The 71,565-nt window shown below is 49.0% G+C and overlaps 2 protein-coding genes across 2 annotated transcripts in view; both read right to left on the bottom strand.

Moving 5' to 3' along the window:
* The window catches only part of LOC132317443 (hydrocephalus-inducing protein homolog), a 4,821-nt gene extending 3,743 nt beyond the window's left edge, over positions 1-1,078 (bottom strand). Inside the window, exon 1 of the mRNA XM_059820811.1 lies at positions 1,073-1,078. The gene's annotated coding sequence lies outside the window, so the exon portion shown is untranslated. The remainder of the gene's footprint in view (positions 1-1,072) is intronic.
* Positions 1,079-16,840: 15,762 nt separating this feature from the next.
* LOC132317393 (hydrocephalus-inducing protein homolog) lies at positions 16,841-59,906 on the bottom strand. The gene is made up of 18 exons (XM_059820430.1): positions 59,803-59,906; positions 59,219-59,344; positions 57,196-57,315; positions 53,643-53,777; positions 46,533-46,732; positions 43,758-43,882; positions 40,085-40,286; positions 38,090-38,273; positions 36,575-36,674; positions 35,299-35,417; positions 33,035-33,258; positions 29,080-29,147; positions 26,956-27,191; positions 26,017-26,117; positions 24,615-24,750; positions 23,972-24,136; positions 22,318-22,470; positions 16,841-17,083 (listed from the first exon to the last, which is right to left on the bottom strand). The coding sequence occupies exons 1-18, from the start codon at positions 59,893-59,895 to the stop codon at positions 16,841-16,843; spliced, it is 2,730 nt and encodes a 909-aa protein (XP_059676413.1). The 5' UTR covers positions 59,896-59,906.
* Between the last annotated feature and the right edge of the window lie 11,659 nt (positions 59,907-71,565).

A 71,565-nucleotide genomic window follows, 5' to 3' on the forward strand; every position in this document is an offset into this window, starting at 1 on the left:
AAGCTTAGCAAAGCTTTGTCAAGTGTATATTCCCAAAGATGCTAACCCACATCTTTCCTAGGCCTGTGGTCTCCCACCTCCCCAGGGAGGTTATATGGCGATTGCCTTGATAGAGTGACACAAGCAGAAGACCAAACTGCAATCTAGAAGCATCCTTTGAATCCAGAAGAATCCTTTGAAGCAATTTTGGATCCTACTTAGCCACGTCCACTTGTATTTCCCTGGTTTACTTCCCATGCATACATGTCAACAGAGCACGAAATAAAGATCTTTTCATGCTTCTATCCAAAAAACATTCAGCCACACTATTCTTTACGTCTACAGCGTATAATTTCTCCTGATTCAGAAAAAATGTGCAGAGTTACAACATTAAAACTGCTGATATTTGGATGTAAGCACATGCAGGTCCCCTCCTTGAACTTAATGTCAACGCTGGCACTTTCAGAGCCTCTCGGGCTCTCTTACACCCTTTTCCATGGCCCTAGGAGCAGCCTCTGTCCCACATGATGCACAACAAGGTGCCAGCTCCCACTAGTACCAAGGTCAAGCTCCAAAGCAGCAAGCTTCACCAGGAAGGTCAGCACATCAAAGGCAACTTTGTCTGCAAAGCCTTCTTTTATAAAAAGTCATCTCTGCAGCCATCACTGCAACACGGGCTCTTGGGGGAAGGCAGAAGCGTGAAAGCGGGTGGCTCCAGCTGGGCTTGAGAAGGTGCTACATGCAGATCAGTACTTGGCACAGCTTGAGACAGAAAGGAAACTGAAAGCCCTCACATCATGATGCAGATACAAGCCTCCTTTGATGTTGTAAACAAAAAAACCCAAAACCAAACAAAAAACAAAAAAATCCCAAACCCAACATAAGTCAGGAGAATCTGAGTGGCCTTCTCCAAGCAAAACTGTCCTATTTCTCCCTCCCCAGAAGCCCCGCGTCCAGCCGCTGGCCCTGCTGCCCAGCCCGCTCTCAGGGCATGTGGCAGCAGGGCAGCAAAAAGGGAGGTTGGCACGAGCACGGCTTTTCAGTGGAAAGCTGGGGGAGGCAACGCAGGTGGTAGGCAGAGAAGAAAATCTACCTTTGCTTCCAGGGAGTCATCTCCAACTGCTGGCTCTTGGGCAGGATCCCCCACTGCTGCCAGGGCTTCGGCTGGCTCCTCCGCACCCCCGTCCCTGGAGCTGCTCTCTGCAGATGCTGAGCGCGCCGACCGGCCTCCCTCCTTCTTAGGTGGTTGGGCTTTGATGAAAAATTTAGGTGCTGGAGGGCTGAACCTGGAAAAGAACGTAACTTTGGTCACAGACCTGCAGTGGGAGGAAGGGGAGCCTGCACCAGCGGCCCCTTGGCAGGATGCGGCCCCTGGGTGGGCACTGGTGGTGTGAGCTCAGTGATGGGTCTGACCCAGCAGCTCCGAAACCAGGATGGAGCAGGACAATGCTTGGGGCTGCCCAGGGACGATGCTGGTATAGTGGCTGTGCAGGCAGCTGGCAACTGGCTGCAAGGAGAAATGGAAGAGGACAGAGGGGAATGGCTTGTAGGGAGGTGAAAAGTGCAGCAGAAAAGGAGAAGAGACACAAACTGTGCAAAAAGGTGAGGCTGAGATGCAAAGGGGCAGATCTGGACCGCGATGAGCCAGTACAGACCCACCGGTGCCCTCCTGAAAGCACCCACCACCACGGACCATGTCTTCCTCACCCAGAGGGCCAAAGCAAGAAATTTTGCAGCTCTACTACACCTTTATCCTGAATATTTCCCCTGATAATTACCCGCAGCCACAGGTCACTACGAGCAAGCAGCGATGCTGGTGGCTTTCTCAAAGCACCATCAGGCAGGAGCAGGGGTGGAGCCCGCAGCCTGCTGTGCCCGGACCGGACAGAGCCCAGCACCGCTCGGGGCACCCACGGAGCCCAGCGTGGGACACCCTCGCACGCGCACGGCAACACGGAAAGACACGTCAAACAATTCCAAGCAGAGGCTCGCAATTAAACAGCCCATTGATCCCTGATGAGTGCCAAAGCAGCAGCGATTAGTACTTTGGGGAAGGAAGCTCTGGCCATTTTTAATCAATATACAACAAACGTCGATGACATCATTCAGCTCCCTGCTGTGCTGCAGGTATTCCCCGATCCCAGAACAATGGCTCCAACAGCACCTCGCGCTAAAAGGGCAGCAGCTCTGCTGAAAGAAGGTTGTAACCGATGTGGCATTTACCGATGGCGTGGTTACCTCCCCAGCAGTTTCTAAAAGCAAACTGGTTGAGGACCAATTTGGCAAATGATTCAGCAAAGCAGTTCAACGGCTCGTTTTACAAACAGAGCTGAGTTTATGGTTTGACCAACATCTCTCAGGAAAAAGTACATGGTATAACTTTTTCAAATGTTCCCAGGTGACTCAGATTATATTCCCTGTTTCAAATCGCACAGTAACTCTGCTCCTATTTCTAATGCCACGCACTCGAACCATGCCTGCCTGTCACTGTGCCTATTTGCAAGTGTTCCCCATAGGCAAACAAGGCAGATTTTTTTACAGCAGCCTGGGTGCTTCATTCCCAGCTGGGAATTTGGTGCCTTTAATGACACGCTCCCAAATGAATATTTCTCTTTAGCTTTGTAGCTTGTTATTTAAGGCTGGTTTTCTTTTCTGGATTAGAGGCTCTGCTCTTCACAACCCCCAGGAGGTCTCACCTGACTTGGCCTTCCTGCAACCACATGCAAGAACAAGGCTTGGCCCAGGCGACCTTCCCCAAGCAGGGACCGATGAGCAGCGGTGCTATCACCCCTCCCCAGCCCTCCCTCTGCCTCCTGCTGGGACCCCATGGGGGACCCCAAAGACAACCGCGGCACTGTCTGCGTGGAAGAACAAACCAGGACTGGAGGGGACGAAGGCGTTCGCTTGCCCCTGCAGAGCATCACCCATCTCCAAGCCCATCTGCACAACCTTCACTCCTCTCATCCGAGGCACCTTAATATGTGTTGGGGTGCACCGATGGGCGACCAAACTGCTCAACACCTCCAGCAGCCACGATCTTGGGCATCTACATAAGGATGAAATAAATTGAGCTCAGCTGCAACAGCAGTGCCTCTGGGCAGCCTGCAACTGAACACTACTTCTCCTGGGTGGTAAGGGAGATGCCTGCAGCATGGGAGTACAAATATCCAGGGCCAGGAGCACCTTGAAGCCCTCCAGCTACGCACCAGGCCACCCACCAGTTCAGCGCATGAGCCTGGCCATCATCACAGTGGCTGTCCCAAAACTGCTACCTGTGATCCACCCTAGCAAGGAAATGAAACTGCGGCTCTTAGAGCGCTTCTGATGAATACTGTGGGTTAATATCAACTCCTGAGAGTTATTAATAACAACTCCAGCTCCTTTGCAGAGCCCCATGAAATCTCCCTGTGAGCTGAAGTCCTCCCCAAGCTGCTCTGCTGTAGAGAGCTAAAGGGTTCCCCTCTCTTTGCCCCTGCCTGCCTCCCTCTCCGAGTCAGGAGATGTAGATTTATGGTGATACCTCCTCAACATCCCAAAGTCCTCACCCGAGCTGTTTGAACACAGGGGCCATACACTCTTAACACAATTGCTACTTGGTTTTTGAGTGGGCAAAGACAATCCACCTGCTTCTGCGAGCAGCACGGCAATCTGTCAGAGTTCAAGGATCGTCTGGGCAATGTTCTTAGGCATATGGTTTAGTTTTAGGTAGTCCTGAGAGGAGCAGGGAGTTGGACTCAATGGTCCTTACAGGTCCCTTCCAACTTGAGATATTCTATGATTCTGTGAATCAATGCTCCTGTGCAGCTACGAGGGCAGAAGGAATGGCAGTTCTTCACACTGTGGCTATTTTCAGGGATAAAGAGATGGGCCAGCTGGATGAGAGATTTTTTTTTTTTCACAGGGACCTTTAACAGAGTTTATCGCAGCACGGAGTGGCTCCTCACGTACAGTACATGGAGCTGGTGGCGGTGGCCAAAGAAATCATTGGCAAAGAAACCACTGAGGACCAAAACACTGGCTTTGGCCACCTGACTTTGAGAGGAACAGCACGCATTGCTGCTACTCCATGCTGGGACAACCTCCTGCCTCCTCAGTGATACAACAGGAAAACAGAGCACTGGCACATGCCAGACAGATCCCGCCCTTTCTGAAAAAGAAATGTGTGATGATGTCTTGGGAAACGATCTCCCTGACTGGTACTCTCCTCATCTGCCTTAAAAAAAAAAATTAATTAAAAAAAAAAATTAAAAAAAAAAAATCAACATTTTGTTTCATAAACAGTAAAGCTCTGCGGAGACGGGGCCTTGAGCGGCAGCCCAGCAGCAATTAAAGCATGAGCCATCCCGGCAGCACAGGCATAATGGCATTTATATGGAGAGGGATGCGTTTGCAGTGCAAACGTACCTTGGGTTCCCACTCTGTGCCTTGGGTAATGAAGACATTCAGAAAGCAAAGAGAGAAGTCGGCTGCTCCCCAGGTTCCCTAGCTGAACATTGCTGGCACAGCAAGAAGTCACCTTCCAACCAGCGTTTGCTGGCCAGCTGTAAAACCAGAAGGCAACCCCCATCTAACCGCAGCCCACTCAGGGCGTGGATGACACATGGACATCTCCCAAGCTTTGTCCTGATGGCACAGGACAAAGCCAGGGAGAGAATCAGCTGCCTGACAGCACCTCAGGGGGGATGTGCAGCGCTTTTCACCCAAGCAATGGGTTCTCCTTCACACCCTTGCCCTAAATCCACTCCTCCAACTCCCTGGGGCTGCTCCCCCATCTGCCAGGGCAAAGGAAAGCTCTCGGGGTCTGTCACCCTCATACAAAGGAGGAGGCTGAGCCTCAGAAAACACAAGTGTAATACTTGAAGTGATTCCCACGCAGCCATTCTGGGCTCCAACCTCCATTGCGATGGCCCAGGTAAAAGTCCTCCAGGTGTGCAACAGTGAAACCGTTGGGCGAAGCCCCGGGGCAGCAGAAGCTGTCTCAAACCTGCAGCTTCCCAGCAAATGAGCTGGGAAAAAGCAGTGTCGTGTTGGAAGGCACAGAGCTGGAGGGTACGTGGTGAGGGTCACCATGCTGAAGGGGAACGCAGAGAAGCAGCAAGCTTACAGACATGTTTCAAATAGGAAATCATCACCCTCCAACCTTTGTTCTGATAAAGCATCAATGTACACACCTAGTATACGGGTTTATGTCTCTAATACAGACTTGGTAACAACATATGCTCGCTTACTCCTGGCTCCAAACCCCTCCTTGGCACTCACTGTATTTACTTCTCATCCTTTCTGGAGGGGAACAGGTCGCAAATTTCCCCAAGTCTCCCTTGCTTCAGCTCCCCAGTGCCTCTGTCCAGGAGTACAGAGCCTCTCCATAAGCCGCTCACGGCAGCCGGACTGCCACCCCAGAAGTGAAGCCTGCCCGGCACCCAGCCCTTGCTCCAAGAGACTTCGTCTCCAAGAAAGAAGAGGCCACTTCTCTGTTACACCGAGCAAACCGCTTCTCGGCTGCTGCCAAACCACACGCAGCTGAAAGACTCCTTCAGCAGCACATTTCCATCATGACTCAGTCCTCCTTTTCTGAGTTACCCATGGGATTGAAGCAGGAGAATGAGCACCCATAGGGCTACCAAAGCCCAAAACGTACTGCCCCAAGGAGCTGATAGCACTGGGGGGTGAGAAGGGGGTATGCTCTACTGTCACCCATCCCAGACTCCCCAGCAGCAGGGGCACGGTGGATGTATGCATTTCTGATGTATATTCTCGCTGCTCATGTTGCTACCTCTCCCCTCTGGTTGCTGACAGAGCACTGCTGTCAAATTTTTGCCTTGCCCGGTTTCTCACTCTCTACGTTTTCCATCTTCCTTGTTATAAAAACATCAGCAAAGCAAAAAACTCATCAAATATAACACAGACTTGGGGTTGTGGGGTTTTTTTGTCACTACCAAGGCTGGGATCTGGCTCGCAGGGTCCCTGCAGGGCAACCTGCCAAGGGACATGCACGGAGAGATGGCAGCGGCATGAGGAATTCCTAATGCTATAGGAAGATCCACTTGGGAGGAGATAAGGCTGCTGGTTTGTTCAAAACAAATTGGCTGAAAAAATCCTGGATGGAAAGGGAAGAGTCATCTTCTACATGTTTAGCCCAACAATCCCTTTCCCCAAAGAATCTACCGGCAATTCATTATGCTGGATTTGTAGCCAAGATGCTCCCACTCTCCAGAGACGTCGGATCAACACACGGAGGGGACCTGACATGTGCCACGGAGGTGCAGAGCCCCTGCTGATCCACCCTGGCACATGGACCGCAAGGCGTGTGTTAGCTCTATCCCAGGGAGGGAACATGGCTCGCGTGAAGGGGACAAAGAGGTGATGCAGGAACAGCAATGCTCAAAGGAAATGACAAGGCATGGATCCTTAATAAAGGATGGAAACTCTAGAGAACAGCTAAGTTTGGGGAGGAGCCTTTGGCAGCCTTTGTCACAGGTCTCTAAAAGCCTTGTATACCCCTTGGATTTAATGTCTTCCTTTTGATGGGAATCCCAAACAAAGCTGAGGAGCTGGGTACTGCCCTTAGAAAGGGGGACAAATCTGTCTTTCAAGAAGAAACCTTTAAGATAAGAAAGATGATGGAATGTTTGAAATTGACTCCAGATCTATTATCTCCTGCTGGGCCATTCTGGAGATCCTTTCCAACACCGCAGAAAACATCTGGGTGCAAAGGCCTAACTCAGCTTTGAGCTATCAAAGGTCCAAGAGGTAAGGAGAGCCTATTCTCACTCCGTCTCTAACCACAGAGAAGAAGAGTACCCAGGAGAGATTTATGGCTCAGCAGTGTCAGAGAAGGGGCATGGGTTGGTGTGAGTTGGGCATGTCCAGCCACACAGCAACGGTTGGACTCTGCTGCTTCTATGATTGCTCTGCTCAAAGTAGCAGCAGTGACTGAAGAGTAAGGAGGAAAAAATGGGTTGAACAATTAGAGGAAAAAAGAAAAGAGATCCAAGCACACAGCATCTTCTCCAGGCAGAGAAACAACACTTTTCTCTCCTGGCCAAAATAAATGTGTGTGTGTGTCTGATTGACGCTGGGAGCCTCTGATGATTGGCTCCAGCAAGGTTAGATGTATGGACGGTTAAATTCTATTGATCTCACCTTCATGGGACCTCGTGTTTGATTCCCTCAGTGTCAGACTGAGTGACCTTGATCGGACAATTTAGAATACCAACAGTGCTTAATGTGGACCAGAAATAACATCTGACATGTTGCCCTTCTGCAGGGCTCTTCACGAGCCATTTGAGGTGTGAATAGCTTGGAGACAGTCTTCATTTCCAGCTCTGCCACAGAGGATCACATGGTGTCTGCTGAGGGACCCAGAGAGAGTACATTACTGCTTAATTAAAATGCAGAGCAGAAAAGGGAGCTGTTGTAACATCCACAGTGCTAACGAGCCAGCAAAGGGGCTATGCCAAACCCTTTGGAGCCGAGGCTGCTATCCTGCCAGATGCTCTGGACCCTCAGCTGCTACCGACTCAGCAGAGTTGGGTGACTCCGTGTCCACTGGAAGAATGAGCACCTGCAGGCTCAGGTCCAGCAAAGCCTTTTTAGGTGGAGACCGGGGTAATTAAAAGCTGAAAACTGATTCAGCATTTACATTTCCAAAAACCTAAACTGGTTCTAAAAAAAGAAGAGTCAAGATAAACAGGCAATCGGCCAACAAGTGGCTCCAGAGGAAATTAATTCCACACAGGCTTTGCTGTAATACGTTTGTTTCTCTTACTATAAAATACATGCATTGTTCTATCATCAAAATTAGATTTTCCCTTTAGCTAGTAATTAAACCCTAATCTCATTTACCAGGAGATGACAGGGGCCTCCAAGCAGAGCTTACAGCCCTGCTCCTCTTCCCCTGCCCACCTCTCTCCACCTGCTTTTGCAGACTTTCCTCTGCATTTTAGGGTCTGTTCTTGAAGGTGCCATGCATCAAGAAGGGCCACACTAAAGACTTCTTGTTACTTGCCAAGAGCCAGCTGTGAATGGGCTACCCCAATGCCCAGGTCTTCTCCCCCAAGCCCTCCTCATAACCATAGCTAATTTCCACTTCCCAGTAGGTTGTCTCCTCTGAGACAGATCCCAATGCCCTAAACAAAACTGTTTATTGAGGATCTCTACTATTTGTAATAGCAGCACTTCAATGCACAATGGCTAACTTTGCTCGGTTTCCTAAGGCATTATGGAAAACCCATTTGCTACTGTAATCAAAACTGCCCAGACTAGACTTTTGTACTATGCAGAGAGGCCACAGCAGGAGGAACTGCTAGAAATGTGTTTATAGATCTGCTCCAGCAGGACTGCATGATTGGCTTGGAAACCACAGACCAGCGCTGGGTGGCCCTGCTCCCAGGGGATGTTCAGACAAGTCCTCCCACCAACACCTACAGCTGTACCCAAAGCTGCAGCAGAACCTGCCATTTCGCTGTAAAACACTAAAGAGCTGTTTGGCAAATGTAACGTGCAGTTGAGCAGATGAAAACTCACTTCACTAAGGTGGTAATTGCCTCAGGCCATGAAGGTCTGAGAAAGCAGCTTTCCACACCAGCTTTCCTGGAGAATGCTGCCTCTTTCCCAGCATCAAACTGGTGGAGATCACCTATTCCCTGCGCATCTAGCCTGACCACAGCTGGTAGGTGTTCTTTCCGCAAGGGAAAGTTGAAAGCAATTCGTCGGATGCCAGGCAAACAGCTTGGTCTTTGCAAAGTACAAACAGGACACTGGGAAGAAGAGCTTCAAGGAGAGGGTGGAGGCGCACATACCTCATCTGGTCCACGTGGCTGTCCATCAGGAAGGACCAGTGGTACCGGACAGGAAGTGGGCTGCAGTTTGTCATCCTGACATAACGCACAGCTTCGGTGTCATTCAAGAGGCACCCAAAGTCCACGGCCATGGTCGGGAAATGGAGATTGGGGAAGTAGACTTCTCCCCGAACGGTGACCTGCTCCTCCTGAGGGTGCTCGAGAAAGCGTATCTTCAGAGCCTTCTCTGCTACCCAGGTATTCAAACCCTCTTCATAAGCAGGGTTAAATCTGATGGAGAGATGAAGTTCCTCTTCTATCTCCAGCTTCATGGGCTGCAAGGAGATGAAGAGTATTAACCACCAGTGTGATGAAGTCCCAAGGTCTTACGGCATGAAAATGTAAATATTCAACGTGTGACCCCAACGTGGCCTTCTCAGTTCATCCTTCCTTTTCTTCACAGTGTGCGCCTGCCCGCAAGCACCACAACACTCTGGTCTGAGACTATCTCACACTCATGCCTCTGGGCTCTGAATCCATACAAGAGGGAAAGAAATATTGTCCTCCTGAATTCTGGACCCACAGAAGCTATATGCTAAATACATAACCAAACCAGCACTCTGGCAAGCCAGGGCCTTTTGCCCTGACTCCAGAGGAACATCTTTTTCCTCACAGCACAAGCGCAATGGCATTGCAGCCTCACCCTTGCAGGTGCTAGTCACTGGCACGGCACAGAAATGGTGGCCGTGCCTACTACAACACGTTTAGCAGAGTCCATACCCAACACCTTCCACCAACAATGGGGCAGGTGCCAGGGAGCAGCTGGAGGAGCATCCTCAGCCTTCCTGAAAGCAGGGCTGCCCTTGAAGGGAGCAAGCTGCTCTTGAGGTTATCCAAGGATGGCTGCTGGAGAGCTAGGATGGTTTCCAGGAGACACCTTTACTACATGGCGTGCCCAGACCTAGTTGCACGCTCCCCTCTCCTCATGGCTTAGAGCCAGGACGCATTTCCCCAATTCAGATGATATTTCGTTTCCTTCAGCAACTCGTTTCAAATCTAATTTAGTTCAGGCCAGTCTACTGCTGATTCTAAAGAATAAACCTCTCTACCAGAGGACCTCCCAACAGAAATGCACCACCACTCTCCTCCCTCTTCAAACCCCACCAGCACCAAGGTCCACGGCTGCTCACCTGAACATCTGCGGGGAGGGGCTGCCGGTCCGCATCGCAGATCACGAAGGGTTGCTCCAAGGCCAGGACAACGCTGAGTGGCAGGGAGGACATGTTTTTTAATGAAAGAGGCTGGTACTGAAGAGTTAGGACATCACTGGGTTGCTACAGAAACAGGAGACAAGGAAAAAAAGCAACCTGAAGCGGCCACGGACCTCCTTCCCCTCTCTGATGCATTTCAAGGTTTTCAACCCCAAAAGAGCATACATCTCTATTTACTATTTTTATTCACTTCTACCCTTCTAGAAAGGTTTCCTTGAAGTAGATCAGATGCTTTTCATGTTTAGAAACTAGAGCATCCCCCGGGGGACAGGGAAACAGTCTCACGTACAGATGGGGGGATAGGACCCCGAGAGGAGGCAGCTGCTTGAACAAGATCAAAAGAGAACGTGAACCCAGAGCTTTTGTCTCTGCGTGGTTTATATAAACTAGACAGGCTTTGGGAAACTACTTTGGGGTGTATTGACATCAATCAGCTGCAGCTTCGTAGTACTCGATAAATCAGAGCATGTGGCATCAAGCAGACCACAGGCAGACATCAGGCAGAGCTGAAAAGCTTCTAATTAAATCTGAACTCCCTGCTCACAGGATTTTGTGCTTCTCTGGAAGCCTGGGAACCAGAGGAGAGACCTGAAAACACAGAAACTAAATAATGAAGTATCTTCTCTTTTTCAGACACCTCATGGGAGAGAGAAAGATGATGCAGGAGTCAGGATCCAGAGACTAGAGGGCTCCTGCTTTGTGTTGATATTACCATCACTGCAGCTGAAGGACATCTGCGGGTCCTTTGAAGAAAGTGAGGCTTGGGGAAATGCAAAGAGCATACCAAGAGCAGAGAAGGCAAAGAGAGACAAGAGATGACAGTTTTCCCTCATCAGCCTGAGGAGCTGACAGCTCTCTCAGTTTTTCTCAGCTCCCCTACAGGATCAGTGTTCAGACTTCACTGTGCCTTGAAGGAGGATCCTCAAAAACCTCCCTTTATACTGAGTACAGAAACTGGTGTCTCTCTAGAAGTGGCCACGATCCTCCTCAGCAGAGCAGCTGTAATCTCAGTTTTACATCAGTGAAGTTAAAAACCAGTCCCATCCCTGAAAACGTCCTCACTTACTTTACAAAGCACCTCAGGAGGGGTGAGGAGGGGGTTTAGCATTGCTCAGCTGCAGCTCTCTGCTCTCCCACCTGCAGCCCCAGCACACGAGGGGGCTGCGCAAAGCCCACGCTGTTCTCGTGGGTCCCACACGTCTCACCCTGTGCCCTTGGCTCAGCAGCTCAATTCTGTATCCACATCAAGAAAGGCCGAATACGGCTGGTGAGACTGTCCCCAAGCCCAGAGGAGCGAAATAATGATCTCGGTGTTAATGGCAAAAACTTGGTCCTGCTCAAATCAATAGTCAAAGCCCTGAGGACTTGGACAAGATATTTAACTTCCCCCTTTGAACACAAGCACACACACCCCACGGGCTCTCAGTCATCAGCCAAGCTATTCAATGCCAGCATGCAATCCAAAGACTTACCTTCTCCACCCGGAAAGTGATTTCTCTGGAGGATATTTGCAGAATGGGAGCAACGAACTCACAGGTGATGTCCACTTGCATGATCTGTGCCTTCCCTGCCTTGCTCCCCACCATGGCGTGACACAGCAGCCGCTCCTTCACCACCTGCATGCAAGAGTCACACGTCACCCAGCGGGTGCTAGCAGGGCGTCCAGAAAACACCCCGCATTTGCTAGCCACCCGACCGTGGACATAAAGGATTTTGATAGCCTGGATAAAAACTGTGCCATGGGATCTTGGCCATCAACCATCAACAGGTATTACTGCCCTAAAGTGACAGTCACTCGTCTCCTCAACAGCCCTCTCTCTTTCTATGCTACACCCTATTTATGCTGCACTCAAACATCCATACCACTACACCCCAACATCCACAAAAGGCACTTGAGTCACGTGCTGTCTACAATCGTAATAATCCCTGCCCCAAATGATGCTTGTTTTGATGTGCCCCATCGCTAAGCATAATCCTTACAAAAAGCTGTAGGAACTGATTAAAAAAATATATAACTATATTAAGGGAAACAAGTGGTAGAAGGGCCAATGCCAGCAAACCCTCCCTTGGAAGCTTAGTGGAAAGGATACATGGCAAAAACCCAAATAGCCAGCCTGCCTTCAGGTAAAGAGGGGATCACTCATTCCTAGGATGTACTGTGCCCTTCTAGAGCTGCTTTGAAAAGAAATCTCCCTAGGAAAGAGATGTCTTGCACTCCACACAAAAACCCTCTGCTGAAGCTGGATGCTCTTATGTTCAAGACTTTTTCCTGATTTCTCATGGTTTCACTTTCCCAAATTCCTCCCGTCATTTCTCATTCTTCCCTCTGGTACAACACCACAACCCAACAACTCCTCGGAGTCTACAGTCTCCAAAATCATCTGTGTTGCATGTGCAGTGCAGGCAGTTGGGCTTCTGACCAACCTGAAGAAAATTAAGTTCCCAAGACCCAAGTAAGGTGGAAAGCCCACTCCCAGGGTCTGGGCTTTGACTGCATGAGCCAGGCAGCCACAGCTGAGCTCACAGATCCCCTTTGGCCTTTCCAGGCAAGACACCCTCACCAGTGCCCTGATCACTTTGTTTCCTTTCCAGTACCTTTTTCCCTCTTCAGCAAAACCTTTGGGCTCAGAACTGCACAGGGACAATCCCATCACAGTCAATTGAGTGAGTAATCAAGTCTTCCTCAAGCTGCCACTCAGGCAACCCTTTAAAAAACCTTTCAAAGCACTGGTATCAGCAGGAGCTTAATGCAGATTTAGTCCATAGTTGCTTAAACATCTGTGCCCAGTGGTCCTGGAGCCAGGGAATGCACACCAGGGGTAGCTGGCAGTTTCTCTGCAGAGTTGGATTTCCCCTGGAAAGAAGGGTCCAGGAGGAACACCCAGTGACCCTGCTGAAATCCCTCCCCTCTCAGCTGCCATCCAAGGCTGCTGCAAGACCTGGCTGCCCTTGGGACACCGGGGCTGGCTGAGAGACTGGGGCGAGCTGTTATGGAAATACTGACAAAAGTCAAGCTGCCAATTATAAAGGTCCCTGGGAACAGGCTCCCACATGGGGAATGATCATTAGAGCTGACACACCCTGTTCGTTATTTTTTCCTCCAGGACTCAGTGCTAGACAAGCCCTCTGCTTACGTTTGTCTACAGAGGAAAAATGATGCTGCTCCCAGACACTCCCTCCCTTCACAGGTGGTTTGTTTTGCTCACTGCTTCCCCCAGATAGATGACCTTGCATTTTTTAATCTACTTTCTGCCTGTGCCCCTAGTGTAAGTAGAACTTATTTCCCCTGCCCTTCCTTTCTGCCCCAGCACACGACACCTTATAAGCTGCCCTTGGCCCCTGAAGTAGCAATACTTCCTTCAGCCCACATTTTGGTGTCAGCAAGTTGGGTTTATGGTAGCTCTAGAAACACAAAAAAGCCTTAGCAACTGATGGTGGCCAGCAAGAAAAGCAACTGGTGCTCCCATCGTAACTTGTGGCATTAAAACAGTTTCTGGAAAGCTCTTGCTCATTTTCGCAGGCAAATGTCAAGGGGCTGCAAAAGAAGTCCCAGTGGACGTGATCTGATGGGAAAGGCTCAGCCCTCATGGGGGACCTCACCTGCGGAGTGCTGGAGAAGCCTTCCAGCGTCATCTCCACAGTCTTGCCCGGCATCAGCTCCATCCTCAGAGGCCGAAGCTTAAACACGGGGCAGGCAGGTTTGGGGTTCTGGGCGGAATCTTTGCCCTTGGTGGCACCAATGGCAGGGAGACGACGATGCCGGTGAAATGGGCTGAAACCTTCTGTTGTCCAATACAGGTATTGGGTGCGTCGCCCTTTATTCGTCATCTTGAAGTGGTAGCAGCAGGGATCCAGGCTAGAAGAGAAGCAGAGATGGAAAATGTCACGGGAGCTGCCATTTCCCAGCAATCACCCAGCTTCAGTACCCTGAAGGCATTATCCGACTGCACACTCAGCAATAAAGGCACCTCCCAAAAGGCTGACCTAGCTCAAAGCTACAGCAAGAGCCAGACCTTGGCTGCCCCGAAGTTTATCACCATCCAGCAGCTGCTCTGGTTGTGCACAGCAGGGAAAAGCTTCGTGAAGAACATTGTGGTGGGTTGACCTCGGCTGGACGCCAGGTGCCCACCAAGCCGCTCAATCACTCCCCTCCTCAGCAGGACAGGGGGGAGAAAATAAGATGGAAAAAAACTCCTGGGTCACAAGAAAGGCAGTTTAATACGGCAAAAGCAAAGGCCGCGCACAGAAGCAAAGGAAAAGAAAAGATTTATTCTCTCCTTCCCATCAGCAGGTGATGTCTAGCCACTTCCCGGGAAGAAGAGCTTCAGTATGCTTAGCAGTTGCTCCACAAGACAAATGCTGTAATAACGAATGCCCCCCCTTCCTTCTCCTTTCTCTTAGCTTTTATTGCTGAGCAGGCGTCGTATGGGATGGAACATCCCTTTGGGCAGTTTGGGTCAGCTGTCCTGGCTATGACCCCTCCCAAGATCTTGCCCACCCCCAGCCTAGCGGGGAGGGGGGAATGTTGGAGAGACAGCCCTGGTGCTGTGCGAGCACTGCTCAGCAGTACCCAAAACACCGGTGCCTTATCAGCACCCTTCTAGCTACCAATACAAAGCACAGCACTATGAGGGCTGCTATGGGGAAAATGAACTCCATCTCAGCCAGACCCAACACAAACATCATCTCAGTTGCTGCAGACAGAGCATCACCAGCCTTTGGGGCTTAATAATCCGAGTATTTTTCCAAGGGGCTTCCTGCAGGTCTCGCTGCATCAGACACTGAGCTGGCCTGGCCTGGCTGCAAGTGGAGGGAGGAACAGCTTCGCTGCCATTTCACCTTCCCCTTGGGAGCTGCTGCCTCAGGTGGCTTCCTCCAAAGATGCTACTGGGGAGGCTGCAGGGTATACAGACTCATCTGGTGATCCGGGCACCACCTGCCTCACTGGTGGGATCCCCCTCATCCCCCCATCCCTTAGAGAGCAGCCAACCCTCATCGCCCCCAACATATCGCCCTTTGCCTCAACAGTGCAGCTGGTTTTGTGTTTTAGGGAGACAAATGCACTCTGAGAACATAGGATCAACAGAGGTTTTCCCCAATACGAACACAGCAGCAAGACTAGCTCTAGCTGCTGAGGGAACGGAGCGACAATCAGAGATGAAGAACTAGAGCTAGATATAAAGCCAGATGAATATTCAATGGAAATTGATTCCTTCAGGTAAAGAAACACTAACCGCAGGCTAGTCTGGAGTAATTCTTTTACCCTCTATAAAGCTGAGCATGACCAGGAAATGAAGAGTTCCTGGAACAGTTATTGTCTTTTTGAAAGGTACAGAACATGTGGCTTACAAAATGCATGTCTGCCATAAGCAGCTAAATACAAACACACAAGCATGTACTATAGAACAAACAAGTCTGTGAAACAGACTGTTAAAAAAAAATAACGAGGTTTACAAGTTTAATATGAAATGGTGTGTGTTGTGGAGAGCAACGGATGAAAGCTTAGAGCAGCTCTGGGGAGATGCAGAATTTGTGGCTCTGGGAAAGCCCAACTCATCGGAGATGTTACCGGAGTCCCACCACAGCTCACTCGGTGGCAGTTCTGCAGCCGACACCAACGGCAACAACTCCAAACAGAGCCGAGGGGTGAAGGGGGGCAGAGCACAATGACATGAGCCACCCTAACATTGTCCCCTGTGTTGTGTAGCCAATCTGTGGCTGCACAGAGCACAGGACACGCTGGGCAAGCACCGACCTCCCTGCAACGTCCCTGCTGATGTGGATGGCTTGTGGATGCATATTTAAGTCGCTGAAAATCTATCCTAAATGCTTAAGGTAGGATTAACCTGCTCTTTCTAACCAAAAATGTAGGTATCGGAGCACTGTGGACCCTCTTTGCAGCCAGGGAAAGGAACAGGCACCTCGAGAAGATGATGCCTCTTGCCCCAAAAGGTCTCCAACGCAAGGCAAGCAGCACTTTGCAAAGGCTTATTTCCCTCCCCTGTTTAGAAGGACGTGCCTGGTTTCAGACACACACGGTAGCATCAACAAATCCCCTCCTCCGAGCCAAGCTCTTTCAATGAATACTCTCAATTTATCCCGCCCAACCTCAGCAGACCTCTCCTCCTCTCCCTTTCAGAGCTGGGCCTGCAGCCACCCTCACTTGCCCATGCCCCGGGCTGCTGCTGCGGCGTTGATGGAGGAGACAGGGAGGAAAGCAGGCAGGAGAAACCAGGAAAGAGCAACTACGTCTAATAAAGAGCAGCCTGGCAGGGGAGCCAGGGAAGACGAGTGAACTGAGGGATGATACAGGGCAAAGACAAATTCTGCTGCTCCTCCAGGACTCCCGGCAGAGGGGAAATAAAGCAGCACCATTACTTTACTCGAGGAGTTGCTAACAAGCTACCTCCACGGTTTTCCGCTGTTGCAAGACGATACTCCATTGTGAGTGAAAAAGCAAGCCATGTTACTGCAAAGGGAAATATGTTTATACTCGTGATGTAGTGTTTTCCAGCAGGAGGCTTATGGGACCTGCTGGTTTTCCTCTGTATTTTTATCTGATGAAGTGAGGAAATAAAGGTATTAGAAGTAAGGGCAATTCAGTGACAATTTAGCAACTGGTGTCCATTTTGGCGGCTTTTGAGGGCATCTAACATCTTTCAAATGGCCACAAAATGCTTCTAAAGGAATTCCTGTGGCTTCAGTGAAACGGAGCCAGGACCTTGAGCACGGAAGGAGAACTAGCCTGAAGGACTACAGCAAAACTCCTCCTGGCTGAGCCCACGGCAGAAGCGGGAGCTGAGAGGTAGCCTACCTGAAGTGGCGTCCCAAGTTGAGCTCCGGACCAAAGGGTTTGTCAGTGACAATGGTGGTGCCAATGCCGACAGCCCGGACGGGGATGACATAGGAACGGCTGTTCTCTATGAACAGGTTCACCTCGTCCCTGAATTTCTCCGTGTCGTCCAAGTTTGCGATGATGGTTACAGACACCTCGGTCTCGGGGGGGATCACTCCTTTACTGGGTTCAATCCTCCAGCGCGAGCGTTTGCCAGCCTGCAAGACAAGCCAAACACTAACTTAGCATGGAAGCCATGGACCCTGGTCTCTTGTAGGGTGCAGGAAAAGGAAGGACTAAAGATATGAGGGTAAAAACCAGAAAGGCTTCATTTCCCTAAATCTAAGCTACGGTGTCTGCAAACAGCAACTCTGCAGGAGCTTTTACAACCTGTAGTTTACCCTCCTTTAACAGACTCACTTCATTAACCCCGTTTTGCCCGACCCAAGAGATGCTCATCCTCAGGAGAATGTTATTCCCCCTCTTCTTTTGGTCTCTCGTTCGGAGTGCACACCAAGGGAAGCTACTTTCTCTCTCCTGGCTTCCCAACAACGGTGGCCGGGTTTGCATGAAGGCTCAAGGCCAGAGGAAGCCAGAGGACTGCTCAAATCCCACCGTGGCAGCCACGTGCCTGGGGGATACTGCTGAGAGCCTGAAGAATAACTCTGCAAAACTGGTTGATCAAAACCCCAAAACCAAAGTCATCTCTCCCAAGAGTTAGGCAGTGCTTCTCAACAGCCCCTGAAGGACTGAAGCACTCGGTCCCCACTGATCACCAGCTGCAGCGAGGTGTCCCACTGTCCTTGGCTTTGAAACATTCAGCTGTAAGTGTTTACAGCAGGGCAGTAAAGAACTAAGCAGAAAGAAAGAGCAAGACATGCCCTGTGGGCATGGCCCGGGCTTCCCAAGCATTCTCTTCCTCTCGTTTCTCATGCACCTTGCACTACAGATGGGGCAATGAGGGGGCTGGACCCCCGGTCCATTTAAAAGCACAGTCGCAGGGAGCAAGCTTGCAGCGGACAAAGAGAAATGCATGCAATGTTCCCCGGCCAGCATGAAATGCACTGGGATGTAGATGTACGGCTTCAAAGCGTCCATCACAGTGTTAGTGGCACACACACCCCACAGTTCAGTGCTGTGTTTGGGACGACAGGCACTACTCACCCAAAACACCGCAGTATTCTAAGAGAAAAGGCTTTTTTCTTCTTTTTTTAATGAAAAGCAATGATGAGCTTGGAGGCCTGACATGATCCAAGTGCCTGATCCAGGTGAAGTCAGCTTGAGTTTCCATCTGTCAGCCTGGTGGCACTGAGCTCTAACAGGACACCAGACAGCCCAAGGGAGAAGAACACCAGAAAACCAAGCAGCACTTCAAAGTCATGGAAAGCATTTTAAATAACCCCCCCAAAACGACCTCTGCTAACGAGGGTAAGACTAGCGGGAGGACAGGGAAGCAGTAACTTGCTGAGCATTCAGGGTCCCGGCAGCGTGGGGAGGTGCCCCAGCTATGAAAACTCCTTAGGCTGACTGCAGGTCAGGTCTGCATGCCTGCATCCCAGGATGGAGCATGCCAAAGGCATCAAAATTATTCCAGGCACTGGCAAAACTAATAAACTCAGTTCCAGGCTCTTCAAAGCCTTCCCTCCCCGCAGCCTGCACAAATTGCTCAGATAACAACAAAATTGCACATCAGCAAGAACAAAAAACAGAATCATTAAAACAGCATCTCTTTATCGGCACTGTTTTGAAGTTTATCTCCCTGTTCTGCTGTCTCTCCATATGACCATTTCTTTAATAAAGGGAATGTCATCAAAAGCTTGAGATAATATGCAATGAAATCAGGAAATGAAACAAAACCTGCACTAAATGAGGAGAGAAGCAAATATGGGAATGGGAACTGCATGTTCTCTCCTTGCTTACACCGAGTTTGACCAAAACTCTTTATATGCTGCCTGAAAATCACTTGATTCTCTCCAGGGAATCCCAGTGAGAAGATAAACAGGTGCAGCTTCTTTTTTTTTTTTTTAAATAAACAAAACATGGTCTCTTCTGCAACATCAGCTCCAGTTGAATCTGAGGGCAGCTCATCCCTGGGAAGGTGGAAGGGGATCTGCTCCCCAGGTGCTCTCCTGAAGACGACAACACATCTGGCTGGATGACTGCTGCTGGAGACCACGCGGCAGTGAGCTCCATCAGGAGCACAGGGCTCTGGATTAGGGAGGTCAAGGATCCCGTCAAAGGAGACAGGAGCCCAAAATTAGGAAACAGAGCACCGTCACTACAAGGGGAAGTCCCAAGAAAGCTTTCCTCTCTCCTCCCTCATTACAAGGCACCAGGAAAACACCGTTTGCCTCCCTGCGGTAGCACACAACACACCCAGCACGGTGGTTATGCAGGCAGAAGAAAGCTGCCGCTGATGAACAAAAATTGCACCCTAGGCCTTGTCTTTTCCTTCCTGTTCACACAGGTGTGATACGCAGCTGCCTTCTGTGATGCTGAGACATGTCATTCTTGGTAGCCAAATAAAAGATGCCTGAGGAGACAGAGTGACAACAAACAAGTAGGAAATGATCAAAGAAAGATGCTTTTTTCTCTCTGCCTTTCTGCAGGGAAAGCAAACACTTCCATTAATCAATACAACTCTTTTGCACTTGTCAATACAGCAAAAATCAGACACTTAGGGAAACAGGAAAAGACGATGACAGCGACAGCAAGGAGGAGAAACGGACGCTTTTTTCAGCAGGTCGCATCAGCCCCCAGCTAAGCTGCAGCAGCTCCTTCATGTTGACCTACTCCTCCAGTCTTTTTTACCACAAAAAAGGCAAACCCTCCCCTTGCGGGATCCACAGGATGCTCTAACAGGGCTGCCTGGCAGCTGGGAAAGCAATCTGACAAGGAAAGGTATGTCAGACAGACACAGGATTCAGTGGGTGAGCACGGGATGACACGCTGGCCCCAAGGGTCACAGCCCTGCAGCTACCCCGGCAAGCAGGGATAAGCCAACCAAGGACATGGGTATGAAGTCCCTACACTCCACTACAAACCCAAAAAGCCCCATCTCAAGGCACAGCTTTGGAGGGGGTTTTTATTTCCTTCCTTCTGGTGGCAGAGATGCTCAGTGCTGCTCCCCACAACTCATCCGACAGACACAAGAGGGGTACGGGGAAGCCTGTGCATGATGAGGAGTACTCCAGGTAATTCCTTAAGTCTCTATCCCAAAGTGAAGTTATCCACAAAAAACATCTCTGCTTGCTCAGATAATGCTCTTTTCTCCCATAAAGCAAGAAGAAAGCTTGACTTGACAGGAACAGCAATTTGCATGTGGTGGTTAAGGATACCACCATGGCCATCTGCATTACAGCATTTTCCTTTTCTGCTTTGAACAAGACACCAGCCTTTTATTTGCCCTGTTGCTGCCCCTTAATCTAATCTCATTCAGGTTGTTGAGCTGCCAGTCAGCATGCTGTAATGTTGCTGATCCAACACTGCTCTGAAAATTTCAATCAAGAGCTCTTTCTTTCGAGTGGGGACCGTGATCCAGAAGCCTAACTGCAAAGAGCCAGGGTTTTGAGATTAGCCATCAAACGGGAAACAGGGAAATCCCAGCTCGCTGTCCTGCGGCAGTCTCCAAGCAGGAAATCAAAGCAGCAGCTTTGGCATCTTCGAGAACACAAGACTTGGGTTCAGGGGCGCAAATGAATGAAGGATGCCCAGGTCACCCACCAGCTAGGCTAAGGGACAGCCGGAGCCAGTTCTGCTCTCAGAGCTACATGTGCAGGTCACCCTGACACCCGACTGCATCTCAAATTTTATCTCCAAAATTATTCAGTCCCCTCTTCTTCCCATCAATAAACTGCCAGGCAGCCTAAGGCAGCAGCAAAGGGCAAAACTTCAACCGAGGCAACAAAACAGCACCAATGGAGGCAGCTGCTGAGGGCAAGGGAGGAGCTGGAGCACATCTCGCCTGCCGCGGTGCTGCTCCCATCAGGCAGGCTCAGCATCACCGTCCTGAAGGGTCTGAAGAGCCCTTGCTGAAACGGCTGATCCAGCAGGTTCCCAGCACCTGCCTCCTTGAACATCTCCAGGATAGCAGCAGCTATCCTGAGAAGCTGAGATGCTCACCATGGGGTAACTCCATGCTGGGGAGTCAGCAGAGGGGCTATGGAACAGCAGAGGCCATCTTTGCTGCAGGGAAAGAAACCATCCCTGAACCACCTCATATTACAGTTCGAGTTATTGATTAGCACAATATTTGCAGAGATCGCTGGGAAGCAGGATGGGATTTATTGCCCAGTCCCATAAGTTAGGGCACTGAGGCAATGGAGAGGCAGATATACCCCTGCAAGCTCCCTGGGTGCACTGCAAGCTGCCCAGGGGAGGGAGGGAAGGCATCACACCCCGATGGCAGGACCTAAACGGAGCTCTGAAGGTCAGTCTTGGGTACAAGCATGCAAACCCCATCATTTATACACCAGTACCACCCATCCGAGGTGGCTTGCTCTCTGCAGAGATGGAAAGCAGATTTTCTTTGTGGAGCCAAAGAAAGCTGCCCTGGGAATCTCCCACTTTGAGGTTATGTTTATGCTCCGGGGCACAGAAACTGGAGCGAACAAGCTGCAAAAGCAGCAAGAGGGAAATTCAGCCTGGGTTAACCAGCCCCAGAACTTCAACCCACCTAGCACAGAGAAGCACAAACCCCCTCCAAACCCTGTTTTCCTGCCTCCATCCCCCCTCCAGTGGGGAGCACATCCCACCCAGCCTCAGCACCCGAGCCCTGCCCGCCTGCATCAGCCCCGCTCCCCCTGCCAGGGAAGCAGCCAAGCTCTCCTCCTGCTAGGCAGCTTGTCACACTAGGCAGCCTCCATGAATTAAATAACCTTCTTCTGCAGCTAGTCTCCAGAGATGCTCTGCAACGCTACGGAGTCCACAGACTCCGTCACTACACCACCCTTACAAGCATATCTTTGGGCAACAACCCAGCTGGGGTGACCCCCAGTAGGGGTGAAACTCACCTCACCACCAGCAGTTGGAGGACAGACCTCACACCCTAGTCTCTATCGTCAGCTGGAGGTTGAGGCAAAGCAGATGCAGACGGAACAGGGAAACCACAGGGAAACCCATGCACTTTCAGGAGCAAAGGGCCACAGGGTTCCCTTCATTGCCTAGAGCTCCAAAAGCATGACTCTCAGAGCTAAATACCTTCCACAAAACAAAGGGACAACTTGTAAAAGTGATCCAGACTCATTTCTGCTCAAACATCTATGCAAACTTTCTATTTTACTGAGGGGTTCCCCAGAGAAAACCGCCCCCAGAGCCGGGCTCCTCTTGCCACGTTGTGATGGAATATCTCCCTTTCTCCCTCAGGGAGCAATATGGAAATGTTGCATAGAAAGGTCAAGTCACAGGCTGCTATGGACCATTTTTGCTGGAAAAGAGCCCCACAGATACTTACCATCTCTGCCCAGAAGGATGCAGGGATGACAGTCTGATTGCAGAGGCGGAGAGTTTGGGAAGCATCTTGTAAAACTTGGATACGGCCAAAATTTATTTTACTCGGGTGCACGGAGACAACTGGTCCTTCTCCAACGCTCACTAAATGGATCTTCTGCTCCAGGAAGCAGGTAGGAAAGATCAAAAAGAACAGGGAAAGTTTAAAAAGATTAGACCGCTCTAAGGGTACTCCTAGACTGAGGGATGATTAGGGTGGTTTGAAGTTTTCAGTGTGGTAAGACTGAAACAGAAGGCCTGGAGCACGTGTGGGATCTGGAGCCATCCCATCTGAAAGCCACAAGCTCCCGGTATCAGGGGGTAAAGAAACCCAGTTTCCCACGCTTGCTTTTTCACACCTCCTCCACACTGTTAGCTCTCTTCCCTGTACCCTGTGCCTGCTCCCACCCCTTTTCCTGCTCAGCCTTGCCCCAAACCACCCTCCCTGACTTCTGCTGCTGCACAGCCCCACTTGGAGACTAACTTCGTTAACACTCCCAAAGCGACACCTGTGACAACCAGCACAAGTCAGAAGCAAAGCAGGCTCTTCAGAGTACAGATCATGCAAGTTAGTTGCCTCTGATTTGTGCTTGTGTGTATTCCTGGTATTATATGAATAACAGACATAAATTCTAGTGGGGGGAAACCCTTCTTTTGAAGGGAAGCATGCCTTATATTTACGAGCAACTCTTTTGTCAAACTTCACATTTCCCTGCAAAGCCTGCGTTGCCTGGCCTTCCCGTTGACTGCTTTACATTGCACACCCACAAGGGCCTGGGTTGAGAGGTTCAGTGGCATCCAGGGGATTTAGCAGCATCATTTCCATTCCTTTTCATGGAAGTTTAAATCCCGCAACTACTTTCAACATGTCAGCCTTCCTTTCTGTTACAGAAAGCCTCAGGTTCCCAGCAATCCTCTGACATCCTCCTTCATGCTCAGACAGATGACAAGACATTTTAAAACAGCTGCTTCAAAAGTTAGTATCCTTTTAATTTAAAGTGTAACTAAATTTCATCTAGATTTCAGCTAGATGAAGCCAGGACACTACATACAACGGTCTCTTGGCCACATTTTGTTGTCGCTGCTGCTGTTGTGTATGCAAATGGTGTGGAGACTCACATGTTTTCAGCTGGGACTTTTGGCAAAGAGATTTGATGGATATTTCTCAAACATGATGGGCCTGACTTCAGAAAAGCTTAAATCCAGCTTTGCACAAAACATCACTTCAGCATGTTTTCTTACGTGCTTGCTTTAGCAGGATTCAGGGAGGTCCCTGTGCGCTCCTGAGCAAAAGTCCTAATGAAGCAGCGGTTGCTGCTCATCTAATAATACAGCAGAGTAGGAGAGGCAGGGATCGTGCTGCATTTTAGACTGGGCTTGTTATCCCATCTCACATATCCATAATGACATGCTGTGTCAGACACTTGGATTACCACCTAAGAGAATACCACCCCTCCTCTTCTCTGGGCATGAGCCATTGCTCATGCCACGGATCCCTTCTTTCCTTGACCACGCCAGCCATATATTACAAGTTCTTGTTTTCCCAGGAAGAATCCCTGTACACTTTATGCCCCACCAAGATGAGTCGCACAAAGGCACACATCTCCCCTAGCACTCACCAGCGGGGATCCTTCGCTCCCAAACACCGCGACACGAGCCACTGTGTCCTGCTCTCCCGTCACCTGGGCTTCCAGTGTAACTGGGACCTCCACCAAGCTGCGAGGCTGGATAATCCCGCATGGCGTGGGGCTGGAGTACCACACAGAAGCATCCTTCTTGTGTTCCTATAAGGCACAGAATCAAAACCAACTTTAAAGCTTCCTCAAAGGTCACTCTAAACTCCTTGACATCTACCACAATGACAATTCACGCACATTTTTAAAAATCCCTAGGAGAAAGCAGAGAGGCACAAAAACAGATGCAAGACTAGTATGGGCTTAGCATCCTGAGGGGGTCCGAGAGCTGCTACATGCACAAACACCTGCTCCTGTGCTGGCAGCCTCCTTGCAGCAGCCTTTCATGACCTTTTAAGTTCTCCTACAGGAAAGCACCCCAAAGACTAGACTATGAACTGCTTCCTAAAGTTTATATTCAGGCAGGTTCCTATTTAACTGCTTTCTAAAGTTTCTATTCAGGTAGGTTCCTATTCTCAGCAAACCTTTAGGTTTGACTATAAACCAGCAAGGTCTTCTCCAAAACTCCTTTTTTCCTAATATACCCCTTGACAACATTTGAGGAAAGGAGGTGGATGCGATGCCAAACCTGAGGAAGAACTGCGTAGCAGCCTGGGAGATTGCTGTCGTTCTCAAGGGTCAGCATCTGCCGATACGGGTACTTTAGAAAGCACCGTCCAAATGTCATGACCGGGTTGAGCACTCGCAGCTGAGGAACGATGCATCTAGGCAAAGAGATGACCAAAAGGGAATTGGAGATACTGAGAGAATGTAGAATTTATTTACTCCCCAAATAGCATGAAATGGAGCATAACACGTGTCACTGTCAAACGGACGTTTAAGACCCCTACAGCAATCAATTGCCTTTAATTTCTTTTTATACAACAACCTCTTGTAAAGGAGGAGCAAACCCTGAGTCTCAGCATTGTAGGGGCTGCCAAGTGCCCAGGCAGAGCACTGTGCCCTGTCCCAGAGCTGTCTGATGGGCACCTTTGCCCCAGGAGGCTTGCAAAGACACCTTGCACCCTCCTGACGCTCCCAGCAAGGCATGAGCTCCAGGGGAGCCTTCCCACCCATGACCAGGGCTCACCAAGCCTCAGGGAACACAAGACCCCAGAATCTCAGTAAAAATTACTCCCTCCTCTCCCATACCTCTCTTGCCCTGCCTGAAAACTCAGCCATTTACCCCAGCAGCAGAGGGCACAAGCCACCACCTGCCTCACGCAGTGGCTGGTCACCCCTTCCCCACTTCTGTAGCCACCTCGCTCCTTGACCCTCACGGGTCCATACACTGTCTGCTCCCATTTGCACTTCTTTTACGGAATTGCAGCCCAGGCACTGACTGGAAGACTCTGCCTCTTGCAATTCAACTGACACCCACTGCAGCACGACAGCATCGAATCTGGCTGCAGCAAGAACAGCTTTTGGCTTAAATCTGAGAACAGTACGTCTCTGAAGAACCAGAGGAAAGCAGAGAAACCTGAGCTCACCTTCCACATCAAGGACTATTTTCCCCGTCCTAAGATCTTGCCTCTACTTCCCCTCACCAGTCCTGACACAAGCCCCTTCCCCATTTGCACATGCCTTCGTTAACTGAACCAGACACCAGCTTTCAGCAGGCTGATCGCTGCGTCCCAAATGAATGTTGCATTTTGGTTGCAACCCAGCACAAGTCCACCACTTGCAGGAAGAAGGAGAGGCAGCCCTTTGGAAATTTCTTACACCTCAAGCACCAAAAGCCAGGCCAAACATGAATATAATTACTGTTCCCTTTAGAAAAAGGCTCAGCCCCATGCCTGTCCGTTGAGCACAGGTGCTTCTCAACGAGGGCTGCTTTCAAAGCACTGCTGTTCTCCTAGCTAGCTGGGTAGAACTAGCTCATTAAGCAACGCTTCTCATTTGGAGATGGAGCCAGAAAACCGCGTGCAAGGCAGTGTGCTGGTGGGGGGTGCACGAGGAGAGACGATGAGCTGCAAGGGAAGCGGTGATACCTGGCTGTGAGAGGCAATGCCAACATCTCCTTGCCAACACCGTCCACGTCCACCACCAGTGCCAGCTCGTATCTCTTCACGGTGTTGGAACACAGGGTGACCTGGCGGAAGAGAAGACCATCAAATACTTCATTGCTCCCAAAAGCCATCGTCCATGTGTGGTGTCCTCCGGTTCTCCTTCCACAGTAAGGAAAGGGAGGATTTTGCCCTAATTCTTCTGCTGGTCCATGTACAGAGCACAGGCTCTGCGAGTAATAAAAGTCTTCTGACAAGATCTGCTCTGTTAAATACACTGTGCAGTTATCAGGGTATATGCAAGCTAAATTAAAGCACAATTAGACTAATGCTCTACTCACCACTGTATTAAAATTAAGGGACCAGTTTGTAATCTCGACTAGAATAGCATAAATCCAGAGGACATCTGCTGACTTGAACAGAATGAGTTCAGCTTTACAGGGGGAAGCTGAGAGCAAAACGTGGCCCAGCAGATGCTGTGCAGTTCACGGCTGCCAGAGCTTTTGCAGTCCCCCTTGGGGATCGCTGCAGTGAATACAGCTCCTCCTGCTCAACAGGACAGGAGAAATTAGACTGGGAAGAAAGGCAAACTGCTTTATCCAATGACATCTCTCTTTTTAACAGCCACCTTCTGTCCTCATCCTTCCTCTGACCACTTTAAATCCAAGAGATCGCTCTAAGCAGCTCTCAAAAACACAGGAGTGGCTTCTGTACCTGACTATACGGTACAAGACCTTCCGCTTAGGATTTTGGAAACAAAACGGTGCTCCTTCTGAAACGTCCCAGAGTAACCCAGCCAACAAAAGCCTAACACTAATGCATATATCTTACTCGCGTTATGCTGGCAGCACTAAAGCCCTCTCATGCATCAGTGAAGCTTCAGCTCCACCTGCTGAAGCACGTATGGCCGGACTCTTTCCATACCTGAATATCCACGACCCCCTGGGAGCGGATGGTCCCTCTGCACGGCGTGATGGTAAATTCGGTTGGCTTCACAAGACCTTGGGCTCCCCCTCTCCAGTATGAGTGAGTGTTGTCCAACAAAGGAACAAAACTGGTAACACTGGGCTCTCCCGAGCCGTCCCCAGGAATGCGAAGGTTGAAGGTCATGGGCACCAAGGAGGTGTTAGTGAGGCGACACGACAAGGTGCGAGGAAAGCCTAGGAAATGACACAAATATGAATTTACACCCCAGTTATCCCCCTGAGTCCTGGTGTGAATATCCTGTTAGGATAAAACTGTGCCTGGAGTTTAGCTCTTCTCAATCTGAACCACAGCTAGTTGAGAAGCTAAGCAAGGAATTCATCGTCACTTAAGCTCTCTTTTATGCTGATCACAGAGATTGTTTCCTTGGCAATGCCCACTCTTAGCGATGCCGAACACCAGAATTTTGTCTCTCTTTACCTGAGGAGCGCTCTCACATGCCCCAAAACCAGCATCAGTTATTTCTCACTTATGAGCGTACATCCAGACAGACCATTTTTTCTGAAAATTCAGTCCGTAACATTCCCTGTTAACTCCACGAACACTCCCACAGTTTTCAATATATAAAAGCAGTGTATTGACATCGAGGAGAAGCTCCAGTAAAAGAAAGGATGGATGCAATTGGCTACTACAGCACGATGCAAAGCACTCTAATGCAGTTTCTCTAGGCAGCATCCTCAAGGCATCTCCTGTTTGGGGGCAATCAGACTCAGCTCGTTGACAACCTGCAGCCCACTTCACAGGAGGCAAGCCTGATGCTTGCTTAGAAATTAGCAGGAACCATGTCTCACCTTACCTAACAAACAGGGACATCGCATGCATGTTGCACACTGGCTTTGGTTACTGCCGCAAGGGTTTACGTCACTTTACCTTTGATACTTGCTTTCCATAATGGAAAAGCAGTGATACAACCACACCTGGTGGGGATGTGCTGCAGAGACAGGACATCAGCCCACAGCCTGCTCTGGAGTGGACATCTGCCTTGGATGGCCAGCTCTGTGAGAAGGAGACATCTCCCATGGCCTGCTTACCAAGCGTTACTTGAACACAGGTGGGGAGGAAAACCAACTGCAGACACAGCAGGTAGTTCATCCATGCCCATCGACAGTGACCACTGCCCACCTCCAGCAACTACTCCAGCAGGGAGGCAGGAGGCACACAGAAAGGACAAACACAGACTTCACAATCCCAAAGGAGACCGAAGTCTCCAGATGCAGACAACAGTCAGCAGCAGAGCTAAAAGAAGCAAAAATACAGTAGCTGCCTTCAGCTCAAAAGGCCTTATTAACGAAATCAGATTAAGTAGGATGAAGCTCCTATTACATAACCATATTTCTGCCTGCTGCGTTTCTGGTTTTATTTATTCAAAAGGAAATAAAGAAATAGCAGAGTGGTGATGTAGGGAGGGGAGGAAGCAGCTCAGGAAAGGTAATGAGTTTTCTTAGAAAGTCCATGAACAGCATGAAAACACAGAGGCATCCTGGGTGCAGAATGATAATGGCCCTTCAATCACAATTGATTTCACAATTCAACTTTAGAACATCTCAGTACAAAGCCTTTTGTGAGACAGATGTGGAGAACGAGTGCCCGATGCTGAGCTATTGCTTGGGCATATTACCTGGGAGGTGAGAATGAGGTGCCCTCACAGCACTAATCAACAGCTCACACTGAAGGTCAGGTGGGGAAATGGTGTCCTCCCCTTGCAACACGCACATTGACCCAGAGCAGCTACAGGCTAGCATGGGGCTTCAACTCCCTTCTCCTGCAGTCCCATCCCCTGGGCCCTTCTGGCACAAGGACTTTCACAGCCATTCTGCTGCCAAGCATTGGGAGGTTGGGGCTGAACAGACTATGAGGGACACCAGAAAACACTGACTTTCTGTTCCTTTGGTCCTACGTGACCTCATCATGGCACAACACTGCCTAAGCCACCAGCAGCCCTGGTTTTAACACCTCAAAGGCTGCTACGGAGGAACACAAGTGACAGGTGCTCTTCTGTTCAGGTGCTCTGTTTGGTGATGCACAGACCTCTCAACCTATGCTCCAAGCCCAGGGAACACTCACCGAAGGAGACGTCACCAAAGCGGAGGGAAGGTACGTTGAAATGAAAAGTCGGTCCGATGACACAGCCCCTGTGAGGACAAAGACAGGCAGAGGAGGCATTGGTTTGGTTAAAGAGAAATGCAAAGTGTTCGGCTTTCGTTACTGCTCGGAGGGATAAAAGCTGGTCTCAGAACCACAGCGGGTTTCAAATCAACCCGTCGCCTTTCTGCTCAGCACAGCATCCATGTGGACAGGAGACAGCCAAAGCAAAGTGGTCAGCAGCTGATAGCTGCTGATGTGCCTTAGGGCACCATGTCAGGCAGGGTATGCCCCCAAGTTGCTGCTGGCCTGATGAAGGACCCTGAACAAGTGATGGCTCCGTGCCTCAGTTTCCCCATCTGTAACATGATGACACAGAGGTCTCCACACAAAAGTGGACCCATTGTACTAGCTTTGCCAGCTGCAGGTTCTCTGCTTTGGTATTTCTTTGCTGGAACTGGTATTCCCATGGAGTATATGAACATCTTGTCCTCAGATCATCTTGACCCATGCAATCATGAGGCATGCAGGATTTGGAGGCACGATGCCAGGGGAGCTCCCAGACACCCACTGGCCACAACAACAGCAGCAACAGTTCTACACAGCGGACAGCTGAATCTTGGGGAAAAGGATCAGCTTGTCACCAGTGCACCAGCTGACACATCCAAGAGCAACACACGTCTCCAACCACCGAACACGGGTGTCCTGAACCCACCACACCTCCTCACCTGTCCTTAAATTCAGCAGCCAGGCTCCAAACTCCAAAACTCACCAAAATCCCCTGAAATCAGCACTTGGAGCTGCACAACAGCTATTAATTTATTTCATGGTTGATGCCAATCAATGCCAGCTCTGCCTCTTAGTTAAAAATCAAGGACCACAGTGAACGCTGCCTTCTAGTTTTAGTCACAGGACTGCCACTGACTCTGTTTGGCACATGAACAGACCCCAGCATCCCGCAGGAGGGACCTGCGTTCATCTGTGGTGTCCCATTTCCAGCATCCCTGTCTAAACACCAAAGAAACAAGCATTCAGGACCTTGTAAGGTTGGGTTCCTTCCCAAGAAGAATCACCTATGGTTTGGGCATCTTCTGATTGCATAGTTAAAAAGCACTCAAAAACTGACTTTCAGGAGTTTCAATCCAATACTAATTCTCGATTCTTGGAGCTGAAGCAGCTCCTGAGACTAAGTCAGGGAGCAAATCCCTGATGATGATGATGATGAAGTTCCCTCTCCAAGGACCTCACATAACCAGACCTAACCGCCCAAGCCCTAACACCTTGCTTTGGACACAGCAAAGGGAGCAGGCATGCTTTCCGCCACAGCACTTGCCACGAGACGATGGAAAACTACCTCCAAACCAACCATGACTGGGGATCACACTGGGAAACTGCCAAGGATGAGCCTTGCCAGGCAAGCGGAGAAATGACTGCCATTTCTGCTGAGTGCACCGTATCTGTGCTCAGGGAAGTTAAACCTGAATGACTGCCCAGAAGGCTCGAGCAAGGAGCCAACCCAGAACCCTGTGCACCACAGCTGATAACAGTACAGCTAGCAAAAAAATGCAGGAAAAAGCAGTGGTTTTGGCAACTACCGCGTTTTACAGTAGCATTAGATAATGCACTTGTGAAGGGAGATCAGGGTCCTTGCAGAGCACGAAGGATAACACAAGGTGGGAGAGGAACCGCTTCAACACTCATCCCCATTCCTTCCTTCCTTTGCAGCCCAGTCTCCCACCAGCCAGCTTGCCTCCATTCAAAAGAGCTGGGAGTTTTTCTCCATGGAGGACTAAATCCAGTGCTTAAAACTTCCCAACGAGGGAGGCTCAGCTTGACCTGGTGGGTGGACATCTCAAAGGCCTTTGAAAACAAACAGCTTGAGCTACGGGTCTGGAGAATGAGAGATAAGGACTGGATAGGGATCCCTGAAACTAAGGCAAGGCAGAAGTCAAGGACGCAGATGACATCTCAGAGCAGAGTGGACTGCAATGGGAATTACTGCTGAGGGACAGCTGTACCGGAGCAGGTGGGCATGCTGGGGTACCCTCAGATGGGCTGCATAGGAGCCACCACCTAGAAAGGAGGAATACAAGGATGGGGAAGAAATAAATAAAAAAGGACCAGCAATCCTCTTTCACTGAGACATAAGGTCTGCACCGAGCTCAGGGCCGTGCTGGCAGAACAGGGCAGAGCAGCCACAGAGAAGGGGAGGACATGCTGGGCACTGGCAGCCAGGGCACCAGTGGGGAAAAAAGGACCACTTCAACCAGCCCCAAAGCTCCAGAGCACCCAGCATCAGCTTCCCTGCCTACACCACATGATCCCACCAGCTCGTGGTTAAGACTTGCTGGGACAAGTTTGCATGCTGCTGTGGTCCTGAGAAATGAGCTTTGCCTCTCCTTTCATCAGCTTTTTTTTTTTTCCCCTTCTCCCTTCTTGCTCGGTGAGGATTCTCTTTTGCAATGGCACTAGCCCAGGGGATGATGCCCGAGTCCTTGTGACAGTCCTTGCTGCAGAGCTTCCTGTCTCCTGCATCAGCACGTTTCTGGCTGCAGAAAGGAGGTACCGTAGCACTCGCTGCACAAGAGCCGGGAGGACAGCTTGTCCCAACGCATTAGCATGAGAGATGATGTTGAGGCTGCTGCTACCCATTTTGTATGGAATGTTAACAGAGGATTTTAAAAACACTGCTTCTGGCTGCAGAATCACCCAGGCTGGCCCCTCTCCAAAGCCCTCTTGGCCCTGCTGGGTGTTCAGGGGGACATCCCAGAACATCTACTGCCCAAAGCTGATACCATCATCACACTGTCTGCCATGGCCCAAGGGGGAATGAGCTACCTGTAGCAAGGAGTCACTTCAGCTCCTGGGTACCGGGACAGGGCAGCAGGCATCTCCACACCTTTCCCGTACGGCCTCCAGTCAAACTTTTTTCCAGCACGGGCAGTCACTTAAAGCCCCACGGTCCTCACACAGAGATGTCAAAGGGTCACAAAAGGAATCTGCTGCTGCCAAATTCTGGGCAAACAGTGTCCTAGAAAGTCACAGAGCCACCCTGGCTCAACCATGAAGGTAAAGCTGCTTCCCAGAGGAACCCAAGACTTTGAAAGTTAAACTGCGTATTGAGAGCAGAGGAGGCATGGTCATAGGTGGCCAGCAGCTCAAGGGAGGTGATCCTGCCCCTCTACTCCGCTCTGGTGAGACCCCACCTGCAGGACTGGGTCCAGCTCTGGAGTCCTCAGCACAGGAAAGACACGGACCTGTTGAGGCAGGTCCAGAGGAGGGACACGAAAACTATCAGAGCGATGCAACACCTCCCCTATGAAGAAAGGCTGAGAGAGTTGGGGTTGGTCAGCCTGGAGAAGAGAAGGCTCCAGGGAGACCTTCTTGCGGCCTTTCAATACTTAAAGGGGGCTTATAAGAAAGACAGGAACAGACTTTTTAGCAGGGCCTGTAGCAATAGGACAAGGGGTAATGGCTTTAAACCGAAAGAGGGTAGATTTAGACTAGATAGAAGGAAGAAATATTTTACAATGAGGGTGGTGAGGCACTGGCACAGGTTGCCCAGAGAGGTGGTAGATGGAAACATTCAAGGTCAGGCTGGACGGGGCTCTGAACAACCTGGTCTACTTGAAGATGTCCCTGCTCACTGCAGGGGGGTTGGACTAGATGACCTTTAAAGGTCCCTTCCAACACAAACCATTCTATGATTTCCTCTCGTAGACAATTACACTTTCTTGGCTGCTGCAATTGCAAGGTTCAAACTGGAGTCAAGGTTAAAAAGCCTTGGCTCTTAGTGGGGGGTGCTAGGATCTGAGCCAAGACAAAGACCTTAGACAACCCCTTTTTTCTCTGCTCCATCATCAAATGAGGTAGGGGGGAGCTGATTACCCAGAGAGAGCTACAGATGTGCCCACCAAGCTCCTATAACCCTCCTCACCTGATAGTCAAGGTCACAGGCTCAGGGGATCCATTCACACTGAACTTGAATTCTTCTGTGAACTGCCCCAGGATGGTGGAACTGAAGGAGATCCGGATCACCTGGAGCCCGTCCGGCAAAATGGTGCCCTCCCGGGGCAGAAAGGTGAAGCAGGAGCCCAGAGCTGTAGCTGGAGGGACCAACCGGAAGAAAGCATCGATGGCTCCTTTGTTAAACAGGACCGCCTGCAGCAGCAAGAAAGCAAAATGGAAATACATAAGGAATCTTCCTTTCTTACACAAGGCTGACTTGCTTTCCCGTTAAACAAGTAACATCTGTAAAAAGACAGAAGATGCCGTGTGCTGCTGCTTGGCAGAAGCCAAAGAATATGCAACAGGACAAGTTCTGCCTTTGGGTTTTTACATGCAAAGCAGTGATAACTTCATCTAAACAGAGTCACGCTGGGTTTATTCCACTGATACAGAGCAGTCCACTCTGACTTGCAGTGCAGAGGACCTGCTCAGCATCAGCGAGTTGATTCAGACCTGTCCCTAAGAGCAACGAAGGGCAGTTACTAGTGGGTCATCACACAACTGCTTCTGCTCCTGATGAGCCTGGTCCTGCCAAGGGCAGAACATGGGCAGCTTCCATTGCAGCCAACAAGTTCACTGCATGTAGAAGACCCCTCAGGCTAGCACTATAACCAACTTCAGAAGCACTCCCCAACTCTGCTACAGTATAGAAGTTAGGTTTCTCTTCTTTCTTCTTTAAGGTGATACTTTCTTAGTCTTTGCTCCAACAGACATGTCAGGAAAGAATGAGCGTGAGGTGCATAGCAGCTCCATCTATTCCAAAGAAGTTCTCTTTCCTAAATATACACAGCCATCATCTAAGATTTTACCATTATTGGAATAAACTGCAAATTTAGAACCAAGCCATATTTTGTTGAACGCTCGAGAGATCTACTGCCTCGAACAAGTAACACAATCCCGCAGCGTTTGTTGAAATTCAGCTCTTTTCATGTTGGGCGAGAAATGCCCACATCTGCCTGTGAGTACCAGCACGCTGTCCATCACCAACAAACCTACCCAAAGCAAAGCTGTAGTTTCTGATTGCTGCAGGGTGAAATCCTGCCATTTCCGTGGACTTAGCTATCTGCTTTCAATTTCTTTTCCCTATTTTTTGTCCTTGCAAAACCTGTCAGAAAAACTGAGACAGAAGCATAGAAACATCCTTTGTTTTTCAACTTTGCAGCTGCTGCTGAAAATATGCATGTATTCAAACTCCACAATGGTAACTTGAACACTACTCTCGCCTCTTGTGTGTTTTACACCTTCGTTACAAATTGCACTTAGGGATCCTACGCTGAGCTGAGGTTTACCTCCAGTCTAGCTGCTTAGCAAAGCACTAACAGCTTCATCTACTTCATCACATTTTCTCAAGTAATGAAAATCATAAATTGATAGAGAGAGAATCAATAAAGTATCAGCATTAAAAATGCACAGAGCACACAGTATTTCCGTAAGAAAACACCTTAATGTGTCCTTCCCTGCCACAGTCAAGGTTTTGAAAGTGTCTGGCATGATGTATTGCCTCGTCTTCTACCTCTTTCACTTGCTCTATCTTTTTTTTTTTGCAGAAGACTTGACACCATTAGGGGGAGGCAAATATATAGAAAGTGCCTTTGCTTCATTTCCAGAAATGCTTTGCTCTTCATAGAGCCAGAGGTGCACCAAGCCCGAAGCGTGGTGAGGGGCTCGTCAGCGAGGGGAAGCACTCCCAATTTCTTTCCTAGGGACAGCTCGGAGCCAGGAGGCTGGACGGCTTTCCTCTGACTCCCAGGAATCGGTAGGATGCACTTAACTGAAAACTCTTTGCAAGGGACTTGAGTTCAAACACAGTAAATTTGTTCCAGCTGCTTTTTAAGAGCCAGAGTACAAAGGTGCTTTGCATCTAGGGCTGAAACAAAAGCCTCTGAATACTTCTCTTTTTGACCCAGTGCTGCTTTCATGTGTCAAGGGGGGTTTTTTTGCATGAAGCCTCCCAGCTGATCTCAAATGGATGTTGCCAAAAAGCGGGGACTAGGGCTTCACGAAAATATACACCTTTCAGACCCCACCAAAAGTATCCAGATTCTGTGAAACCCCCCAAACTTGACTAGTATGTCAAATATTCCCTGCTCACAACTGCCTCAGTTGCCAGGAATCCCCCAGGTCCATGAGGCTCAGCGTTGCCCCGGGAGCCGTGAGGATCCAGCCCAACCCCTGCAAACCCCTCCTGTTCACCTCATAGCTGTGGGCTGATCCAATGAAAACCTTCCCGATGTCCAGCTGGTCAAAGTTGAAGCGGAGCCGGGGCCCTATGCCTTCACCTTTGATGCGCAGGGGCAGCCTGGCCTCTCGGCCTGGGGAGAGATTGCCGTTTCAGTACAGTAATTCCCTCTGTTGCCCTGGATTTTCCAGCCTGCCTCAATGCTAGTCCCTGACTCCACGATGGATGGGACCAGCTCTAGATGCTCCAGGGAGAAGATACGGGACCCTTCTCCTCCCTCAGGACATATGCCCTTGGGCTGGTTTCTAATTTAGTGATCAGTTTGCACCCTGAAAACGGGATGCTGAGTTTAAAACACGATCTCTGAATTTCTTCCCACACACTTAGATGAGCTTTGAAATCCATGCAGTGAAGGCACAAAGCTCACAAAACAGAACTGAAGATAAAAATCTGCCATCTATACTGATGCAATCAGAGACAACAGCACAGGAGCCGAGAAGTACGAGCCCAAGCAAGGCGAAGCTCCCTGCTAACGGCCATACGCACATCAACAGTAACCGCTCCCAGAAGAAGACTTGACAGCACTTCCGTAAGACAGGATGGGCATAAAGCTTGTCTAGCGGACTGCTCGGATTCCGATTCCCAGGGAGGACGTTCACCCTGCTCAGTACAGCAAGGCCTGTGCAACGCTACCCGTATGCACCATAGACGCCGAGCCACGAGGTGACAATTCCCATGCAGGGAGAGAAGCACAGGCTGGCCAGAAGTGGTCTTTTCGCAGACACCCCGCACTCAGCGGGACTCAGTCACCTGAGGTCTGACAGCATCTGGGGAGCGGGAGGTGAGCCAGGATCTGGGAGCACATTTGTAACTCAGCTCCTGCTGCCTCAGGCGTCTGATGATGCATCCGTGTAATAAAGATTCATCTTGGAAGTATATGGTCTATAGGGGCTTAGTGCTCGTCCACGAAAGCTGTTCTGCTGTGTCATTCTTTGGCCTTTCCAGGCACCTTGCAGCAGAGCAAATGCTGGCAAACCCATGGCATGAAAGCTTATCCCTTCACTGCCTTGGTTGGTCTGGGATCAGTGATCCAAGCTTGTAGCCAGGCATCGCGAGGGCTGGCCTTGGACAGGAGATGACCTGGAAACCGCAGGGACAGCGGGCATGTGCCAGCCCTGACCTGCTGACCACCCACCCTTCCCAGCAACTACATGAGAACCGAGGGGGCTGGAAGACTATTTGTGCCTCACCTTCACCATGGGTAACAGAAGCAGGAGAAAGGAGCTGTACCTGAGATTTCACAGTAGACCGCTTGTTGATACACTCTGGCTTCTCGGGGTTTAAAGATCACCTTGATTTCAGCCGAAGAATTTGGCCAGACATCTCCCTCCTAAAACAGAAGCGGACAGAAAACCATTTATCTTTAAACGTTACATGTCTTGTTTTCAAGCACAGCCCTGTAGCCTATATTTAGAGCATCAGTGAAGAGCAAGGAGCAAGCAACACTTGCCAACAACATTTATAAAAGAGTCTGGAAGCAGCTGCAAAAAACTGTCCCAAGTCCCTTACCTTTACTGGCACCCGGGAGAGGCATTTTGTTAAATTAGGGCTACAATGAAGCAACCCAACTGGCAAACAAATTCCAGCAAATCAAGCAGGATTTCTTCAGAGGTACCAGCCAGTCTAAGGAAAAGGGACCTGGCTACACTTCATGTCTGTACATCATTACATGGAGTACCAGCACACAGTACTGTGGGCAGCCAGACTTCTGCACCTCACCTTAATGCACTTCAGGAGCTCAAGGCGGGGTTGAGCTAGTTCTGGAGTCATACTCCAACTGTAACGAAGCAGGAGCCCTGGGACACACTCCAAAATCAACTCTAATGCATCGCACGATGCCCTTCAGGCTCAGCTCATCAGCTCCCACTCTACAATACTCCTACTGCTCTGACACAATCTCTTGGTCACACCATGCTGCTGTCAGCTACAGTGGTGTGAAACTGCAGTTGTGCTGACATTGCTGGCTCTCAGCCTTCGATGGGCTAAAGGAGTAACCAAGAAGAGAACACGATCCCCTTCCTTGGTTAAAAAAAAAAATTAGTTTCACCTATTTTAAAAAAAGAAGAGGTTGGGCTTATTCTAGGGTTCACTCCAAGATGAGAAGGGATTTTGCACTGCTCAGGCAGCAGGCATTCTTCGTCTCAGACCATGCAAATACTCAGAATCAGAGCTCTGGTTGATTGAAGGGCATGGGGTTTTGCTTGCAGAAACAGAAAAGCAAAGATTTTTCTGTACCTATGTGCCATACAACTCAAAAAAAACCTGCCAGTCTTGTGTCCAGGCTCACAGATGCCATTGGAAGGGAGATTCAGACATGGTGTAAGTCCAGCTTATACAAAGGGATTGGTGTTTCCATGACTAAACTTGGGCTGAATTTGGCCTCCTTTCCACAGAGGACCATTTCATTCTTCAGGTCAATATGTGAACTGACAATGCTCTAATATCCTTTGTTACTGCCCATACAGTATGCGTCAGGTGTGCCCTTACATATAATAATCAATACCTCTGAACACTCTAAGAACACTTATTTATAGCCCTTGCAGTAGCTCAGCTTTAGGCAGGCTCTCGCTGCCTGTCAGGAGCCCGCAGTTCAGAAGTGGTTTTTGTAACAAGCTCTCCCAGCCTCACCAGAAACCTGACCTTTTCTCTCGGCACGTCAAGGCAGCTGATGCAGGGGTCTGCCAAGTGACCTCATTCAGGGAGGAGCAGGAGGAGGAGGAGGGGAGGTTCTCAGCTACAGCTTACCATCGGCTCAATGGTGAAGATCTCATCGGAGAAAAGCATGGAGTCTCCTTGCACCTTTGCCCTCTGGTTCCGGAAGGTGCGGGAGAGAAGGGAAAGGCGTTCTCGGAGAGTGGGGTCCACCGTGCACTCCTTGAGGAAGCAATCCGTCTTGACCTCTTCCTGCCTCTGCAGCCTGCGACACAGCCTGCGGCCACGGGGAGAGACAAACCAAACAGATAATTCAATAAGCAACATATTTGCAGAGACTGCCAGGTAAGTGCAGGGGCAGCAATGCACTCGGGGAGGAACAGCAGCACCAGCAGCAGCTCAGCAAGGGGCTGACCCCGAGCCATGGGGTCCCAAATGGATCAGATGATCACTTGTTGCTCCCTGGCGTGGCAGGTAGTTTTACTCCACACTCACAAGTTAAGAAGAGGTTTTGGAAAGCTAGCAGCCCTCAAGAGAGCCTCCTGGCTCAAAGCCACTGCCACAACTGATGGAGAATCCACCAACCTCAACTGCCTTTTCCCACCATAGAGCTGCTCGGGGGAGGCAGATAAAGATCAAGGAGCACCCACTGCAGGGCTTCACTGGCAAGGGGAGAAGCACCTGGGGTTCAGCTGCAGGTTACGAGCATCACTCTTTTTCCTTCCTTTTTGGACCAGCGGGGATAAGCAAACAACGCCTGCTCCCAGTTCCCTATACTGCCTTCCACCAGGGGATCCCTGCTTCTCTGACAGCAGGACAGTGGCCTTAGAGCTATGACCATCCCTAAGACTTCCAAGTAAGGAAGAACAAAATGTCCTGCTCAGACTCTAAGACAGAAACTGGCACGAGATCAAATGTAATTGGAAAAAAAGAAAAAAAAATCCGGTTGAAGTCTACTGTGGGGAAACCTGGTTACTTCTGAGGGGAAAGAGGATCACTCAGGGTCCAGGCTGAGACAGGCAGCTGGGAAGAGATGGTCAAGGAATGGGCCAGGGAAGTACCAAAAGAAGGTCAGTAGGTTTCCTTTCAACACACTGAGCGTGCACAGAAGTCACACACTGTGTCATTAAAAAGAGAGAACAGTGGAAAACGAGTTTTGGCCTTCAAGGCGTTTCTGACCTAATTACGTTGCACTTTATTTGCTCAGAGGCCCTTAGAAAGTGCTCCACTTTAAGGCAGTTTCCTGATCAGCTATGGGTTCAGACTAACTCCTATATACCTACATCCATCCAAGTCTGAAAAGTCACACAAGGATTCCCTAAATCACCCAAGCTTTGAAGTGTCATTTCCAATTCACCCCCCCGGGCTGCAAGTGTTTCTCTGCTGCCTGAAATGGGAATTTCAAAGCTTGAGCAAAGACACACTTTCAAGAGCCTGACCCATCTCTCACCACCATGAAGACATGGGTGGCTGAAGCCCAAATGCACTTCCAGGTCCTGTGCTGCCCTACCTTCCCTGCAGAACCCTCCACCTCCAAACTCTCCCCAGCCTCAAAGGAAGGGCACAAATACCTCCTTGTGCTGGAAACCAGGGCAGCGTGAGGCAATTAACACCCTACAGCAGGGTGGCCTCAACTTTCACCCTACCCTGCACATTGCTGGAAAAGGAGCCTGCCACCTTATCAAAGCTGGAGGGGAAAAAACTGCAGTGACTATCGTAATAGTTATGGTATCTGCAGCTACATTACGTCCCAGGTAACGAGTGCTGACACTTTCCTCAGCCTCATGGACCCTCTGTAGCCCAGGGATGTCTGGACCTCAGTGGTTTGTGCTCCCACAAACCACCAATTTGCTATCCAGTCATTGCAACCAACCTTTCCTCTCCAAAACATCTTCCTCAGCTGGAGTATGGGTGGAACTGGAATGGGAAGTGCTGAGCTCCAGTACCCTGAAACTCAGTGACACGCACCCTGATGCTGGGGATGGTTTACTTGTCCTAAACCATTCAAAAGCACCAACACCCCTGAGCCCACACGTCAGTTTTACCCTTGGGCAGCGTATCTTATGGAAGCGAATCTTTCAAACGCACCTCAGCTTCCGCTGATCCTCCTCCTCCTGTGTAGCAAAAGCCTTCCACTGGAAGTGGGCTATGATTTCACTCCGATTGTGGATGACCACGGATCCGTGGTTTGACAGCGAGAGGTAAGTCTTCTCAACTGCCAAGGAGTTCCTGTCTAGCCTGATGTTGACATCTCCAGCTGCTCCATAAAGGCTCATGTGGGTATCTTCACCTGCAACAAAGCAAAGGGCAGTCTTTGCTCACCTCACTTGCTGATGGAAGTACCAGGAAGAGAGCAAACCACACGTAACAGAAGAAAGCGTTACAGCTTTTAGCTGTATTAGCAGTTCCACGGATCAGCACATTTATCTCATCCTGAGAGCTGCCTGTGTACAGCACAAGGATGTCCTGGACACCATCTAAACCACCTTATTTCTGGGTGTGTTTGTAGAGGTTTATCCCCAAGGTGACAGCATTTACAGTGAGATTTTTCAGACGTGCCCAGGTGGCCTTTGGGTTGCCATCCCACCCAGGTCATGGGGAATTCTGCATCAAAGTCATTCAGGTGACTCTGAGGAGTCCCACCACAGTCATAGCTTGACCAGGGTCTCCTGCAGGCACACCACCAGTGGTGGGTCTCTCCTGAGGATCCCTTGTGGCTGGCAAGCAAAGATGCCTGGGGGCATGTGGGCAGAAAAGGGAGGTTCAGAGGAACAAGTGAAGGGACAGCCCACCGCAGGATGGCACGCAGAAGAGAACTTCACTGTGTTGTAGAAGCAGTGCCATCACTTGCTGTTTGTGAAGATATGTCAAAATGAGACTGGTAGGGCATGGTCCACACCAGCCCGCCCATTACAGTCCTGCAAGCCCATTTCTTCAGCCTGGATCCTGTTGCTTATGCCTGAGGGTGCAAGTCTACGCTGAATATTCCCAAGCTATTCAACGACCAGAGCGAGGACATCTTTGCTTTCCACCTCAGAACAAGCTGAAGAGGAGAGAGCCTTGCCTGTGCACATCAACTGACTAATGGCTGGAGTCTTGCTGGGGTACCTGCCAGCATTTCACCCTCCAGAACAGACTCCCACCAAAGGCTCCCTCATTCCCAGAGCTTTCAAACCTTCATTCTTCCCAACCAACAAACTCCTGGGAGTCAACCGAGCTCAAACATCACTACCAAGCCCACTCTTCCTGTTGTGGGTGAGTGTTTCCCAGGTGAGATGCAAACAGCAAACATCAGACATGCTCTCCAGAAATGGCATTTCTAGGGAGTGGTGCTTAAAGCCTCCGAGCCAGCCCCAACTGACAAGTGCAGCAGCCCGGCCATGGCCTGGAGGGCATCCGTCTGCAAAGGCAGAGCCTTCTCCTCACTGCAGGGCTTACAGCAAGGCAGCCAGTGGATGGACCTGCCTTTAAAAGGCTACCGTGCAACACCACAAGGGGAGAGCTGGACTGACTCCTTCAATCCTAAGCCAGGCAATGCAGCAGAATCACATTCATTCTGGGAGCCGGGTTGGGGAATGAGGCAAGACTCGCCCTTAAAACAGTAGATCTCTACAGTCAGTCATTCATGTCTGCACATGGAGAATTCAGCCTTCATGCCTGTACAATCCTCAATTTCTTGGCTCTTAAGGGAGTCTGGAGTGGCAGGGATTTGTGGCCAGAGCTGAGTTACGCTGGGAGAACACCAGCAATGTTTCCAAGGACTGGACAATCTGCCTCCTAGAATGGACAATTTAGCATATAAAAATAACTGAACTTCAGAAGAGTTACAGAGACGGCCATGCTTTATAAGCATTACCTTTCCCCTGCGCTGAATCCTTGGCATACATTGGCAAGCAGATGAGCCAGGACCCAAGAAATGGGAGACAGGCACAGTGCTTCGAGCATGCACAACTCAGGTTTATGGAAACACAAGCTAATCCTCCACAACGATCAAGACAAACTACTACAAAATAAACACCATGAAAACTGTCACCTCACTGTCTAAACCCATGGCCACATGGGTCTTGAAGTATTGGGTATAGTTCTGATCTCAAAAAAACTAGCTGAAGCATTTGAAATTAATAGAGAAGGGCAGAAACTACAATTAAAAGTATGGAGCAGCTTCTACATGAAGACTGAACAGATTTCTCGGTTGAGGAATCCGTATGGGAGATAGATGGGAGAGGTTTGTAAAAGCACGAATGGCCCAGGAAATGTGAATAAGGAAAGACTTGTCATGATTTGTCACAAAACAGGAACCTGAGGGCCTGAAATAATCTTATTAGTCAGAAATTACACAAAAGTACTAGTACTTTTCCAGGGAAAAAGTAGTACTTTTCCAGTACTCTTTTTCACTAAGAACAAGAGTCAAAGAAAGATCTAGCCCTCGGAATTTTACCCTATAGATTCTCTAGATGCATACAAATGAGGCACTTTTTTGTGCTTCTCTACCTGAAATTTCAGTAGTTCTTTCAAGAAAGCGCTACCCATCCCATGAGCTTCTCGGAGTGAGCATAAACCATTCTCTGGGAATATGTCATTAACTGACAAATATTGAACAAAGCTGTGACAACTCATAAAGCCACAAAGAGCATTTGGAAGATAAAGGAGCATTTTTATAACTCCTACAAACTCGAGACAACTAAAATGTTCACTGCTGGGCTAAAGCATCACACTATCACCTGGATTAGGACATCATGCTCCCCAGGACCAACAGTCAGGAATAGGGACAAAACAAACCTCTCTTTCAAGCAAGAGAAAACGCACACCAAATGCATACATGCAACCGAGAAAGCGTCTCGTTCAGCATCACGAGATACCTCTGCTGAACCAAGGCCGACAGAAGCATTTTAACATGTCGCACCTTTTTCTTGAGTTTTCCCCACTTACTCTTAAAGTGACTTACAAAGCTGACGGTATTTCTGTGGCCTGATCTTGGCTTCTCGTACCCTAGCATACATTTCACACCTATCTCGGGAGGCACTGAGCACTTCCTGCCAAATCCCAAGAGCCCTCAACTCCTGGCTACTTTAGTCCTGATGTTGGGAAGCATGGGCTGTAGATGGGTAGAGGGCAACATGGAAAAAAAGGTCTGTGGCAAGACGATGGAGAAGCAGTACATGGGACAGAGGTGTGTAAGAGACAGCAGGCACTGGAGAGAGTCTGACAGAGACATGTGTTCCCCACATTACGCTTCAAACATAGCGTTGTCATGGACTAAAACTTCATGCGTGCATACGCATGCTGCAATGGAGAGTCGAGGTTTCTCTCTCCTCCACTCAGCAACTCCCAGAAAAACAGCATTCCAAAATCTCATTCCCATTCAAGGGGATCTACTTTAACAACCCCCTCAACACCAACTACTCTTCACTTTTATCCAAGGTAAAGCTGGGGCAGGGCAGGTACACCTGGAGAGGGAATTGAGGTGGCTGGGACAACGGGGAAGGATGGCAGAAGACTGTCACGAGAAGGTGCTGGGTGCAGAACACCATGCTGACACCAGGCTCCCCCAGCGAGGGACCAGTGCACAGGACATACAGAACAAGGACAGGCTCAGCCTCTGCCCCTTATCTGTTCACTTCTAAGCACTGAAACATGCAGAGCTTTTGGAAGAAAATGTTTTAGAAGTTGCCCACAAAGCAAACTTAATATTATTCTGCTTAGAAAGGGCTCTGCTTTGAAGGACGCAGAGAGCGTGCACCACGCAGCGCCCAGCACTTACCTGTGTCGTAGTGAACTACCAAGGACCTAGAATGGTGCCCCGTCTCCAGTGGGTGAAACTCCACTGTCACTTGCATGGCGTCACCAATCCCAAGAGTCCCGACGGAGGGATCGACGGAGAAAGGGCTGCAAGGCAAAGAGAGCTATCAGGACTATTGCGGGAGATTTGGGGACTGTGTTCCTTTGGCAGTCTAGTTCCCTTCAGCTCACTTGCACAAGCAAGGAGCAAACAAACCACAGCCAGCAGAAGACAAACACAACATACAGGATCAGAAACAGAGCGACTGACTCCCGCTTCTGCAGAGATCCAGCCCTCAGAAGATCCCATGGCATAAAATGACCTCATCTCCCCCATGCTCTGCGTCCGATTCTCTGCAGCCTCAGGAGTCCAACTGCTAGCAATACCATCAGAGAACGGCTTGTGAAGAGCACAGAAATGGTAACAGCTATTCGCATGCACAACCTGATGCTGATTTCCTCAGGAATCTGTCTTTTCCTGCCACCCAGAAACCTCACCTCAAGAGATGCAAATGTCAAGGCAATACCTGTTTCAATGAGATCACAGCCTAGAAATCAGACAGAGAATAAAAGTCTTTTTGAAGACCCGGGACTAGTTATGGTTCAATTTGCAGAATCCTTTTTTTTTTTTACCTTGAAAGCATCCTGGTTTAGCCTAAGAAAGGGCGAGTTTTATCGGCATTTCAATGAAAGCTGCTCTAAGAAGAAAAGAACAACAGGAAAAATCTGAATGCAAATGCAGACTGGAGTGATACCACAGCATGGAAACAAAACACAAAAGGAGTATCCCATTTACAGCCTGAACAATTAAATCCCTAGCGAAATGAAGCACCATTAACAGGAGCATAGCAAGGCGAGTTTAACAGGAGGTCTTCTCTCTGTTCACAAGCAACGCAATCTGGGACTCCGGGTTGTACTCCAAGCTCAGTAACTGTTTGCCTGGCCCACCAGACAAAGTCTGTGCAATGTCTTGGAAATAATTATGAAAATGTGTTGGCATACTGTGGATTTAATATGAGCAGTTATGATTTGTCACCAGGTAAACAGCTCTTGGCTGATAGAAACAAAACTCGATGCTTCAATGCTTAGGGCTAAGTCAGATAAAACATGCTTCTGCACAACGGCAGCTGCGCTTCATGGCTCTTGTACAGCCACACTTAGAAAACAAAAGTTACTGGGTTTAGTGCTTTGCTGGTGGTCAATTTGTCACCTTAAAACCACGTTCTGGAGAGTTTTACCATGATTAGAGGACGCAATGCGCACACCAAAATAATGAGAACAACTGGAGCCATGCGCCAGCTGAACTTTGCTCACCTAAGTAGTGACAGCTGATGACATTGCACTCAATAGAGCAGTTGGCAAGGACACTGCAAAAACATGCCTGACTTTACTGGGTATTTAGTTTGGTGGTGACAACTAGATCTGGACAGCCCCGAGGAAAACTGTACACCGATTTGCAAGTTCCTGCCTATGTATTCTCCACAGCGATAAGCAGCAGCCTGCTGAAATAGCATCCTGGAAGCCTGCTTAAATAGCTTTGCCAGGCTTTGGTGGAAGCTCCTCTTGGACCCTCACGTTTCACAGGACCAAAGTAAGAAGTCTTCTTTCAAGCCCTGCTTTCGTGGGGAAGAAATTGAGGCTACTCAGGTGCACCAAGTCAGACAGCGGGTCTTTGCTGCATTCTTGACCTCGGCTCCTACACCAAGACCTCTGGGACCAAACAACTCTCAGCTCATTATCAACCAACTGAACTGGTTTCCTTGCAGATGCGGTGTCAAAAACGCATTACCCTCTCCAATTCAGCAAACCCCAAAATGGGTGACTGCCTTCTGAGACCAAAAGGAACAGCACAGGCTGACTGCAACACCGTTCACATCAGGCATTTGATAGGGGACCACCGGAATACCCTGTGCTGTGGCCTCCCAGAGCACGGGTGTATTGGCTGAGAGTGGTATGCAACCGTTTCAGAAGGTACTTACCATCAGCAGGTTGCAAGCTAGCTACTAACATTCTAGCACTCTCCAGGAAGCCTAGGAGAGATAAAGCTCTAGGAGAAAATGCCCCCAACCCCTGCACCACAGAGTTGCTGCATCTTTTGCCTGTGCCCTCAGTAGCATTCTGCTTGGGGGCTGTAGTGCAGTCTTGAAGCCCGTGTCTGCTCGTCTCCACTTAAGAGCTCATTCTACCTAAGAATATTTGCTCCCAGGGACCAGACCAAACCTACCGGAAAACAAAGTTCCTGGACCACACAGTGTTACTGTCAGGACCTCAGTACCCTCAGCTCTGATCGACTGATCTCCAATTGCTCAGAATTACTTGCCAATAGAGACACAGCTGCTGATAAACTCTTAAATGTCTCTTCCACCAGCTCATAGCTGGTCATTTCCTAACACTGCATTTGGTCTACATGAACTGAGCTCCTAGAGCTGTCATCTGCCACGCACTATCCCATACAGCCCAAGGGCGGTCAGGTTGCCTTCCTTTACTTGTTCTTTCAAACTAACACAATTGGTCTTGTGAGATGCTGTGCTGGAGACACCACTGCAGTATGAAACTTCCCTGCAGCTTGCCGAGTTTTATCGAAGGTTGTATCATGCTTAAAACACTGTAAGCAACTGCCAGACCCACATGTCCTGCCCAGTTCCAGCTATGCCTGCAATACAGCAGCTCAGATGCTCTGGTTCTTTTTTGTTACTGCTTACCAAATCTATAATCACGCAACAGTGTTTTGCACAAGCAAGATGTTGAGTTCCTTTACCTCTGAGTGCTCATGCGGTAGCGGGCCTCCCGGTTCCCGATGTTGCGAACCAGCAGTGTTTTCTGGGTGCTGTACTTGACGGGACAGACACCGAAGTTCAGCTGGTCAGGGAAGTCCAGGATGGCTCGGGCACCTATAGCTCGGATCGGCACAACGAACTTTTCCCTTTCCGTGATGCAGGTGACCTGGTGGAAGTAATCCTGCAGGGAAAGAAGCAATCTCAGCACAGTCCGTTTAGTACCATCCCCACGGCAGAAGGAAAGCTGCTGTTTTCTAGGACTCTAACAGGAGCATCCAATAATATAATAGTCCTTTTTGCCTTAATGACCTTTCAGTCCAGTAGCACGACTTGAACAGGGCTGCTAACTCGCAAAGAAGGAACAACCCCCTTGAGTCACCTGCTTTCCCAGCAAGCTGGCAGATCCAGACAAAAATCATCTGACACTTGGATTCTGAGGCACCAAAATAGAGTCATTTCATGTACGGGATTACAGCAGTAACAAGAACCTGCCTTGATCGCCACTGCAGACTATTAAAGGCACCACTAAGAACCCAGTTGTGCCACAGGGCCAACTCCAATCCCAGCAATGCAGTGACCTCCTTGAAGCTTGGCAGGGGATGCTCAGGTACATTTTCAGAAGGACTTTGCCACATGCATGATCAAGAGTCAGTCTGGTGAAATACTTAACAAGCTGGACACGATAATTGGTTTATATCAGCTGAGTGTAGGGTACAGGTGTATTTCCCACCCCTTCCCATAGCATTATGGAGACAAAGCTGGGGACACACACTCTTAAAAGGCTATCTGATCCACCTCCCCACCCCAGAACTGGCTCAGCTCTGTACCCAAACCACTCAAGAGATATTTGACAAGTACTTGAAAGCACTAACAACTCCACCCCTGCCCTCAGCAGCCTGTTCCAGCTCTGGCCTAGGCTTAAAGAGAGCTCTTCCTCTGTCTAATCTCAATTTCCCTTTACATCTCCTGCTAGCCTCAGGGGAGGCAGCAAACAGCTTTGCTTCCTCTCCGCTGCATGGCTGATGTCTTCATCACCTCTCTTTTGTACAGTCTCCAGAATAAGCGACTTGCTGCCTTGCTAGCATGCCTCCCTGAGGAAGGTCAGACATCCCGACCAGAGCAAACTCAGCTCTGCTATTCCCAGTCATTGGCTTGCTCAGAAAAGAGCCAGACAGACACACCCCCCCCCTCAAGCTGTCTGGCATTTAGCAGTAGGGAGGTGAATCCAATCACCAAAATCATTCTGCTGTAGGGTTGAGCAGATCGATCTCCAGATCTACAGTGTGGCATAGCTGGGCTGGAAGTATCACCTTGCCCCCCGCTGAAAGCAGTGGTAAAACTGTTTAGTAGGGCCAGGAGCCATTACCTCCAGCAGCTCTTATTGACCAGTTGATAAAAGCTCTGCCTCTTATCACTCACTTCCTCTCCTGATCTTTTTTCCACTCAGTGCTTTTATCTCGTTTGGTATTTTTATAATTGTTGAAGCAGCAAGCAAACAATTTAGGATTTGCACGCAGCAGCAAACCCCCTCAACCAGACAAGATTCGGATTCCTCTGCCCTTGGGATTTCCTGCTCCCATACCCATCCTCTCCAAGCCTGCAAGGGACCTACAGCAGCCAGACGAGGCACAGACACATACCTACAGCTTCAGCACAACAGCTAACACCCAGCGCCTACCAACCGCCTGCTCGGCTGGGGTTTAAGGTTGCAGTAACAGACGCTGTCACATCCAAGGTGGAAAAAGAATAAAGAAGGATCTTTTATTCTGGGTATCTCAAATATTCACACTGGATATTGCAGAAGGGCTTTTGCTTCTCATATTTGGAAGGTACAATACCAGGAAAGGAACTGCAGCAAACGACCTACAGACTGGAAGATCACATTTCAGGAATGCATTTCATCTTCAGCAAGGCCTTCTGAATTAGCAATTTTGTACTCAACCTTGCAGCCTAAGCCCTCTAAAATAAAAGCTATGGGCAGTCCATGTGAATTTAAAGCACCTATTAGCTGGGTACTTCACATCCTGGACTGTTTAGATCCTCAGAAACTGCATTAGCAAATAAAGAATCCTATTTACTTATTTTTTTGTTATTTTGGCCACACTACTGTAACAAAGGCATTGTAAATCCAATTGAAATCTGCGTGCCTTATTAAGTCTGGGCATGCCATATTTACTTATCTCTCCCTTCCAGATGCCAGGTAGACAGAGGAGGACGCAAGGAGTTCAGATCAGCAGGGGGATAAAGAAAAAAGAAAACTTCAACAACTGGAGCCATTTGAGGGAAGTAAAAGGAAACAATTTTCAAGCCGTTGTCATTGCTAAGGAATGGATCAACGGCAATGTAAATAAGAGCCCAAGGAATCAATCCTCCCCAAAAGCAAGCACAGGCAGCCTTCCCAGCTCCATTGCCAGTGAGGGGCACTGGGACTGCCTGCACAGCAGCGCCTGGGGAAGGGACTTCTCCAGGTGTGCGAAGACAAGGCTAAAGCAACAAGGATTTGGCCTCGCAGAGACAACCACGACCTTTGAGAGAGAAAGCTGCCTCTTGCCATTCACGTACACGCATGTTGTGTGCTGAGCCCCTTCTCCAGGGACACCCTGGGACGCTGCATCCTCTACAAAGCCTGACTCAAAGCACTTCAGCACGTGCTGACCCTTCAACCGCGCTCTAGGACCCCAAAGTGGGACCTCGCAGCAAAGTTGAATGCAGCGTCAGGCCAAACGGGGGGGGAAAAAACCAAGGAAAGAGGGCTGCTAGGCAGAAGCTGGCTGCTCACGCTGCTGTGAATCCATGGTCCTGTAAGCTTTTGAAAGCTGAATCGCCCTCCCCTGGAAAATCAAGGCTGCAATTCTCCACTGCAGCACTGCCCTGTCTTACCAACTCTGCTATGCACTTACTCACAGTCTAGGGGTACAGTCCAAGCCAGTTTAAAATCTTGTTTGACTTTGCAACTGCAAACCCTTAGCAGGCTGTTTAAAACCAGGTCTCTAAGTAAACGTGCCTGGGTGAGGGAGGGGTCGCATCACTTCCATGCTTTAAAGACCGTTGTGTTTAGATGCAGCTTCAGGCTATAGATTTTCATGAAAATACAACTTCATGCTTCATACAGCTCCGCTCTCAGTTTCAGGGAAAATACAGTTCATTGTACGATAGTTCCTCTTCTCTTACTCCCCTTTGATAAGCAGTAAGTTACAAGCTCTGGCCTGCAAAGCATCACCAATGGCATTTGAATTAGCACCCACTGAAATTAAAGCAACTGCTTGTATCAAAGGTGTCACTTCAAGCTCTTTGCAAACTCAGGCTAACATCCATTACTGTCACAGAGATAGCAGCCTTAACTGCCCAGTATGCCAGCAAACTCGGATGTCAGTTTTACTGTAGAACCGATCCTAAACACCTCACTGGGTTCCTTGCAGCAGGCAACTGCAAAGAAGAGATCCTTGTAGCAGGAGGTAGCATAGTAAGTCAAACAGGGCAAGCTCCCTGCTGAAACCATGATACCATCAAGGCTGGAAAATAAGGGCTGTTAAAAGAGAGGAGGGAGGCTGGAGGATGAAGATGGCTTCAGACGAGAAGGGGTACCCCTCCTCCTGCCTCCCTCAGCTACCAAGTCACAGGATGCTTTGAAATCAGCCCCTTCGCTCCAGGTTCATTTTGCGCAGGGCCATTTGCCTTGATCTTCTGCCCCTTTCCTCCTCCCAGGAGTGTTCTTAAAATTATACTTGGAATAGCTTCCGTGTGCTACAAAACATCTAACACGGCTGGACTGAATTTTAAAGGAGTTCATTTCAGTAATGCAATAACTCATCGTCCTGTCATATTTCATATTAATCAATGAGCATTAATTCAGCCTCCACTGAGCATCGGCAATGAGTTTTGCAAACCTTACAGACTGAACTTGGATTGCCCGAAAATATTGTATTGCTACAGTGAAAAGAGCAAGAGGACAAAACAGAATAGGCTGTGCTGTGGTTCTGTAGTCGTCTTCCTTCCTTCTTCCTTTAAGATAATCTATTGATAAGCCTAAAGAACACACAAACGTCAGTATTTCTGGCTGTTGTTTATTTGCCAGTCAGTTCCACGATGGTTTCCAGTTAGGCAGAGACTGTCAGACCATCGCGCAAGGACACCCGGGAACACAGGTGGCACGAGAACACCCCCGCTGTACAACCGGAGCCATAAAACAGAAATGCGTCAATCAGAAGCAGCAAGAACAACTAATTGCATATGTTGCCCAACAGAAGAGTTAGCATTTCATATTTGTAACACAAGTGCCAATAAACAAAGAGACATGTCAGCTATTTATTCACTGACAGTCCAATCACGTGGCACATTCCCAAATGACTGCGAGACAATAGGAAACTGCTCATTTTTCAAGAAAGGCCTGCATGGCACATGGCATTTCAGCCACTAACAACTCCCATGGTCCTTTTAGTTAGGGCTTAGCTGCAATTTTACTCCCCTGAATCGTGAGCGACTTCACTGAAGTCAGACGTACCCTGGGGAAGAACAGATTCAAATCAAGAGAATTACAGAAACCAGCTCCACACCAGGAAGACTCGCCAACCTTGACAGAGGGGTTTGTACCTGCATCCCGATTCACTGGGTTGTCCACAATCCCAGTGGATCATGGAGCAGCAGAGAGGCAGAGGTTGTGCCAAGGGAGCACTCATAAGCCTTCCACAGCTAAACCACAGATATTCTGCATGCAAGCAACTGCAAGCCCAACGCAGGTGGCTTTACAGAACCATTTCCCAGAGCCTGCCTCTTCGCTAAGGGGTTTTCAAGGTGCTGTGCACCTCCTGACCGTGCTACTGATGCATTTCTAGCTGAGCTAAAGCACTTGGGTACTTCGTTGACTCACGCTCCACCAAGGACGAGACAAAATGTTCGATTTGTACAAAATGATTCTGCTGTATAAACCCCCACGTGCTCCTCACCGAGCAGCACGCACCCCTCTACCAATGCCCTGCACAACCCCTGCACGGGGCACAAAACCCAGTTCAGCAGAAACCCGCCAGGCTGTCGCCGAAGCTGTGTGGAGGACCTCTCGCTGGCAGAGCTCCCTACTCCAGATGCTCATCTGTTCAAGGGCAAGACAAGGGACAAAGTATTGGACATTAGTGCTCTTGGCAGTTATCTCACCCTACTTCTACTTGTGGTGATGTTCACGTGTTGCTCTGCTGCCTCTCAAAACTTGAAGAGCAGCACTTTGCCACCCTTCATGGGCACCCATTTACCTCTTCCACCCCAAAGATGAACACTAATTTATACTAACAAATCACATTTTAAAGGCACCAGTGTACTTTGCAAAGCCTACCTCAGTGACATTAAGCTCTCGTGTCACTTGGGTAGCATGGAGAACTGCCCGAGGCCAACATAATTTTTACCCTAAATATTAATGATGTTAAATAATTTCTCAGTCCCTCCAAAGGAACAGATTATTTCACAAGCATGGGGAGCCAGGCACCACAGGGCATTTCCTCTTCAGTTTTCTATATCCATACTGTTTGAGGACAGGACAAAGTGTTAAACTGAATCTAAGCTGCAAATGGAAGATGAGAAAACAGCTATGCCCAAAGAGATCTTGCACCTCTGGCCTGCTGCAGAAACACCAGCTGGCTCAGAGCTATCCCCTAACCTTGCCTCTCCAACAAAGTCATGCGAAAAACAGTGCTAAGGGGTGGGAGGGTGCTGGTGGAAGGAGTCAGCCTGCCTGTCTTTGTCTGCCCGCAATGCTTCCTCCCTTCCCTGCCATGGACTAAATCCTCTGTATTAACAAGCCTCCAGGTAACAGCACCGACCCTTCGCATCACAGCACTGAGAATCAGACTTGCCAGGGCCACAGCACTGGTGTTCAAACCTCCAAGCAAAAGTATGTGTGGCACGGAATAGGCGCCAGGTGACAGAGCAACCACAATAACACGCATGAAGACACAGCCACACCGGTATTACTGCCCACAGGCTCTGGGGTAAGGGGTCTGCCTGCAGACTGTACCTGCCCCTTTAGTCCTATACGTGCTCTGCCAGGCTGATGTCTCACCGTCATCTGCAGCACATCAACCTCCCGCTGAGTTAAGGACATCTAGAGCTCAGTGGCTCTGCACCAGCCTGGCTCCCTGCCACGGGCACAGCACTCCCTCTCCCCTACACTCGCAGCTGGATCGCAGACAGGCAAGTATCCTCAGGGACAGCACGGCTGCAAGGTTTGGAAACACAGGGGATGAAAAAGCATCATCTTTGCTCCAGTCCAGAGCCAGGCAGGGAAGTGGCTGCCAAGTGGGAAAGAGAAAACCTCTCTGGATCTACTCATGCCTCTAGGATTTTCCATAAGAATTACACCCCTGCCATTGAGATGGCTAAACATCTTATCAACACCCCTCCCTGCCACTTTCCTACTGTTCCACGTGCACCTTCCCTCACGAACGCTCAAGAAAGCACAGGGAGGGAAAGCACAGCCTGCGAGTCCCTGCTGCAGCGCCTAGCAGCACCCTGCAATGCCAAGATGTGACCAGCTGCAGCCTGGAGCAGACCTCACAGCAAGGGGTGGACTAAAACCGGCATGCAAAAAAAGCGATTACTTTAGACACAACGTTCAGCTGTGTCACTACTGTGTCCAACGTGATGTACATTAAGGTGACTGCAGTTTTCAAAGGTGGTGGTCCTCACTCTGATCAGGCTTACTTCGGGTCCCCCAAATAACAGGTCACTTTTAAACAGAGCCTTGTATTTATAATTAGTGGAGCAAACCCATAATTATGCAGCAACGGACAGATACTAGAAACCAACACCTTGAGAGGCTGCCCCACCACAGACAGTAGACTCTCTTATCCCTGAAGCCAATAGACGTTACGTTAAATGTGCCAGCGCTGAAGGATAAAAACAGTCTGGAACACGGAAGAGCCTCCAGCCTGTGAGAGCATAATCTTCACCATGGGCAAAGAGTTTCCCCCAGTTCGAGATCCAGTGCAACCCCACCAAAACCAGGACAGTTCCACAAACCCCACACCAGATGCCCTGGTCTGAATCAGGCCCTGCAGGTGCACCTTCCCCTGAAGGCACCGACCTCTTGGCACCTCCAGTCTTACCTTGTTCTCCTCAGGGGTGAAAAGAATGCGGAAAGTGGAACGCATGCCAGGTGCTACCTTACGGTACACATCCCTGGGGCTGATCAACTTGAAATAAGGTGAGCTCTCCAGGACGACCTTCACCAGCCGAGGAACCTGCAGGAAAGACATGAAACTATGACTTTGCCAGTTGTGGAAACACGAGGAGAAGAGACCTAGCCATGCCCTGGTGACATCCTTCCTCAACCACCTTTCCAAAGCACTTTTACCTCTCAAGGTACATACACATAATACACAAGGGTGGACCTGAATCCCTTCTGCCAGGGGAAAATAGCTCCAGGCCAGAGGCAGTAGGGCAATGCCCTGCTGTGAAGGAAGTGCCAAGCAGATAAGACACCAGCAGCATGGCGATACGATACCATAATCAAGTCATCTGCATAGTCAACAAACCCAGAGAACCTGCTTGCTTCTGCCTGCGCACATCCATGCCATCACACCTCTAAAGGGGGAATGTATCATCTGAAGGCAAAACAGGACGTGTTATACTGGGGCAAGGAAGAAATTCACTTCTAACATACCGGGTTTGAGCAGGGCAGTCAAGCTGCAATGCTACAGAGTCATGCAGGCAGACCAACAAGAGAAGGAGACCACAGACATTGTGGCCTTACTGGGAATAAAAGCAAGCTGAGGAGCAAAAGGAGGAACATAGGAAAACAAAGGGACAACCCCAGAAACAAGGAGATGGCTAAGAGAATTTAAAGGGGGCTGTAGAGAAGCAAGGAAGAAGCATGATACTCTACAAGGAAAGGCTGATGCAGAAGATCAGAGCAGTCAACTTACCACAACAATGGCAAGCCAGACGACCCCCCCAGGCTGTGCCTATCAATTATGGGCTTCAAAGGCATTTTCTGCCTTGAGATGCATGACCAGCACTGACTCACAGTGTGGTTTCATTACTAAAAGCCAATCTCAGCTCTCCGGAGCCTCTTGCTGCCTGCTGATTGTAGCCAGGCAGCTGCCAGTGCAGGCAAGGCAGATCTCTGGGCATTCCTCCCCACACCCGGGAGTCCCTGCAGGCACCCTGCTGCAAGTTTCTGCCCTCTGGGATGCCACAAACACAGAGACTGCACACAGGCATTTTCTAGCACACGGATATCAACCCCTGAGCACCAAACCTCATCTCAGAAAGTCTAAAACAGGTGATTTTGACTGACAGGCAGCTTCACTGGGAAACAACGAACCCACATGAGGCTTGGCAAAAGTGGAGATTCATTCTGCACCACCCACCCGAGCCTGATAACCCACGGCTGAGGCAGTCCTGAACTCTCCAAACACTCTTTGCTCCCAGCAATGCCCTGGGGCAGCGAGTTCCCAGAGCCAATTTCACACTGCAGACAAACATTTTGGTCACCAAGTCCCTTGGGAGATGAGTTAAGACCTTCAGCAAAAGCCACCCAGAAGACGTGAGGAGCAGCCTGAAGACAGAAAAGCACTCGTACAAAACACAGGTACAAACAGGAAGTATGTAGCAAAGCGCTTCTGTATTTGAATGATTACAGAGCCTCTCTTTGGAATACACTTTGCTGTCAGCTGGATTTTGATGGAGCAGACAGCACCAGGCTACCATGCAGTATAAGTCAGTATGATCCAGAAGAATCTGGGAAACTGGTGAGAAAACTGAGACAGAGCACATGTTGCTTTTCTCTAGGACATTATCAAAAGCCAACGAAAGTAAAATATAATAACCTCTCTTAGGACTATCATCTCTAACTTTGTGTACTTAAATATGCCAAGGATTTTCCTTAGAGCCGATCTTACTTTCACACCAGCACTATCCCATGGTTGAGGTCTTACTAGCTTCAAAACGAATTCGTTTTGGAAAAAAAATCAACAGTTCACACATTGCCTCCTCTTTACAGGGCATACAAATCCCAAGGTGCAGCTGTACAAGTTTAGGATTTTTTACCGGGAAAGGCAGAAATGTTGATGCAGATCTTCTTTTCCACTTGAGGAAGCAGGAATAGAGCAAATTAACTGTTTGCCTATTGGCTGGTACTTGGCAAAGACAAACATTTTGAAGTGCCACATGGATAACGGAGCAACTGAAGCCAAAAGACTTAGTGGGAATGAAGCAGAGCCATAGGGAAAGAGAAACTGAGGCACACTTTAATCAGGAAAGGATACCTACAGCAAAGAGTGCCCAGAATCACTGTGGACCACATAAATGGTATCCCTGGGGCATGGGCATCCACGCTGCATCTTTCCAATATCCCTGAGCTGAACGCCAGACCAGGAATGGCGCAGCACTCTCCAGGAATAACTGAGGGGCCATGCCTGCATCCTCCCTTGCCAAAGGGGCTTCTTTTCAACCGGGTCCCTGTCAAAACCTGTCATCTCACAATATACTTTGACTTCTCTTGCTGTTCCTCCACCTGCCATATGCCCCAACAGCGCTTTTTTGTCCACCTGTTTCCCCCAACAGGGAGATTTGGAGAGGGGGTTAATTCACCTGCTCTCGTGCACACTTCCACCTTCCCATCCTGCCGCCCTCCTCTCATGGATACGTCTTACTCTTCAGTACACAAGACTGTCTTTAATTACACCTTTCTTTTTCTGACCCTTCTCTGCTTCCAGCACACTTACTGCTAAGTGTCAAGAGAAACCCTTGCCTGTACAATGTTCTCTCCCAGAGCACCTTCTAACTCAGCTCCTTTCCTCGCTCCTCTCTTTTCCCACCACCTTGCTCTTGGCACATGCCTCACTCCAGCAAATATTTCCCCTGATGAAATTCAGAAGGTCTCAATTCTCCTCTTTACAGTGGAACAAAATTGCTGACGTTTTTCAACTTTTCCCTTCTCAACTTCCTTGGGAAATCTCAAAATGATCACAATTTTTTCAAGGAAAGGTGGAGACCTTCAAGAGCATGTTACTGTGGATGGGCTGTGGTTCTCCAAAGGGAAAGCAGAGAGCCACGTTGCCTTAGAAGAACCTGGGCAGAACTGAATTAAACTTACCAGGAGCCTAAAGTGGCCCCTAAAGGCCTCCCACTGCTCCTGCTAAATCAGTCCGCTTCCACTGCTGTTTCAAAACACCCTTTCTGGAGTGCTAACACCACTAATTGTAACTTATTCCAGCATAAAGCGGAGAAGACTCAACCCCTGTGCTCTAACAGTGAGCTGCAGAGGCAGCTAAACAGGTTGTGAGAGGCAGAGATGCCCTGCCAGAAACCAAGGTTAACCAAGGAGCCACCAGGACACGATACACACTCGAGGTAAAGCATGAGGGCAGATACGGACTGTACAGCCCTCGACATTCCCCTCAGTCCGGGGATTTCGAGAGGAAGGATGCTGACTAGAAAAGCTCCTTTGGGCTAGATACCACCAACGCATGGCCAAAATCAGGGGGAGAATCTCCAGCATGGGAAGATTTCCACCAGCTTGCAAAATAAAGGTGGTGAGACATTTTATTCTGATGTGCTGCGCTGCAGCAGATAACTTGCTATGCTGTATACCACGTGAATTACACTGCTCTCCTCTTCCAGCACGGCATTAAACCTCCACGTCCCAGCACTTACCTTGTCGGTGTTCCTCAGAATCAGCGGCGCTTCATAGACCTCGCAGGGGACGTAGCTCTGAAACACCACCTCTGATGGAAAAGGCTGAAACAAGCTCTGGTCCAGGTCAACTGAGGAGAACTGGAGATGCAAGAGAGAGCAGTGAGAGGTTCAGCTGCTGGGAAGAAGATTCATGAATGAGATTCCTACATTGATCTCCTGGGAAGTACAGTCTCTTGGTGAGTACGTCTGCCCAGCTCACACTAGGGAAACAGGAGCTCACCCACCTGTGTTCTGAGCTCAGCAAAAGTTTCTGGGCCACGCTGAGCGCGCTCAAGCTAAGAAGCTCCTTTGGTAGGTGTTTCTCCAGGTTTCCTTCTCCAAAATACAAGGCAGCGCTTACCTCCAGCAGAGCCCTGTGCTAACGGGGTCACACAGCTCCGGAGCACTTACTGAAAGAGCCATGAGCGCTCACGGAGAAAGCGAAACCCAAGAATTTACGTGAGACTCCGTGGGAAACCATTTCAGGATGATCTTTATTCTGAGACAGAGAGACCAAGTCCCACACATCCCCAGATATCATTTTTTGATATAGAGCCTAGAAATCAGTAAGAAGAGAACAGTACCAGAGGAGGTAAGGCCAACAAGAAAGTAACAGTAGTTAGGAAAAAGACATGTGAGGGGAACATTGGATGGTGATAAGGTTCAGCTCTTTTCTCAGCATTACTGGGCAACTTGAGTAAGACTGGACTTGAGATCTCCTTTTGCCATGAGCTTTAAAAGGGATTCTTTACTGTATTCTATTATTGCTCTTAATTAACACCACTGCAGAAGCATGGCTGAAAACATACACAAACAGCAAATGCTTACAGAGCACAGGCATTACTTTGAGGAAATTCCTCCCTGCTTTGTCTCCCCTCTTCCAGCTGCACTGCTCCCCCTCGAAAAACATGGGCAGGTCTCCATGTGTGGCGGCGGCACACTGCCAGTTAGTTGTGCACTCGTCTGACGCATTCCCAACCTCCCGTGCTGTCTAGGGCAATCCTTAACCAATTCGTTACAGGTCTCTGGCTGGCAATTTTCCACTCAACAGTCTACCTCAGCAATCTACCCATTTGGACTGCGTGTTGTACTGAGCAGTCCTGTAAGAAAAGCAGCTTTAAAGTAAACGTTGATCCAGATAAAGCACCTCCACATCGCCTCTGCCTAGCGTGATTCCCCTGTATATCTGGCAGCCTGCAAATTCTAACACCCTGCAAGGGTCCCACACATTGTTCCAACCCAAAGCATTAATGCAATTGGTTTTGTTAAATCTTGAGTAATTACCGTAGGCCCTCAGCTTTCAAAGGCCAATGCTGCCACCGTTGAGGGAGTCCTATGGCCCCAAGCATTTGCCAGCAACTGTACCGAAGCGAGATGTGACTATTTCAGCAGGAGGATGGAAAATGGCAAGCTCGCACCCTGGTGTCCTGCCCCAGCCTTCCCCCAGTATCGGGCTTTAGCACTGGTAGCTAAATTCCAGCAAAACCCACCAAGTTCAGCAGAGGTTATTCGTATTGGCTACTAAGCATATCAGGACTTCAATGCCTCATGGGGGAAAAATGTTTTACTTTTCCCCCAGCAGAAGGAACTCCACCACCACCAGCAGTTCACAGAATCACTAAGGTTGGAAAAGACCTCTAAGATCATCAAGTCTAACCACCAACCCAACCCCACCATGCCCACTAAACCATGTCCCGCAGTGCCACGTCCACACATTCCTTGAACACCTCCAGGGATGGTGACTCCACCACCTCCCTGGGCAGCCTGTTCCAATGCTTCACTGCTCTCTCTGGAAAGACATTTTTCCTAACATCCAGTCTAAACCTCCCCTGGCGCAACTTGAGGTCATTTCTTCTTGTCCTATCGCTAGTCACTCGAGAGTTGGGAAGGACAACAGGACCTAGTCACCGAGGTATTCAGAGAAGCTGGAGTCAGGCCTGTCACAAGCACGCACCCTCTTCAAATGTCACCAACAGCAAGGAAAAGGGCAGGAAAAGGCTACCTTTTGATGGGAGGTTTCACTCATGTCTAGAAGCTGGATAATCCGGGGCCGCCTCATCTCCCGAGTGCTGGCCAGCCTCTGCTCCGTGGTGAGAGACATCTCCTTCAGGAAGGCCGAGGGAGTCAGCTGAAATGCAAAACACCAGCAAGAGTTACACAGATGCCTTTGGTCAGAAAGACTTTTCTTCTTCAACTGCCACTGATGAATAATTTGTGATCACAGCCACTAGGATAGTCCTGGAAGTCCCCTAAGTTACCTGCTGAAATATTTAACATCAGTAAATTAATGATATAGAGCTGAACACACACGCTCTAACCAAGTGGCTCTACCCTGCCGTTAGCTTCTCCTTCGTGATTTGATGTGACATGTTTGGGGATTTCTGCTCTTCGGACATTTGTTTTCTCTTTAGTTTTGCTGGATTGAGCCAGATTGAGCCTTTGAAGAGAGTGGCAAGGAGTTATCAGAAATCCCTAAACTCCATCCTTCACAGTGCTGCTAGACAACAGGAGGGGAAGGCGAAGGAGGGACACAGGGGGAGTTTCCAGCCTTAACACAGGTCCTGCCCAGCCACAGCAGGTACTTACAGTTACAGACTCCTCTGTCTCTCTGACTAGCTTCGGAAAACGAGGTGCTACCACTTTGCTCTGGAATCCATCAGCCATTTTGGAAGACCCCATGGACAGATGCATCTTGCCAGTGGCCATCTCTCAGCTCACCTGGAAGGAGCAACAACGGAACTTTGAAACTCTAGAATCCCATTCACGGCAGAGCCAGAGGACACACCCACGTCTCCAGGCTGCAGCATCCTTCCGAAGTAGAGAACTTAAGGCCTCCTCCCCACCCTGTTCCGTGATTAGACCATATTTAAGTGGCACAGTCAACATTCATAGCAGTAAAACCCCAGAACAAACATTCCCTGAGCCAAAACAGCCTCTTGCTGTGGGTGCTGTCCCACGAGCCACAAACACACACCAGGGCCTGCTGGCATTTCTCACCTTCCCCGGCTCCCATTACTTTTGGAATCCCATTTACTGGAATTATTAACCCAATCTCTATTAGCAGCCAAACTGTCCTTTATTCCTTTTTACAAGTTTTCCGGTGGGAACAGAAGGAAGGTAAATGTCACTTAGCTGCTTCATTTTGCCAGGGCAGCTGACCTGATGTGACTGTGTGCCTGACCCTACTAAGTGCTCAGAGTACTATGAACAGCCTTAAACCCAGGGATCGCTGCTGCCCCCAGCATTAATAAAATCAGACCACTTGCTGACTTTGCAAACCCGATGTCCACCCTTTGTGCAAGGAGCCTGGTGATGCTTCCAACTAATGGAGCGTAGAGTTCAATACTCTGATTAAGAACTATAGTTTCTCAAGGCTAATTTGGTTGGTTGAAGTTACAAAAATTATCCAGCAAATATGACTCCTTCCAGGCATGAAATTACCACAGTGCCCAAGAACGTTTCTCCGTGGAGAACGAGGGCCCTCATTTTCACTTATTAACACCCAAACTTAAGGCTCTGGTGAGCAAGCAGAAGGGGACCGGTGCTCTCTGCAAAAAGCAGCTTTCTTGGATTCTCCTGGCTTTTGCACACAAAGCCCTCGGGGGGGCTCCATCGTTTCCCAAAACACACACGTTCTGCCAAAGCTGCTTAATTTCCAATGGCAGAGAAGGTGAACACTACAGATTATTACTTTTTCGAGCTAATGGGGACTTTGAGGGGTAGGAATACACTGCATTCCCAGAGAGCACAGCGGGGAGGTGTCGCTGCAGCTGTACGCTACCGGCCAGAGTGCTGGCAGCTGAGCAGGGGGAGGCCACAGCCAGCTTGTCCAGTAGCTTCTTCACCATAACCATGGCTCTTGATGGATACAGACACCAGGCAGCCCTGCCAAGCTGCCATTTTTGTACAGCAACGGACCCGAAATTAAAATCAACATGGGTGTACATACTTTGCAAGCCTACACACACGGTTCAGGACGTCCTGCACGATGTAGAAGACTGCAGCCACCGCTTTCTGACCCAGTCTTGGGCTTCACCATGCTTGGAGGTAGAAAGATCATCTGTCTCACAGAGCTTGCTGCCAGAGACACAGGTGTAGCTGAGACAGGGAAGACCAAGTCCCTTCCAGGCTTCTTCCTCAGGACAGGGCTTATCAGTTCCAAGAACACTTGCAAGCTAGCCACAAAGTGAAGCATCAGCCATCTTCCCCAGGGGAGACCCACGCTTTCAAAAGGAGAGCCCAGAAGCTGAAATTCACACCACCACGGATGCTCAGGACCACCAGCTCAGAGGAGGTACAGGGTTTACATCACTGCTCCTTCTCCATTCCTGGGGCTGTACATACAACCCCACAGGGACCAACAAGCCCCTCTTCCCTTGCCAACACCCTCTCTGCCCCATGAGCTCACCTCTGTTTTCCTTCACAATATCCAACTCTCACCATTAGGTTCACCTTGGAGCCACCATTCCCAATTCACACTTGGCTCTCAGTCGGCTGCCTGCGTTTCTGGCTCAAAGGACACATTTCAAGCAGCACAGACTGCAGCTAGTCCCAAGCAAGCAGAGAGGGGGGGATCACACCTGCACACAGCCCAGCGCAGAAGCTAGCCACCCACCTCAGCACTTCAGACAAGCCACCCTTCTCCACCCTAGCAGGGTCTGACCAAACCAGGCTCTTGGCCCTGGTCTCCTTAGAGGCACAGGTAACAGTCCATGCAGGGAGCTGCTCTACAGGGCTCCAAATCCTGCCCCCCATCCCCTGAGAAGCCTTGTTTACATAGCTCTTACCCTCCTGCAGAAACAAAAGAGCATACAGCCAAGGGCAACAGGCAGCCATGTTGCATTAGTAACCTCTCCTTTGCTGCAGTGCTAGAGGGACACAGAGCACTATCAGCCGGCATCCCCAAAAGCCCTGCTGCAGGCTCTGAGATGAGACCTGACAGCACAGGCACTGTCTAGCTTCCGAACACCAACACCAGAGCCCCTGGCGGGGGTTGAAACAGGCACATCAGAAACATAGCTGTCCTGTCACCAGTGCTGCACTCACCAGATCAAACCCACAGAATAATTGGGCACATCTGGTGTCTTGCAGAGGACAGAGCCACAGCAAAGGCAAAGACCAGAGCTGCAATGAGGATCCAGGGAGAGCAGGGAAGTGCTGGCGCAGACAGCTTACACCGTCACAGGGATGCAGATGGGAGCATCCACTACCTCCACTTCAACCCATAAAGGTAAAACTCCAGCACTTGGTTAAAGAAAGGAATACGACTGCAACACTCAGTCATTTTAGATGCTATCAAAACTCTTCCTCCCGAATAACTGCAGTGACATCACTTACCTAACTGCAACCTCGTGAAGTGCCAATCATGAAGTCCCAAACAGGCAGCCCATAGCCCTCTTTGTCCAGGCAGCGTTCATACTTGTCTTCTTCTGAAAAAAGAAGGACAATAGAGTTGGCCCCTTTCAGCCATTTTCCCCCCTGCCTTCCTCTGAGCAATGCAATCCCACATTGCAGGGGAGAACATCGGGTTTTTTGGTAGCACAGACCTCAAGGCACAGCCCTGGATTTGCTTTCTCCCTTTTTATTCCCATGCTGGGAATCCATTTTGTTTCCTCACTTTTTACTTAGTTTACATCTCACTTCCAAACCCTGAACTGCTTCTCTACTCCTGTTCTGAATCAAAACAAGATTTCAAACGCCTACATTTTGGAGACCCTGCCATTTGCCGTACAGCCATGAAACCCCCCCCAAAAATAAATTGTTTTTTCCCCACTGCTTTTTACAACAAAGTCCTTGGCCCCAACAAGTGTCATGCCTCCTAGGTTTTCTTTTTCCTTAATACTATGAAACCATTTAATCCAGCCAGCTGTCTTTGCGCAAATGCAGAAGAACATTTATAAGCCTCAAGAAGTTAATCCCATTTCAAGGGGAATGTCTGACATAGAGGTTAGCAAGGCAATAACTGGGGCTGTGATTGCCCAGAGACAATGCACAAGAAGATGGGTAGGCTCTGGATGGAAGTTCAGGCCTGACTCAGCAAGGTACTGCCACAGCATCTCAGCCTGAACAAGGAAACGCAAAGATGTCAAGGGCACTGATCACTTACGCAGTTACAGGACGGTTCGATAGCTGTTCCTGGGACTGACACTACCTTAATCCTTAGTCTTGGCCTCATGTTTCCTCTGGAAGCTAAAAGCCATCTAAGTCCCCGTGATATTGAGGACAGAAACATGCTGCGGTACCACCACACTGTAGGACCAGGGCTCAGTGGTCCTTCACGGTCACAGAGGCAGAGCAGGGGTCAGTCTCCCCTCCCGCACACCCAGCCCTTCTCCTCAGCTGGCAGGGTCCCGCCAGGGCATTCTCCATCCCACCCAGTGCCACCGGGCACCACAGGCTGGGGAGTACCGGGCTCTGGTGGTGCATTCCTTCCCCCCCACTTTTTTCCTGGGCTGCTCTATGATCTCAGGAATTCCAGCTGGGCCTCGGCCTTTGCGCAACGAGTTGGGCAGTTAAGCGTCCCTTGACTGTACCGGGAACTCTTGCATGGCTGAGGTGGGGAGCAGCACTGACTGTACCAAGCACTCCTGTTACCCAACTCAAGGCGGGTAACGAGAGCGGGAATAACCAGTCATCCCCTGACAGCCTTGGAACATCCCTTACCTGGGCTGTAGCCCGAGTGAAACAGTACCAGTGTTGCTGGAATTCCAGTAACTTTCCAGTAACTTCCTGATGACTAAAGCCAATCATCTTACAAACCTACAAACAGCCGTCCCAAGTGAGCTCTCCTGGACCGCAGCGGGCTGCCACCAGCATCCTCCTCGCAGTGGGACGCCTCTCAGAGTTTCATGAACTCTCCAGTTTGTGAAATGTGGAGGACTGCTGCCAAAAGCTGGCGACGTGACCTGGGCTGAAACCTTCTCCTCCTTGAGGCTCAACTTGCAATGGAGGGGTCTGCTCCATTGCTGCCCCCAGAGCATCCCCCTTGGGCTCCACCACAGAGACAGCCTTGCAACTTTCCCTTACAAAGCAGCACGGGGACTCCCAGGACAACCGGGCCACAGAGAAGAAACCTTCCCCATTTTCTTAACCAACCCAAAACCTTTTCCTCTTTCCTACAGATAGAAAAAATCCCTCCCGTGCCACAGGCAGCACGGAAGATGCACCAAGGATGACATTGACGGTCACAGATTCGCACTCATCTAATGACAGCTCTGCCAAGGACCAGGCAAGGTGTTTGATCTCACAGGGACTCAGCTTTCCTACCTGCGAGGCAAGTCCAGCAATACTTATTTGGGAAAAGGACAGTCACAAGAGCTAGCAAACAACTCACATTCAACACAGTGCTGTTGCTACTATGGAGAGACTTGTCTAGCCTCTCTCTCTGTAATTAGCCCCTTTCTCTAATGTCTGAGCAGCCCAGTGTTTTTAGCAACATATAGAATGAGCTTTCTTAGTAGAAAATGATCTCTTTTACCAGTCTAACTTGGTGGGAAGAAAAAGTATCACTGAGAAACCTGATCTTATCCATACCCTTACAGCATGCTGGCTAGATCAACATATCTTTAAAACACATGCCTGCAGCAATCCTGAAAGGCAGGGGAAAAAGCATCTCGGCTTTGTGGATAGAACTGCAATGCAGATGTTACTGCACAGGAAAATTAAGGTATAAGTTTAACACACATCAGCTGTTCTCCAGCAACTGCCTACAAGCAGGGTCTTGTCCCATAGCAGACAAAAGGTCTCATACTCCACATTTGCTGTGGGGTTAGATGTCCGGCATATCTGCAGTCAGGTACAGCCGCCTGCCTGGAGAGTTTCACGAACTCTCCAGTTTCTGAAAAGTGGAGGACCGCCGCCAAAAGATGGTCCTTCCATGTCTCTCTTTTTTAATGCTTGCCTAGCTTTACTGTGCTCAGAGACAGAAGATGAAACCCCGTTCAGCCACGTGGCAACATGGGCTAGAATGAAATAGCACCCATTCATTCACAGATGACTTGCAGCTCAATTACTAACAGACCAAGAAGCAGCAAGGTGGAGAAAGGCACTTCTGAACACACACACACACAGACACATGCACACACAGAGGCAGGAGGGCTGCTGCACTTGGGCAGCCTTCAGGGCATTTTCATTAACTAATGGCCCTGAAAGCAGCAGTCACCAATTTAGGATCTCAGGGGAGGTTTTGAGTACACATCTGTATTAGTTGCAAATCTGACCTAACTCCTGTTTACTTCAGACACAAGCAGGAGCAACTGACACAATTTCAATCAGAATTGGGCAGTCTGGATCAGGTCTTGATGTTACAGAACATCTTGAAAAACAAGGTCAAAAACAAGTGTTAAAAACAAGCAAGAAGAATCAGAAGAATGTAAAGAAGATGCTTCATAACAACTGCACCTGGCACTTAGACATACTGAAGATAAAGACTGTCTTCACTAACTCTCTACTAACTAGCAGTAACGATTAACACAAGGACGAATCTTAGAAAAATACAATGGACTGCCCAAAATAGTGCCCTAGAGTTAACCTGTCCCACTATAATCTCATTCTAATGCTAAAGAACACAAGTCCTAGCTAGAAAAGCCCCCAACCCAATTAAGCCCCCTACTCTCTCAGCAGGTGTGGTGAATTAAAAGAGAACTGTAACTTTAAGATGAAGTAAGAAAAGTATTAACCAAGAGTTAATTAAGGGGCAGAACCAGTAGGCCTAACTAACTTTGGTAATTGTTTTAAATACCTGTCATGATTTTAACCTGGTATGCATGTTAGGAGGAGAAATCCCCCATGCACCCGCCGCTGCAATAAACCAATGTCGGCTTTCTAAACTATCATTTGGTTTGGAGAGTTTTCTTCGTTACGATTTTCGGTAACAGAATTTGGCGACCCAGATGGGACCTGCTCTCCAGAATCTTGATGGATCAGAGGAAGTGTGAGGACTCCTGAGCGCACTGGAGCATTTTCGGGGAGGCCCTCCGATTCCCTGGTCGGGTGAGTTTCTGTGACAGCTCTCTGGGAGACTAACGACATTGGTATTTGATATTAATATTGATATTGGTATTGGTTGCTTGCAAATAAGTCGTATCTGAATTCAGTACGTGTTGTTAAGTTGCTGGTATTGATATCGGGAGTAGACTACTGTATAATTTTATGTAATCTGTATGCTACTACGGGGATGCCCGGAATCTGGATTTTGATTTGGACACATCTACGTGGTTATTTTACATCATGGGTGCTGGACAATCTACTGAAGGGGGGATTCTTAAGTGTTCCCCTTTGGGGTGTATGCTAAACCACTGGAGCAAGTTTGGGGGTGATCCCCTTACTCGGAAAAAACGGATAGAATATTGCAATCACTGGTGGCCTCTGTACACTCTGGATGATCAGGAGAAATGGCCTAAGAACGAAGTATAAATTACAACATTGTGTTACAGTTAGTGCTGTTCTGTAGGCGTGAAGGAAAATGGGATGAGGTACCATACGTGAATTTGTTCTTTGCTTTGCAGGATCATTATAACATACGTAAGGAGTGTGGCTTGAGTGCAAGTGAAAGTGGTGTATTAGCCCTAGAGGCAGAGAAAAAGAAAGCGCCTAAGTGGTGTTGTTCAGCGTGCGGCATCAGCAAGCGATGCAATAAATATAAAGAGAGTTGTGAAGAAGAGCAACAGGAGGAGGTAGAGATGTTGGTTGTACCAAGGAGGGGTAGGAACAGAAGGAGAGAAGAGTGAGACAATGATTCTGACAGTTCCAGCGAAGAGGATTTTAGTCTGGTGGCGGGGAGAACTAGGAAGGGAAATGCTCGGAATGTACAGGCCAACGTACAAGCCCCCCTCAGACAAGCCGTAGGACCAGACGGAGCACCAGTTTGGGTAAAAGTGCCGTTTTCGGTATCGGATTTAAAGGCATGGAAGGAGATGGCAGGTGTATATAGGGAGGACCCCGAGCGGGTGGCAAAGGTTATGGAGACTATAATCAAAAATCAGGATCCGGACTGGAAAGATCTGCAAGTTGTCTTGAATAATTTAGTTTCTTATGATGAGAAAAGATTGATTTTTGGCTAAGGAGGAGACAGAGTGCGTGCATGTTCAAGCTGCAATAGCAGGATGGATATAGGATCATTTCCCTTCCAATAATCCCAATTGGGATCCTAACATCCAGGCTCAAAGGTTATTATTATCCAAGTACCAACGAGTGATTCTGTATGGTGTCTGGAATGCAATTCCAAAATCAAAGAATTGGTCTAAATTGTATCAGGTCATTCAGGGAAACAATGATGAGCCCTCTTCTTCCTTTGAAAGACTAATGGAGGCTGCAAGAAAATACACTGATTTGAATCCAGACAATGAAGCAGACGCTGTCTCGTTGGGCCACATCTTTATGGGACAGTCTACATAAAACGGCAATTACAGAAACTAGAGGGGGCAGATGCCCGCTCATTGGACAAAGTGTTAGAGCGTGCCTGCAAAGTGTACAACAACAGGGAAAAGGTGGAGGAAGTAAAGCAGAGAAAGGAGAGGCTTAAAGACAGTAAGATGCTGGCAGTAGCCATAGCCCAAGAAACTAGCAAGTTCAGAGTTCCCATAAAGCGAAAAAGATTTCCTGGTGGAGTACGGAGGGTCGGAATGCTGCTGGAGATAAATCAGTGTGCTTACTGCAAACAGAAAGGACGCTGGAAAAGGGAGTGCCCGCAGTTAAGAAGACAAGGTCGTGAGAAGATGCCAAATCAGGCTGCTAACATGATGACAATAGATTCAGACTGAGGGAGACCGGGGGAGGAATCGGAACCCTCCCCAACAGAACCCCTGGTTAGAGTAAAGTTGGGGGATGAAAAAGTACAATTTTTAGTAGATACGGGGGCCACTTATTTGGTATTGAATACATGCAAGGCTAATTTGAGTAATCAGAGTACATCAGTTATTGGTACCACGGGGCAGAAAGAAAATTGGCCATTTTTCCAGCCTTTCAAGTTTACAATTGGGAAAAGGGTGTTAACCCATCGATTTCTCTGATTGCCCTGTGCCGCTAATTAGGACGAGACATATGAAGTCAATTGAATGCACAAATTACTTTTGAAAAAGGAAAAATCCAAATCCATATTCCTGACAATAGAGCTTTGGATGCTCAAGTTTTTATGTTACAGAAGGAAGCCGAGTTACAGGAAATACCAGAAGCAGCTGAAAATCCTGTAACCCCTCTAGTATGGGCTTCAGGAGCACCAGGACGATCCCGAGCGGCAGAACCGGTAATCATTCAGTTGAAACCAGACACCAGACCGGTAAGACAAAAAGAGTATCCAATTAAATTAGAGGCAAGAAAAGGATTAGAACCATTAATAGAATGATTCATAAATTTTGGATTACTAAAAGAATGTCAACCAGAATACAACACCCTGATCTTGCCAATTAAAAAGTCGCATTCAGGAGAGTATAGATTGGTCCAGGACTCAAGGGCTAGAAATGAAATTGTACAGGATGTTCACCCAGTAGTGGCAAACCCGTATACTCTCTTGACCACCCTGAAGGAAACAGACAAATGGTTTACTGTACTGGACTTGAAAGATGCTTTCTTTTGCCTTCCGCTAGCAGCCAGAAGTCAAGAACTGTTTGCTTTTGAGTGGGAAAGCCCTAAGACTGGAAGAAAAACTCAATTGTGTTGGACAGTATTACCACAAGGATTTAAAAATAGTCCTACCATCTTTGGACATCAATTAGCCGGAGAATTAGAAGACTGGCAAAAGAGGCATAAAAATACCACCTTACTGCAGTATGTAGATGACACACTGCTAGCAACAAATGACAAGAAGGATTCCATACAAATGACAATAGACCTCCTCAACTTTTTGGGGACGGCAGGGTACAAAGTATCCCGGAAAAAGGCACAGATCGCTCAGCAGGAGGTAATATAGTTGGGGTACACAATTTCCCAGGGCCAGTGTAGTCTTGGAACTGAAAGAAAAGAGGCCATTGGCCAGATCCCCAAACCTAAATCGAAACAAGAGCTCAGAGCATTTCCTGGAATGGCTGGATGGTGTCGCCTGTGGATAATAAATTTTGGACTCACTCCCAAACCCCTATATGAAGCTGTACAAGGGGAAGGAAATCTCCTTTTCTGGACTCAGGAGTGCAGAGATACATTTATGAAATTGAAACAAGCTTTAATGAATGCTCCAGCGCTAGGCCTTCTGAATTTGGAAAAAACATTTGAATTATTTGTGCATGAAAGACTGCATATTGCCTCAGGGGTACTGGCCCAGAAGCTGGGATCCTGGAAAAGACCCCTGGGGTATTCTTCAAAACAACTAGACAATGTTAGCAAAGGATGGCCAGCATGTCTCCAAGCAGTGGCGGCTACAGTATTACTGATCCAAGAGGCCTGAGAATTGACGCTTGGGCAAAAATTAACTGTATTTGTACCCCACGCAGTTACAGCAGTGCTGGAACAAAAAGGAGGACACTGGTTGTCACCAAGCTGGATGCTGAAATATCAAGCCGTTCTTCTGGAACAAGACAACGTGGAGCTGAAAGTAACCACGATCCTGAATCCAGCGACCTTCCTAACTACTGATCCTGCTGGAGAAGAATTAGCACGCGACTGTTTGCAAACTGTAGAACAGATGCGCTCCAGCAGACCAGACCTGAAAGACCTACCAATAGAAAATGCAGACTGGGACCTGTTCATAGACGGTAGCAGCTTTATGCGGAATGGAACACGAAAACCAGGTTATGCAGTAGTAACTGGTAAGGAAGTGATTGAGGCCAAAGCTCTGCCATCCAACACTTCGGCCCAGAAAGCAGAACTCATAGCCTTACTGAGAGCATTAGAACTGTCAAAAGGTAAAATTGTTAATATATGGACAGATTCAAAATTTGCCTTTGGAGTGGTGCATGCTCATGGAGCCATTTGGAAAGAAAGGGGACTCCTCACATCTCAGGGATCCCCAATCAAATACGGGCCAATGATCCAACAATTACTACCGGCAATTAATCTACCCCGATTAGTGGCAGTTATGCATTGCAAGGCACATCAAACTGGGAATAGCCTAATGCATATAGGGAACCGCATGGCAGATAAAGTTGCGAGAGAAGCAGCTGAAGGTCAAATATTGCTAGTTTTGCCAGAAAGGGTTCAGAGCTTGGGACCTGAGAATCCGCAGTATACACCAGAAGACAATCCATTGGCTAACCTACTGAAAGCAAACAAAAATTAAGAAGGATGGTGGGTAACTCCTTCACACCAAGTAATAGTTACACAAGAAATCATGCGTGAAATAGCCAACAGGCAACACCAAGAAACTCACTGGGGAATTCAAACAACGGTTGAAGCATTAAAAACACAAGTGCTAAGTGTATGAATGACTGGAATAATTAAGAGCATAGCAAAGAAATGTGAGCTATGCCTGAAGAATAATCCTCGCCTACCCTGAAGACCTTTACCAGGGGTGACAAAGAGAGGAAACAGGAGACTATTGGCAAATGGACTTTTCCGAATTACCACGGCAAAATGGATACCGAGATCTTTTAGTAACGTTAGATACTTTCTCAGGCTGGCCAGAAGCTTTCCCTTGTTGCACCAACAAGGCAAAAGAAGTAGCAAAAGTGCTACTTAAGGAAATAATACCGAGATTTGGGGTACCCATTGGACTATCTTTGGATAGGGGCCCACACTTCATAGTAGAAGCTGTTCAAAGTTTGACAAAAGCGTTAGGGATAAAATGGGATCTCCATACCCCACGGAGACCTCAATCAAGTGGAAAAGTAGAAAGAATGAACCAAAGCCTAGAAAGACAGAGAAGTAAAATTTGCCAGGAGGCTCAGATAAAGTGGCTGGATGCTTTACCCTTAGCTTTGCTACGGATACGCATCCAGCCTAGAACCAAAGAAAAGGTTAGTCCTTTTGAGATCATATATGGTAAACCTTATCAGATGACTGAAACAGGAGTTAATCCTGAAATTGCAGGAAGACATTACCTAAAAGAACATGTTATCTCTCTGGGAAAGTTTTGTCCTCTCTCCACAGGTACATCACTGTGAGCACGCCACTATCTTTGGACGTGCCTGTGCATCACTACCAACCAGGGGACCGGGTGTATCTGAAGATGTGGTCAGACGAGCTGTTGAAAGAGAAGTGGAAAGGACCTCTTCAAGTTTTACTCACCACCCATACTGCTTTCAAGCTTGAGGGAGTCGGTCCGTGGATACATCGCAGCAGCATCAAGCCAGCCGCGTCACCACAAATGGACTGTCAAACAAGAGGGACCTTTACGTTTAAAATTAACGCGGGAATCATGAAGTTCTGGGTCATATCTCTTGCAGCGATGTCAGGAAGCGCGGAAGTTGATACAGATGGAGA

The sequence above is a fragment of the Gavia stellata genome, chromosome 8 (genome assembly GCF_030936135.1).
Source record: "Gavia stellata isolate bGavSte3 chromosome 8, bGavSte3.hap2, whole genome shotgun sequence".
Classification (NCBI taxonomy): Eukaryota; Metazoa; Chordata; class Aves; order Gaviiformes; family Gaviidae; genus Gavia; species Gavia stellata.

What these genes read in the sequence shown, in the direction of transcription:
- LOC132317393 (XM_059820430.1), bottom strand. Translation starts at nt 59,895, where the DNA reads ATGGGGTCTTCCAAAATGGCTGATGGATTCCAGAGCAAAGTGGTAGCA. An exon ending in GGTCTACTGTGAAATCTCAG is followed by an intron (nt 35,418 to 36,574) that starts GTACAGCTCCTT and finishes ATCTCTCCCCAG; the next exon opens with GCCGAGAGGCCAGGCTGCCC. An exon ending in CCTGTGACCTTGACTATCAG is followed by an intron (nt 29,148 to 33,034) that starts GTGAGGAGGGTT and finishes TTGTCCTCACAG; the next exon opens with GGGCTGTGTCATCGGACCGA.